Raw genomic sequence first — 71,848 nt, 5'->3', positions numbered from 1 at the left:
AGTCTCTGGTTGTGGCCAGTATACTGCATTACCTGGACATGCAGGGAGGGTCTAGATAGTATGGCTGGATATATTCCTGAGCTCTATGGCATTCTGTGAAGCAGTGTCCCATTGGGTGTAAGTCATCAATTGCATTTCGTCACTTCCAGTAGCCTCCTGGAGGGAAGGGTTCTATTCTGTGTCCTGGCACCCTGCTTGATGCCTGCCATTTAGGACCTGTATCAATTTGCAGATCTCCATGTCAGCAACCTGGATCAGAGTGGAACAGGAAGGCAGACGGCTTCAAGTGGTCTCCATGACTCTTGTCAGCTCTTATCAGGATGAGCAGAGGTAATGTCTTGGATCATTGTTTAGGGTTCACTGAAAGATGAACTAAAAAGCTAAAAGATGATCTTAAAAAAGAAAAACACTCATTTCTGATGTGTTTGGTCTCCCTCTTTATCATTAATGTTTTCCTTTTTCTGAAACCATGTACAGGCAGCCAACCTCCCCTGCTCCTCTGTAAAAGTTAAGCCAGCAAGGTGTTTGGTTATCATTGCCAAATAAATTAATTGAGAACTACTATTATCATCTTAAAGCTTAATTCTTTCCCTTTGTACTTTCTGGATGCTTATAGGATGTTGATTCCTCTCCAATCTGCTGGGCTTCTGCAGGAGTTCCAGATTTTTCTCCCCACTGTGAGAGTTTTGTGCGTTGAGTGCAAAGCTTCAGTTACCAAGTGCTTAGTTTAGCTGTGGTTTGTCCACCCAGGGTTCCTGTGTTGGAAGCTTGCTCCTGAGTGTGGTGATATGGGGGATGGTGGAACCTTGAAGAGGTGGAACTAGTGGTAGGTCACTGAGGACACTGCCCTCAGAAAGGGAGACCTGAAGATGCTGCCCTTAGAAGAGACTCTGGTTAGTTCTTGTATCTTGAGAGTCATTATGAAAGAGTAAGATTTCTCCACAGTCTCTGGCTTCCTAGCTCATCATGTGATCTCTCCTTTTTGCTTGTATTCCTGCAACAATGCGATCTGCCATGATGTTATATAGCCAAAGAAGGAACCCTCATCAGAGGCTGAATTAACAAGAACATCTGATTTTGATTTTTTCAGCTTCCCAAACTGTAATATATAAACCTCTTTTCTTTATAAAGTACATAGCCCACAACCTCAAATATATGGGTCACTGGAGGAACCCAGAAACACCATGGAGGAACCCAGCAACACCATCAGGGTAGTGCCCAGGACACATTATCCATCAGATCTCTCATCAAACGAACCGGAGGGAGCACAGGGTTGGACATCTGCACCTCCACCAGCACAGTACTAACACCAGAGATGGGAGTTCAAATCATTCCCACAGGAGTAAAAGGACCTCTTCCCCAAGGAACAGTAGGCAGTTACCTGTTGACTGTCACCATCACCTGCTTTGGAGTGCAGCGCTGACCATAATTGTTACTGGGAGAAAGGTCAACTGCCCCTGATGTGGGAGCAGGTCACAGAACCGTGCCTGGCTGTGAGGAGGGACGCCAGGGGTGAGACCCCCAGAGACACGGGCAACCAGGACATGTTTTGGATCTCGTGGGAGGGGTCCTGGAGGTCCTGCGGGGCCCTAACTGCAGCACTGGGATCTATTCTGCTGTGGGAGGAGATGGGTGGTGAATGCTGGGCACTGGGGCCTTTGGCCTGCCAATTTCTGTTCTTCTGCATGTTGTTTGGTTTCAATAAAGTCACAGAGCTCTGCTTTGCGCTCTGTGTGGTCTCCCCTCGGCAGTCCTTACGGGCCCAAGGAGTCCCCAGTGTCCAAGCCAGGCCCCATCCTGCCGGGGGCCAGGAGGGGACACAGCTCAGGATGCTGGCTCAGCCTCACCTGGGCAGTTCGTGCCACAGGGGTTCAGCCATGCTGTGAGTCAAGCCCACACGCAGATGGCCACCTAAACCAGGAGGCCCTCAGTTTGACGTGAGCGTATCTCACAACTACGTGCCCCAGAAAGTACAGCAACCTAGGGACAGACCAGGTGTGAAGGGAGTAGGGGTGAGATGGGCACACGTTTCCGCCCTGGGGGCTCTGCGCAGGTGAGGCGGCAGCCTGGGGGTCAGGAGCCTGGTGCAGGGGATGCTGGGGGTGTGGCTGCCTCCACCTTCACGGGACGGTCTGGAGTGTCCCAGCTCCTCTGCTGGCTGTCTCAGGCTGGATGGTCAGGGGGGCATGACCCCAGGGCTTCCTGCTGGGTCAGTAAAGGCAGCAGTGGGGCCTGTCATCCAGCATCCAGGGCCGCCTCTCATGCCTGTTCCTGCAGCGTCTGGGTCTTGGATCAGGAAGGTTTCTGATGCCAGTGCTAGAGAAGAGGCCGCCACTCTCCCTGAGGCGCCCTGCCACCATAAGAGCTCTTGGTGACTGGGAGCCCGTGGGCCACCTGCACCTGGTCCTGCTCCCAGGCAGCCTCAGCAGGGTCTCGGAGCCTCTGCTTGAGTGGTGCTGCGGCAGCTCATGGATCTGGAAGGGCAGCCCTGCCCCTGAGCTGCCCCCAGCTATTCTTAAACACCACGTCACAAGTTAGGGTGAGGGAGATCAAATCCAACATATTCCCCAAAGTGACAGGACTGCCCTATGACCAGCAATCCCACTCCTAAGCCTAGATCCTAAAGAGCTGGAGACACTACAGGCGAGCTCACAGCAACACCATCCATGGTGACCGGCCCGAGGGGGAAGCCGCTCTCTGCCATCCAGGAATGGGTGGCCAGCGTGGCGCTTTGGCCTCAGAACAGTACTCAGCCACAGGAAGAAGGGAGAAGGGCCCAGGCCACACACAGACCCACCTCCACAGCACGCTGAGCACAAGAAGCCCGTCACCAGAGAAGGAATTCCGTGAGCTGTTGGGGAGCAAGACTCAGAATGGGCAAATCCAGAGCAGAGGGGCGGCTCCTAGGGGCTGGACAGGGCTTGGGGCCTCCCTCCTGGGTGAAGGAAGCAATCAGAAGCCAGGTAGCCGGCTCGGTGGCACGTCTGAGGATTCACTAAGTGCTACTGCATTTCACTTCAAATGGTTGTTACTTGACATTCACCTGGATTTTTAACAATCAGCTGCAAAGGTTCAGCACAGGGATCCAGAGCAGGCACACCTGGGCTCCCTTCACAGAGCACTGCGCTGAGACCCCGCTGCAGTGCCTCCCCTCCAGAGCAAAGCAGCCATTACCACCCAGCCACACCCCAGCACAGGGCCACCTTCTCTCCACTCTGAAGCTGCCACAGAGGATCAAGCTCCTTTGCATCTCAGCCTGGGCAGGCTGCTCAGGGGGAGGCTCTAAATAGCACTAGAACCCTGCAGCTTTTCACAGGTCCACCAGGAGCCCTGTGTCTCATCAGGGGGGCTGTTGCTCTCCCCGTGAAGGCAGACCTGAAGTGGGCCTGTAAGGGACCAGGTCCCAGGGCCTGGACACAGTGAGGGACAGACAGGACTGGGGGGTGAGGTCTGGGGTGGGGCGAAGAAGCATGAGAGATTCTGGGGGTGTGCAGAGTCCATCCCCAGGCCCATTCCAGAAAGATCTACAGAGAGCCTGCAGTGCTGGCAGCTCCTGGCCCTGGGAAAGGCGAAGGTGGGCACTGCAGGCCACGGGACTCTGTGTGCTCTCACCCCACCATGGCTCCTTCAATTGCAGCCAGTAGCTCCTGCCTGTTGGGCAGGGTCCTGTGTCCTATGTGTCCAGTTATCTCCGGGAGCCTGGAGGTTGGTTCTGGACACCTCTCTCTTGCTCAAGTGGACCGGAGCCAGTGATCAGCATCAGCACTGGCTCCCATGTTGCCAGCCACAGTCTGGCCTGATGCACCTGCTGGCCACAGAGGCCAGCCCTGGCTGTCCTGCTCCAGGAGGACTGCTGAGCTGCAGCCTCCTTCCCAGGGCCTGGGGGATCCTCTGTGGTTGAGCTTTCAGTTCTGCGATGGCACTCGGACTCTGAGACCCAGACCCAGGGCACATGGTCACCCTTAGATTCCATGTCTGACACTTCAAAGGAGGCCAGGCCAGCAGGACTGGGGTCCACATTCAGACAATCTCCCTGGGTCATGGTCACAGCTCAGCTGACCAAGCAGGTGTGAGTCACTTTTCCACATGTCTTTGAACTATGTATCTCAGGTCAGCACCAGGTGCCTTGACATGTCTGTAATCCCAGCAACTCAGGAGGCTGAAGCAGGAGGATTTCCTAGTACAAGGCCAGCCTCAGCAACTTGAGATGGGAAGTTTTGTGATCCTGAAGTGAGGCCTTTTTCTAAGGTCATTCAGTCTTCATGTGACCCGGGTGACTATGGAGGCTTCAGTGTTGGACTTCTGGCACGTCCCTCCCAGGTTGGAGGCTTCCGGAGGTCAATCTTGAGAGAAGTCTGTGGTCCTGGATATTTGTGTCCCCTGCATCTCAGCAGTCCAGAGCTCAGGCCTCCCAGATGGATCCCACCGCATCCATCTGCTCCTGCCAGCTCCAGTGCCTGGCTCAGCTGGGGCTGCCCCGGTGTCTGAGACTGTCCTCTGGTTGATTTCCCCTCCCCATCTGGAAAGCTGTGCAGGTTTTAACTTGTTTGATTGATGTCATTGTTTGTCCAGCTGCCTCTCAGATCTGGGGGCTTTGGGGAACAGGATTGGGAAAGTTCTACAACCTGGACCCAGAGACGGGAACATTCGCCACAGCACCAAGAGGAGTATCTCCTGGAAGAGCAGAGTGGACTTGTCTCTGGCCAGCACGTCCTCCCCACCTCCTTCCCTCAGGCTGTGGGAGGGCCCCCAGGCAGCCAACACCAGTAGGCTGGCCATTTCTGCAAAAGGTGGTCCCTGCTCTATGGTCTGTCATGGGCAGTGCAGCCGAGCTGTCCCCTCAGTCTTGCTCTCACTGGTCATCTTTCCAATGTCCACCATAGACCGTTCTGTGTACCTGCCCCTGTGCCCAGCAGCTGGATGGACTCCAGTCTCTGAGCACCAGCAGAGGCAGGTCCTGGACAAAATGTCCTCTGTGACAAGGCCGAAGGCTAGATGTGCCCCTCCAAAGCCACCCACCAACCAGCCTCTGCCTGCAGCGCTCTTTAAGGATCCAGTAGCCCAGGTGGAAAGAGTCTTTATCTTCCATTGGCTTATCTTCCATTAGGCTCAGAGCAGTGCTTCCGGAGCCGCTTTTGTGAAAATGGGCCTCACGGTGATGACTTAGGATTTAGTGGGACACAAGTGGATTAAGTGTGCCAGGTGACTTGTGCAGAGCACAGCCGGTGTGGGGGGGTCCTATGGGTACAGTCCAAGCCAGCATTCCCCAGCCAGCTTCGGGCACCACTGGCCATGTCTGGGCACACACAGGCCCAGGCCAAGGTCATCTGCATAGGCAAGGCTTCCCAGCTGACCCTCCGCACCAGCACCTTCAGGCCTGAGCTCCTTCCCTCCTTGCCCCTCCCTGTCCCTTCCTTCCCTGCCCTAGCTCTCAGGGCAGCCCACATCCCCCATGTCCATAGAGTCTGTTCAGCATCCACCCTGAATGTCCTGAATGTCCATCATTCCTGTGGGATACAAATAGACAGACATTGCCCTGTGGCTGATGGCTCTGTCATGAACAAGGGACAAGGGACTGGCCACACCAGAAGCAAAGGGCATGGCCAGTTGCCTTGGACCAGTGTTGTCCTGGACCACATGTGTCCAGTCCATGACTCTTTGGGCTCCTGTCAGGCTTGGATGTCTAAGTGCTGGCCCTGGGCAGGCAGGGCCCCTGGAGGCTTCTGTGTGTGACCTGAGCACTCTCCAGGATAGCAAGCTGAACAGTGAGGCCTAGATCACCTGCCCCGGAAGACAGGGTGGGACAGGTCTCTGTGGTGGGTACAGCAGGGCTTCCTGCTGTGCGGGAGATGGACCCTCCTGCACCAAGAGCCCCGGGGGCAGTGGGATCCTGGGGTCTCAGGTTCCCTGTGGCTGGCCCTGTACCCTCAGACCAGAAGCCCTCTGCTCCCTGCTGACTTAAGGCAGAGTCTAGCTGGGGCTTTGAGGAGTTGTGGGAGGGGGCATGGATTTCCAGGGTGCTTGGGAGGTCAGATGGCTTCGTGCAGAGGCAGGGGTGGCATAGAGGGGGAGGTGAGAGGTGGGCAGGGAAGCCACTCTGGCCAGGGTAAGTTGCGTGGGGCCTGGGGCTGAGGTCTGAGCAGAAGGAAGCTCCTATGTCACCTTCCTTCTCTCAGGTGCAGGGACTGCAGGCCTCTAGGGTGTCAGGAGGGATGGATCAGCACCTCCCCAAGGTCCTTCTCCTGGACATTGGGATTCTCTTCTCCTGCTCACACCAACTGGGCCATTAGCATGGGCCACGTGGTTCACCTCACCAGGAATCATGCACCTCTAGGCGGGTAGGTGAGATATGGAAGGGCTGAGCCCCACTAAGATCCCACACATGGTGCAGAACAGCCCAAAGATTGGTCCCCCCTGCCTGTCTCCATCCCTGGCATCCCGCCAAGAGCAGCACTGTGAAGACCAGGAAGGGCCACCAAGGAGACCCAGAGCTGGACACTCTGCTGTCTTTGGCGTTGTATTTCTTCCATGAACTGTGGGTGGAGCTGCAATGCACCCGGGGTCCTGATAGGGTGGGAGGCTGCCTTACCCGTCAAGAATAATCAGAGAAGAAGAGTTTATTTATTTATTTTTAATTTTCATTTGTTCTTTTTAGACACGCCTGATAATAGAGTGTTTCTCGACATGTTACACATACGTGCAGTGTGACTCACTCTAGTGGGATTCGTTCTGGCAGTTGTACGTGATGTGCCGTCTCACTGGTTGTGTATTCACATTCGGGCATGGGAAAGTGAGGTCCGTTCATTCTACTGTCTCTCCTGTTCCTACCCCTCTCCCTTCCCTTCATTCCCCTTTTGTGTAATCAAGGAATGACTCCATTCCTTGGGGCTGGAGGTGAGGCAGGACATCATGGTGGAAGACTGTGATGGAGGAAACCAGTTGGGAACATGGCACCAAGGAGCTGAGCTCAGCTCACAAAACACAAACTCCCCTCTCTGCCTTACTGTGTATTAACATCTGTGCATCAGAACATTCAGCCTCTGATTCTGGGGGGTTGGCTTATTTCACTTAGCATCGATGCAGGACAGGTGAAGTTGGACACCTGAGGAATTAGCAGGAAGCAGGTTTACTGGCTGCATCGGCTTGTCCAGAGTATAGTTTGTGCCAGAAATTCTCCTCTGGATCCTGAATCTAGAAATTCTTTGAACTTTATACTGGGGTGGGGGTTACATTTTTGCAGAACTCTACATAAAAGTAATTTTTCCCCCTGAAAACTTGGCATTTGCAAACAAAGAGGAAGCTATAAACCACTATACCCTCTGCAGAAGATTTTGCTGATAGCTTTAAGTATGGTAAGGGTCTTCTGGCAGGGGGGTGGGTCTCTGGTCTGCTTCAGCATGATGGTCTTCAGCTCCACCCATTTAGCGACAAATGCCATAATTTCATTCTTCCCTGTGGCTGAGTAATATTCCATTGTGTACATGTACCACATTTTCTTTATCCATTTATCTATTAAAGGCCTCTGAGGTTGGTTTCATAGTTCAGCTATGGAATATGTGAATTGAGCTGCAATAAACATTGATGTGGCTGCATCACTGTGGTATGCTGATTTTAAGTCTTTTGGGTATATGCTGAGGAGTGGGATAGCTGGGTCAAACAGTGGTTCCATTCTAAGTTTTCTGAGGAATCTCCATATTGCTTTCCAGAGTGGTTGTACCAATTTGCAGTCCCACCAGCAATGTATGAGTGTGCCTTTTTCCCACATCCTCACCAACATTTATTGTTACTTGTATTCTTGATAATTGCCATTCTGACTGGTGTGAGATGAAATCTCAGTATAGTTTTTTTAAAACATTTATTTTTTTAGTTGTAGGTGGAAAATACCTTAATTTCATTTTTATGAAGTGCTAAGGATTGAACCCAGTGCCCCGCATGTGATAGGCAAGACTCTACCACGGAGCCACAACCCTAACCCCCTCAGTGTAGTTTTAATTTGCATTTCTCTAATTGATAGAAATATTTAACATTTTTTCATATATTTGTGGACTGATTGTATTTATTCTTCTGTGAAGTGTCTGTTCGGATCCTTTGCCCATTTATTGATTTGGTTATTTGGGTTTTTGTTGCTGTTGTTGTTGTTGGTTGGTTTGTTTTGGTATTAAGTTTTTTGAGTTCTTTATATATCCTGGAGATCAATGCTCTATCTGAGGTGCAAATGGCAAAGATTTTTTTTTCCATTCTGTGGGCTCTCTTCACATTCTTGTTTTCTTTGCTGTAAAGAAGTTTTTTTAGTTTGATTCCATCCCATTTATTGATTCTTGATTTTGCTTCTTGCACTTTAGGAGTCTTGTTGAGGAAGTCAGTTCCTAAGCCAATGCAGGGGAGAGTTGGGCCTACTTTTTGTTCTAGTAGGCACAGGGTCTCTGGCCTAATGCCTGGGTTCTTAATCCATTTTGAACTGAGTTTTGGGTGAGAGAGGGGAGTTAAATTTCATTCTGTTATACATGGATCTCCAGTTTTCCCAGCACCATCTGTTGAAGAGGCTATCTTTTCTCCAAGTATGTTTTTGGTGCCTTTGTCTAGTATGAGATAACTGTACTTATGTGGGCTTGTCTGTGTGTCTTCTATTCTGTACCATTGGTCTTCACGTCTGTTTTGGTGCCAATAGCATGCAGTTTTTGTTACTATAGCTCTGTAATATAATTTAAGGCCTGGCATTGTGATGCTTCCTGCTTCACTTTCCTCGCTAAGGATTGCTTTGGCTATTCAGGACCTTTTATTTTTCCAAATGAATTTCATAGCTGCTTTTTCTATTTCTATGAGGAATGTCACTGGAATTTTAATAAGAATCACATTAAAATCTGTATAGCACTTTTAGTAGTATGGCCATTGTGACAATATTAATTCTTCCAATCCAAGAACATGGGAGATCTTTTCATCTTCTAAGGAGTTCTTCAATTTCATTCTTTAGTGTTCTGTAGTTTTCATTGTAGAGGCCTTTCACTTTTTTTGTTAGATTGATTCCCAAATGTTTATTATGTTTAGGCTATTTTGAAAGGGATAGTTTTTGTAATTTCTCTTTCAGTTGATTCATCACTGAAATAAAATAATGCAATTAATTTATGGGTGTTTATCTTACATCCTGCTAAGGAAAAGTTTTTTGGGGAGCTCACAACTTCAGAAGTCTCAGTCGGTAGAAGGATGGCTTCATTCCTTGGGGCTGGAGGTGAGGCAGGACATCATGGTGGAAGATTGTGGTGGAGGAAAACAGTTGGGAACATGGCACCAAGGAGCTAAACTCAGCTCACAAAACATAAACTTCAAGGGCATACCCGTGGAACCCAGCTCCACGAGCCACACCCCTCCTGTCACCACCCAGTCACTCCCCATCAGGGAATTAATGCACAGAGTGGTTAAGGCTCTCATGACCCAGTCATCTCACCTCTAAACTTTCTTTCATTGTCTCACACATGGGCTTTTGGGGGATACCTTACATTTAAACCCTAACAGAGGCCAAGCTATGACCTCTCTGCTCCAACCACAGAAGAGGGATGAATACATGGGAGAAGGCAGAGTTCATCCCCAGAAGCATGCCCAGAAATAGCCTGGGGATGGTGGCTGTGCACACGAAGCTCTCCTGGGGCCTGGCAGAGTGGACTTGCAAACTCCTCCCAGGAGAGGACCCTGAGCACACACCTGAGCCAAAAGCCCAGTGTCTGGGAGCCACAGCGATAGGCAGAGCTGCTCCCAACCTCACCCCAATCTACTGGAGTGTGGATTCACAAAATAATGGAGAAGAAGTCATTGGAGATATTTGATGTCAAGGATGCTTTGGAGTGTTGGGAAAGAGGAAGAAGAACTCCACGTTCACTGGGGATGGAAAACCATGAAGCAGAAAGAGGCATCCTCAGCATGAGTCCCCAATCCAGCCCAGCCCCAGCTGGCTGGGCCACCCCCAAGCGACATCCCTCCTCCATGTGCTCCGAACCAGGTCTGAAGTCCCTGGAGCTCCCTGGAGAGCTGTAGGCCGTTTTCTGCTGGTCTCCACGGTTTCTGGAGAGAATCCAGCAGTCGTTGGTTCCTTGTCCCGCTTGTTTAGTTCTGTTTTATTCTGACGGCTTTACTACCACTTCTGTCTTCAGGTCTTTGCTGAGGTGCAGAGGGGTGGTTCTCCTGCCTGCGACCTGCTGAGGTTCTTGACTTGTTCACCAGTTCTGAGAAGTTTCCAGCCACACTTCAGATACTGGTTCTGTCCCCTTTCTCTCCTCTTCTCTGGGGCTCCGGTGCAAGGCAGCCGGCGATGGGGCCCCATCTCCCTGCTTGCCTGTGTCTCTATTCTTCTCCTTGTCTCTCGGAGCTCGGATCACTCTATTGACCAACCTTTGAGTCAACTGATTCTTCTGTGTGGTTTCTTAATCTTAGACATTGTATTTTTAAAGTTATAGAAAGACTCTTGGACTCTTTTATTAGAAAATCCAGTCCTCTTTGACCGAGTGTGGAGCACCTGCCTCTGAAGAACCAGGGGCTGAAGCCAAGGCCAGGCCTCGTGCCTTCCAGGGGGTCCACCACTGGGCGGCACCCCACTGGGCTGGGTTCCTTTGATGGAGCTCATTTCTGTGAAGGTCCTAGAGATGAGATGTCAGGGCAAGGGGCCGGTCTGAGACAGGAGTGCAGCCAGCATCTGCTGCCAGGACACCTGAAAGGGGATATTGGAGGGACAGGGCAGGGCACATGACAGTCACTTTGGGGTCAACACTACTGGCTGCAGAGTGATCATGGCCCCTTGGTGATCCATTCCAGGCCTGAGGAGATGGCGTGAGTCCTAAGAACATGTGGTCTTCTCCCAGGACACATAGGACTCTCAGGTCCTTCAGGACTTGGAGTCTATGCAAGATACTCTTGTGTCCACTCTCAGAAGCAGGCTCCAGCCTTCTCTAAGTCCAGTGAGGATGACTGCATGGACTTCCCTAGGCCCTCTACATCCACCTGAGCAACAGGAAAGCCAGGTCCACATGCTCCTGTGGGCTGGGACAGTGGCGACCCTCCAGAGGCAGGTAGGTTGGGACAGTGGTGTGGCCCTCCACCCAAAGCCAAAGTGCCTGCCCAGCAGTCACTTCAGCAGCCATAATATTCCCCTCCCTTGTCCCTGCAACCCAATCATGAGTACCACCTTGTTTTCCCTTGACCTTGGTCGCAACCCCCACTTGAGCCCTCCAGGATGCTGCCCCCAGAGGTGCTCTTGGTTTATGGCTCTAAGTGGAGGATGACAAGGCTTGAGGGTCCCACCCTCACCCTCTGCCCCTCCTGCCCCCACTCCACAGTACACTCCTCAAGCCTCCTCCTGGGCAGTGTGCCACCTGCATATGGATGACCCAGAGAGATAGTGGCACCGCTCAGCTCTGCAGGCAGTAGAAGTGACAACCCCAGAGGAGACAGCACATTCAGGATGCACCTGGAGAAGAGAGCTAAGAAGAGAGGGAGGGGCTAGGTGGCCAGGGAAGTCTGCTGTTGCAGAGAGGCACTGAGGCCCAACAGGAAGCAACTGACCACAGACTGCACACACCCTGGCAGCTGGCCTGCAGTCAGAGGTGGAGTCCCAGGAGGATAGAGAGTGGGCACCAGCGGTTGGCTCATGGCAAAGGGGCCTCATTTCAAAGTGACATCCTCCCACATCCAAGGCCTTGCTTCTTCCCAGTGTCACCTTCCTGGGTTCTGCTAAAGTGTGAAAGGCAGTGAACAAAGACCCTAGAGTCAGGAGGGCCAGGTAGAGGACTAGGTCAGGTCAGATGCAACCAGACCCCCTGAATCCCCAGACCTGTCTAGGTTGCTCATCCACAGAAGCCCGCAAACCCGACACCCGGGGTTGGACCGGCCCTGCAAGCTCCCCAGGCAGCGCCTGGGCTAGACGACTCCACAGTCCCCACCCGACGCCTGCCTCTTTCAAGACCCTGGGTTTCTGGGAAGGTGTTGAGGGTTCCTGGGGTGGCAGGTTGTTTCGCCCCCAGAGCCTGATTGACAGCGGAGAATCCGAGGTCAGGAAGACTCAGCGGGAGGCTGCAAGTGGAGGCTGTGTGTGGCCGCTGCATCCTGGCTTCTCCACCCCGCACAGATCCAGGGCGGCAGGACCTGCCCATGCCCCCGGGTTGAGCCCAGCCACACCCGACCTGGCCGTGACCTTCCCCGCCCGGCACCCCGCTCCCTTTGCGCCCGTGATCCGTCATTGCGCTGGGTTATTAATTCCCACGAGCTGGCGCTGGGCCACGGCGCATTCCCAGCTGGCGACCGGGCAGGTGGCGGCGGCCAGGGGCTGGGCGCGGCGCCACTCTCCCCGTAGAGAGGGCGGGCACCTCCCTCCTTTGCATGGAAGCCCAGGAGGCCACGGATCTTCCGCCCCTCCGCGCCCCCGGCAGGGACAGCGCAGAAGTTCCCGGAGCCCACTTTTTCGCGAAGTGGTTGGAGACTTGTGGGGAGCGACCAGACGCCAGGCGAGGTGGCTGTCCCGAGCGACCCCAGGCTGGGTGGACAGATCTGATGGCTCCGTGATTATCCAAGTGCCGCGGCAGGTGGGTACAGCTCGGGTGGCTGGGGTGCACGGTGCTCCTGGCGTGGTCCCGAGAGCTCCTGCTGCCCCAGAGCTGGCATTGTGGCTCCCAGAGGGAACGCGAGGTCCCTGGAGACGCAGGTCTTGATCCTCAAGGGACCGATGGAAGACCCTGAGCCGGTGCACGCCCCCGACTTGGTGTGGGCTTCCTGGCGGTCCTGTCCCTGGGCCCTAGGCTCGGGTTCTGCCAGGCCGCCAAAGACCCTCCAGCTGCACCAGTTACTTGGGGACTGTCAGGCTGGGGGTCTTGCTCCCTTCTCGCCTTCTTTTAACAGTCCCATGGGGGAAGGTGGGCGACCCCCAGAGGGCTTGGGCACTGGCCAAGAGGTGGGGCAGCTGAGCGAGGGGGCCTGGGCGATTTCCGGGGGGTTAGCTGTCCAGCCGTGGGAGAGGACATTGCAACCAGCTTTTCCAGACCAGAGGCAGCTGCAAGAAGGAAGGCGGGAGGGACTTGGACATGTTTGGTCCCCTTCTGTAGCAGGAGCTCAGGGTCGCCAGGAGTAGGACCAGGCAGAATTTATCCTTAATATCATCAGCCTGGACGGGAAGAGGGAAGCCATCTAGAGGCAACACAGGCCTGGATATGGGGGAGGACAGCCTTCAGGGTCTCTCTCTCTCTCTCTCTCTCTCTCTCTCTCTCTCTATATATATATATATATATATATATATATATATATATATATGAGTTGTAGTTGGATACAATACCTTTATTTTATTTATTTTTATGTGGTGCTGAATATTGAACCCAGAGCCTTGCATTTGCTAGGTGAGTGCTCTTCCGCGAAGCCACAACCCCAGTCCCCCTCTTAATGTTCTAAATAAATTTTATTTTTAAAAATCTTTTCTCACCAAAGGTTCATGGAGATATTCTATTTACTTCCAGAAGCCCAACTGATAGATCTATTTAACCTCTTACACATAGATCTGCCATCCGTGGCTGTGCGTGTGGTATGAGGGTTCAGGCTCAGTCTGCCATCCGTGGCTGTGCGTGTGGTGTGAGGGTCCAGGCTCAGTCTGCCATCCGTGGCTCTGCATGTGGTGTGAGGGTCCAGGCTTAATCTGCCATCCGTGGCTGTGCATGTGGTGTGAGGATCCAGGCTCAGTCTGCCATCTGTGGCTGTGCGTGTGGTGTGAGGGTCCAGGCTTGTTTTCCTCACTTTCAATTTGGACTTTTAAAGTCAGCAGATATTTCTTTTGTAGTTAGGAGAAAACACATTTTTTAAAAAATGTACAAGTGAAATGAAATGACAGAGAGGTGTCTCAGGCTGGACCCCAGGACTCCCAGCTCCTCTCGTGCTGGCCTTGACCATGAGGGGCTGCACTGCTGTGTTGTGCTTTCAGAAAAGCTCAGTCAGCCCTGGAGGCCTTGGCTGGCATCGAGGCCTGGGCTGGGGTCCTTCTGGGGAATTCCCTGGGGACAGCTGGTCACATAGTTCCCAGGTCCCCCCTGGGAGTGAGACAGATGAAACAGAAGGGCTCCTCTTTAGAGTCCCTGTCCCTCTGCGACTGAGTGGCCTGTGGGGGCTGTCCATCTCGTGCCTGTGGGCGTGGAAGGGAGTGCTGCCTTGCACCTTGATGGGCACTTCTCCCACAGAACGGTCGTTTGCCCACAGACACACCCCACCCCGTCTTCAAGGAACAGCCGTCCCAGCTGGAGCCGAGCTTGAAGGCAGAGATGGCGCTGAGCCCAGAGTCCCCAACCACATTCCCTGCGCTGGCTGTGTCAGGCAGTGCCACACCCAAGCCACCTGGTGGCCCCAATGTGTCCCTCAACAGCTCCTGGACCAGCCTGACGGAGCCCGGCTCCTTGCAGGACCTGGTGGCCATGGGGGCCCTCAGGGCAGTGCTCTCGGCCATGGGTCTGGTGGGCATGGTGGGCAATGTGTACACGCTGGTGGTCACGTGCCGCTTCCTGCGCATATCGGCCTCCATGTACGCCTATGTGGTGAATCTGGCTCTGGCAGACCTTCTTTACCTGCTCAGCATCCCCTTCATTGTGGCCACCTACATCACCAAGGACTGGCACTTTGGTGACGGGGGCTGCCGCATCCTCTTCAGCCTGGATTTCCTGAACATGCATGCCAGCATCTTCACCCTGACCGTCATGAGCAGTGAGTGCCATGCTGCAGTGTTGAGACCCCTGTACACTGTGCAGCGCTCCAAGGGCTACCGCAAGCTGCTGGTGCTGGGCACCTGGCTGCTGGCAATGCTGCTGACCCTGCCCATGATGCTCGCCATTCGGCTGTTCCACAGGGGCCCCAAGAGTCTCTGCCTGCCGGCCTGGGGCCCACATGCACACCGCGCCTACCTGACGCTGCTCTTCAGGACCAGCATCGTGGGGCCCGGCCTGGTCATCGGGCTGCTCTACGCCTGCCTGGCCCGGGCCTACTAGCTGTCACAGCTGGCCTCCTGCAGGCAGACACGGCAACTGCCCAACCCCAGGGTGCTCCTCCTCATCCTCAGCGTTGTCCTGCTCTTCTGGGCCTGCTTCCTGCCCTTCTGGCTGTGGCAGCTGCTCTCCCAGTACGATGAGGCCCTCCTGCTGGCGCCCCGGACAGCGCGCATCATCAACTACCTGACCACCTGCCTCACCTACGGCAACAGCTGCCTCAACCCCTTCCTCTACACTCTGCTCACCAAGAACTACCGCGAGCACATGCCGGGACGCCCACGCTCCAGGGGCAGCAGTGGCCATGAGGGCACCAGCAGCTTCCTGCCCAGTCACGTCCACTTCCAGAGGGACTCAGGACACTCACTGTCCTCCAGCAGCCAACAGGCCACAGAGACCCTCATACTGTCCCCTGTGGCAGCTGGTGGGGCCTGTGTCTGAGTCCCCTGTGTGAGCCTACTGGTCAGGGAGTCCAGGCAGGGAAGGCCCCAGAGCCCAGGTCATGCCCTGCGGCCCTTCCCAAGCGCCCACTCCCAGCTGGCCTCTGCTGCTCTTCCTCCACCTTCTTCTGTTTCTCACTGCTGCCCTCAGCGAGATGGCCACATCCCCACCATATGCAGATGCTCCTCCCGCACACGTCTCTGGAGCCAGGCCTGCCTCCCAGGCCCATGGGGGTCTGATGCCCGGCCTTGTGGTCCCAGAGCAGCCCTTCTGCCCTCATGGCTGGGAAGGCCGTGGGCACCTCTTCCCTATCCCCTGCCCCAGCCCTCCTGACTGCTGCTCTTCCCTGCTTAGCCCTGGGCACAATAAAGCCGGAGCTCTGCAGCCTCTGCCTCAGCCCAATAGCTGAGGAGGGTCAGCGAGGAGGGTCCTGCCCCTGGGACCATGGCACGTGTGGGGAAGCTGCCTGGCTGTGGGGGATGCTTGTCAGGGGCTGGAACACACACATGTGGCTAAAAGGACTGTCCCTCAGTGTCAGGGATGACATGTACAGGTGGCCTCCCGGGCCTCAGGGAGGGGCAGGGAGAGGCAGGACGAGGTCTCCTCTGGCATGCTGGAAGTGTGGGGGAGCCAGGCCAGGGAGGCTGAGCCACTTCGTGAACCAGCCCCAGGCCCCACAGCACCACACAACAGTGAACCACAAGGAGGAACCACAGGTGGAGGAAGACCACAGGAACATGGCTCTGTGGGCAGGCGGGCCAGGAGGGCCCCTGTTCTAGACCCCACTTCTCTGGGAACCCTCCTGCCCTCCAGAGCCAAGGTACCCCAGAGGGGGGACTTTCTGGAGCCACAGGGCTGACCATGGCCCCTGACCCCCTGAGGTGGACATGAGCAAAGTGTTGGGTCTCTTGGGGGCACGGGTGGCCTCACGGCCCAGGGAGAGAGTCACAGCATCCCAACATGCCTGACCCCACCTGAAAGCTCTTCTGGAGCAGAGAGCAGGGGACCACAGGGATGAGCCTGAGATGTGGCCTGGCCTGGTCCCCCCAGCCAAGGTCAGGGAAGGGAACATGCATGAGTCTCTGAGCACCTGAGACGTCCCAGATGTTCCCACAGGTCCGACAGGAGTAGAGTCCTAGAGAAAGACACGTGTGCACATGTCTGTGAGTGTGCACACATCTAGCGCACCTTGGTGTGGAGAGGGCGGGAGGGAGACCCAGGGGTGGAGAGGGCAGGTGAGCACTAGGCAGCATCCTTGCAGAAACTGAGGCGGCGGCTGGTCAGCTGAGCACTGGCGTTCCACCCCAGGGAGAGTCGGGCAGGTGTAGGGTCCTGCTGAGACAAAGCACTCTGCAGGCCACAGGGTGCAATGCAGCCCACAGGGGGCACCTGGCCCTCACCTGGCCTCTCCTGGCTCCTCTACTGGCCCTCACCTGGCCTTCACCTGACTCTCACCTGGCCTCACCTGGCTCTTCACCTGGCATTCACCTGGTCCTCACCCTGACCCTTCACCTGGCCATCATCTGACCCACACCTGGCCTTCACCTGGCCGTCACCTGGTCTCTCCTGGCTCCTCTCCTGGCCCTCACCTGGCCTTCACCTGACCCTCACCTGGCCTCACCTGGCTCTTCACCTGGCATTGACCTAGTCCTCACCCTGACCCTTCACCTGGCCATCATCTGACCCTCACCTGGCCTTCACCTGGCCGTCACCTGGTCTGTCCTGGCTCCTCTCCTGGCCCTCACCTGGCCTTCACATGACCCTCACCTGGCCTCACCTGGCTCTTCACCTGGCATTCACCTGGTCCTCACCCTGACCCTTCACCTGGCCATCATCTGACCCTCACCTGGCCTTCACCTGGCCCTCACCTGGCCTCACCTGGCTCCTCCCTGGTCCTCACCTGACCTTCACCTGACCATAACCTGGCCCTTAACCTGGCCTTCACCTGGTCCTCACCTGGCCCTCATCTGGCCCTCACCTGGCCATCTTTTCATACCTCCCACAAGGTACACACAGAAACTCAAGGACCCTACACAACTTGCTGCGGCTCAGTACCCCCTGACCCCACCCTCAGCCACTCCCTTTCCACCTCATTCCTGGTACCCAAGTCCCAGTGAGCTGCCAGAATCCAGCTCCCAGGGGCAGTAGGTGCCATCAAAGCCAGGAAGGTGATCTATGCAGGCTCCTCTAGCTCAGAAGTGTGTAAAGCCCAGCAGGCACTGTGAAGGCCTCTGGCCCCACCTGCCCTGGCCACACCTCTGCTCTGAGGCCAGGCTGGCCCTGAGACCCAGCCTGGCCCCCAAGACTCTGAGGCTGCCTAGGGTCCATGGGTCTGAGGCAGACAAGACCAGAGCAAGGCAGACAGCAGAGGGTCAGGACGAGGGTGCACACAGGTCGGTGTGCACAGATGGACTGAGCATCAGGCCTCCTGTCTCCTTGTTGGTCTGAAGCCCACCTCCCCAGCAACGGCTCTTAGCTGCATGCCTAAAACTCAGCTGTGTGAAGTGTGCTGCAGTGATCAGGCCATCCACAGAGGGGCGCCACTCTCACCACAAACCATCCCAGGACACGTGTCTCCTGCAGGATACACACACAGCAAAGGCTCTGGAGACTGTGGGCTGGCAGCCTCGAGGCAGAATCTTCTCTCCTGTCTGAAGGTCTGGGAGCTAGCAGCTTTCAGACTCGCCCACATGGTGTGGTGCAGCTCGGCTACCTAGAGGTGGATGCCTGGGTCTGGTGTGGGGCTGCCTCAGAACTGGCAAATCCCAGCCGTGGGGCTGGGTGGGTGCAGCCTAATGCATCCTCAGTAGAGACCCACTGCTCCCTGGGTGGCTGTGCCATGGGCACTCACCCCTGAGGCAGGACTCTTCCTGTCCTGGCCTGCACGCGGACCTCTTGTAATTTGGAAGCATCTAGGGGAAGAGATTTCTCTGCACAGAAGCTACTTGAGAATCCCCTTGTGAGATGCTCAGTTGGGATGGAAAGTGTGGTAGGTCTGGGCTGGAGCGGGGTGAATGGTGTGGATCCAGGCTGTGGGGGGCACACAAGGCTCCCAGGAAGACCTCGAACAGCGAAGCGGCCAGCATGGGGACTGGCTGGACTGAAGGGAGTGACATCCTGCCAGGCTATGGGATACAGCCCTCTCTCCACTGACCCCACCCAACTGCCTCAGAGCAGAGCAAAATTAGGAAGGGGAAGGTGACCTGATAGGCTGTGGCCCACAAGTGGTGGTGAATGAACAAATGTGTGCACTGGGTCCCTTGGCTGGGAGTGGACACAGAGTACATGATCAGTTTTCTGGGTGCCTGTCTTTTCTGGCCAGTGGTCTCCAGGCAGGTCTGCAGGGGCTGGATCACCTCTGCCCTGGCAGAGGGGTGACACCACAACTCCAGGCTGTCCATGGGGCCCCATGGAACTTTTTCAAGTACCCTGAGCTCCCAGGGGAGTGGCCCAGCCCAGTCCAAGGGCTACAGAGCTGAGGCTGTGACTTCCCCAGGCCCCACCCTCTCTCCCCAACAGCAAGCATTGAGATGTCGCTAATCTGGGTGCACAGGGGGAGAACAGCAGGTGCCCAGCTGTGTGGGGACACACCAGGGCAAGGAGGTACAGATCTCACTACCCAGGCACCTGCCCAGGTCTGTGAGTCCTGTTACATAATTTACCAACAAGAAACACACACACCTAAGTTCCCTGTACTTCTAACTTTTCCAGGAATAAAGCTCTTGGGAAGTACCACCTACGACAAGTAGATACCACTGTTTACTTGTCCACAGAGCTCTCTGCTTTGGGACATTGTCTCCATCAAAAAGAAATTGAGGGGATACCTACTGGATTGTGGGTGACCACAGCAATAGCATTTATGGGTGAGAGGTGGCCCTGGCCTGGGAGGGTGGCAGGGTGGATGACTGTGATTCATTTCCAAAAGCCTGAGCTCCTCCTGCCCAGAGCATACACCTGCCTGCCAGGTGGGTCCTGCCTGACTACCTGAAGGGCCACCTGGGGAAGGCCCTGGGCTCCGTCATCCTCTGGGTGTGGAGCAGGCACTGGGGAGGTTGTCCCAAGCAGTGCAGGCACCTTCCCCCCTCCCCATGTGCAAAGACAGGATTTTCCATTTAAATTCCAGACAGATGATGGAACCAGCGGGAAGGCAGCTTGTGGCCAGTGGGCAGCTCAACTCAGGCCTTTTCCAGGCTAGCTCGGGCCCCAGAGGAGCCCCGTCCCACAAGCCATCTGGGGCAGGTGCCAGGTTGGCCCTGGCCCTGGCTGGACAGTACCATCCTGTGGCTTTGCTCTCCTATACTCCAAGTTTGGTGGGCTGGGTGGTGAGTGCAGTAAGAGTGGGAAGGCAGCCTTGCGTGCCCAGCAGCCTGAGGACTCTGTTCAATGCTCTGGCCCCTCTGCCTCCCCTGCCAGCCCAGCCAGGACACCTCCCACTATCTCAGGCCGCCCAGAGGTCACCATCTGGGAGGTCTCTCCCCTCTCCATCCTGCCCCCATCTGGCCTCTGCTGCATCTTTCATGGGGCCCATGTGAGCCCCCTTCATTGAGGGACTGGAGGCTTGAGGGGCTGCCAGGCCACATCAGGACCTGCAGGTGGGGGCCATGGTATGCATATGACCCGGGAACTGCTGGACAGACTCCAGTGCCTGGAAATGATGTGTCCTTGCCCTTGCCGGGTATGGGCTGGTGACTGTCCACCCCAACCAGGAGCGCTGCCCCTCTACTTGGCCACACTGAGCCCTCCATAGTGTCTGGCTCTCCGTAATGTGATTGACAGTCCAGAGCTGTGTCTCACCCCAGAGCTATGCATCAGCATGAAATCCAGAGACGGTGCAGCTGCTCAGGGTGGTGGCCCTATGAGCTGGCAGTCAGTGCCGGCCACCCCATTCCAGGTTTCCTCCTGGGGCCTGGGGGCCTGATGAGTGGGCCCACATACAAGCTGAAATAAACACTCGGGTCATCCCATGTTGGTTGGGGCCTCCATGAGGGGTCCCAGGGGCCCAAGGGGCTGGGTGGGGCATGGGGGAGGGTGAGTCCTCAGGGGCATCTGCAAAATGCCTCCAAGGTTGTGCCCAGGTATTGGCCTTCTCATCAGAGAGAGATGGGAGTGATCACTGGGCTACCCCAGCTCAGCACTGTGTCCCTTGCCCACGAGCCCCAGATGGGCCCAGAGGTTGGGGTTGGGCAGGAGGGGCCCTGGGGAGGGGCAGGAGGTGTTGAGGGGTGGCCACATATCCAGCAGCCCACCTTATGCCAGAGGCCCTGTGGTGCCCTGCCCTCCCCAAGCACCTCATCTGCCAGCTTTGTCCTTTGTCAACGTCACAGGAGGGGACAGAGAATGGCCGTGACCCCACACTGTGCAGTGACCCTCATCAGCCTCCTCAGTAATGGAAGTCAGCCCCAGCTCAATCTCCCCTCAATCTTCTAGACCTTGAAATGGGTTAAGAGGGAAGGAAAGCAGGCATGGGAGGCACACCTGTGACCCCAGGAGGGTGCCAAGGTCAAGGCCAGCCTGGACAGCTCAATGAGACCCTGTCAAAGTAAAAAAAGAAAAGGGCTGGAGATGTAGCTGGTAGAGCACCCCTGGGTTTAACTCCCAGTACCCCGCAAAAAAAGGACCTGGAGGTGGAAGAAAAGGTACGGGGAGGGGGAGGGAGGAAGAGGGGGAGGGGGAGGGGAGGGAGGGAACCAGGGACCTGATTTCCTCTGTGGGCGGCTCAGGCATAGACCTCCCCTGCTCTCTGGCAGACAGGGCCAGTTCAGCTGCCAGTGCGATTGTGTGCTGCCCCCTGCTGGCCGGGACCTGAAAGAACCCCAGATCCACTGGGACAAAGAGCAAGAGGGAGGTTGGGGAGAGTCCCCTTCCTGTCTCAGTGACAAGCAGAAGTGCCCCCAACCCTGAGCCCCAGAACCCTGCTGAAGGCATGGGAAAGAGATGTCTGGTGACTGAGATGTCTCGCCAGAGGCCAGCAGCACCATAGAGATCCTCAGGCAGGGTGGCCCCCCAGGCCACATCCCTGGGTCCCTCAGCTCCTCCTGAACAGCTCTAGGTGTAAAAGCAAAACCTCACACCTGACCCTGCAAGTGCCCATCCTCCCCAGGCTTCTGTCCCCTGGCTTCCGTGTGATGTGTTTGTGGAGACCTTAAAACAAAGCACTCCAGAGTTACACAGGACATCAGACGCTTGGTGTTGACCAGGAATTGGTCTTCTGGGTTGCTATGCCCACTGGTGAAGCCCAAAGAGGAGGGAGCCAGCTGGCAGGGCCTGTATCTGTCTTGCCCTTCCAGGGAAGCTGGGGGTCTGTGAAGCATGGGTTGGAGCCCTGTCTGATGCGTGGTCACCCAGGTGATGACTGCTCAGATCTGGTCCTCTGACGCCCTCCCCTGGCCACGAGGACATCCTGCAGGCTCCTCCCACAGCCCCAGAGCTCTGCCTGTGGCTGATGCACAGGCCTGGCTTTGGCCCCAGCTATGAGGATAGAGATTCAGGGTCTGCTGTTGGTCAAGTGTCCCTTGAGAAGCCTCTGAGGCCTTGTCCAGCCCCATGGCCTGTCTCCACCCAGGTGGCTTGTTTCTCTCCAGTGTCTGGCCAGCCTGAGCCACCACCGAGCTCTCCAGCAGTACGAGGCAGCAGCTTCAAGGACAGAAGTGCCCAGCCCCATGCAGGACCCCAGGGCTGGGACCAGATGGCGCAACCGTGGGGTTCCACAGTAGGGATCTGGCATGTCCCAAGCATAATTTTGGGAAGCCAAGAGGCATAAATAAAGAAAAGCCCAAGTGTGGGGGAGGACACAGCTTTTTCAGCAGGGCCTGGGAACTATAGCCTAACTGGTCAGGCCCATACAGCTGCCATCCCCGAGAAGCCAGCACGCCCAGCAGCAGAGCTGGACTGTCCACCTTCCCAGATCCACCAACTCCCCCTTAACAACATGGCCCCTACTCTAGTATTCCCCAGGGTAGGCATGGGAGGGACTGCAGGGGCCCAGTGCTTCTGCCCACTGCCCAGGGCTTGCAGCTCTGGCCCCTGCCCACACCAGAGCTCTTCCCTGTGCACGGTGGAACCTGCCAGAACAAGTACACTGCAGCTGTCCTGTGTACAGCAGAGAGGCCCCACTGCCCATGCCAGGCATGTGGTGCAGGAGGGCCTGCCAAACCACGGGCAGAGCTGACCTCAGTTCCCAGACTTCTGGCTTCAGGTCCCTTCACTCCCAGGGGGCTAGAAATGCCCCCCTTGCTTTACAAGCCCCAGACAGCCCTGCACCTGGTCTCTTGAGGGCCTGAGGGCCAAGGGTAGCAGCTTCCTTCAGCATCAGGGTGCTGGGTTTCTGTTCTCGGAACTAAAAGACTCAGGGGTCACTCCAGGTAAACTGGGCTAACTGGGCTGCACAAAATAACCACACAAGAGACACATGTACCTTTTTTATTGGGGTCACTGTGACAGCTCCTCTGACCTTAAGGATTGGCAGAAAGAGAGAGAGAGAGAGCACAGGTAGGAGAAGCTATTCAAATGAGGCAAAGGGTCAGGTTTCAGGGGGCTGAGTCTATCTTCATGATGTCTACTGTCAGGTTGACTGACAGCTGGGTAGGCCACACCCAAGGGCACAGTAAGAGAAGGGGACACACACAAGGCACTTCCATGGAAGATTCTACCCTAAACAGGGCAAGGGGTTATATTACAAAGGAACAGGTGAGCGTAGCTCCACCCATGGGGCTCTAACAAGACACACCCATGCCCAAGAGACCCACCCTCAAACCCAAGAAGGGTGGGGAAAGCTCTGCCACATTTCTGTGACTGAGCGCCTCAGCACCCAGCTGGGGAGTATGACTCAGTCACGTGGGAGATTGGTCTCCCACATTGGGGTACCTGCTCCAGGGACAACGGGCCACACTGCAACACTGCTCAGCATACTAGGTAGGGGTTATTGGGAGAGTCTGGCTCCCAGGGGTACTCAGTAAGAGGTCAAACCTTGCCCTGGGGAAGGTGCCCAAGCCCAGAACTAGCCACATAGAACAATATGGGACCACACCTGACCCTGGATACACTGATGGGTGTGCTTCTCAGGCATAGGCTCCCTCCACAGCTGAGCTATTTTTTGGTTCCTCTGACCACTGATGCTCTATCAGGAAAGGCCGGGACAACACTTGGACAAGAAAGCAATGGGACAGGCAGCCTGCCCAGGCAGAAGGCCCTGGGAGAGAGCCTCCTTGGTGGGGACACACTGGGCCTGGTGCTGACAGGCACCAGCTCAGGGCCATCTGGATCATCAGACACCCACTCGGGAAGCCGCTGCTCACCAGAACCTTCTGCAAGTTGCCATTTCTGCTTCTGCCCCTGGGGAAACTGCGGACCCTGCAGGTGTTCCCATCAAATCTGCCCACACTTCAATGAGTCTTCAATGGGCCAACTGGTGTTTAAACTGGACCAGGCCAGGTGAACAAATCTGCCTGTCCACAGTACTTCTTCCCCAGGCCCCTAACCTCTCCTGAGGAAGGAGGGCCCTCAGGCTCGCTGCAAACACAGCACCACAGCAAACACACAGACCCTATGAAGCAAAACCTGCTCCTTCATTTACAGACAGATGAGAAATTAAAACAGCGCAAATCAAAATTAAGGATGATCCATAAGGCACTCTGTGCAGAGGGAATGGGCTGGACCCAGAGGGGCAGGGCGCACACTCAGGTGGCCCAGGAGTGCCACCCGCCCGTGGCTGCTTCCCCAGAGGAGGGTGTGTGGACAGGCCCCAGGGATGATCCCAGGACCCCACCGGCTACGTAAATGCTGGGTCTTCGATGCTGTGGTCGGGGTTGCAGGTGAAGGCGATGGTGATGGTGTACTGGGTGCCCCAGTGAACCTTCTCCACCTGGTGCAGATTCTCAGACCCCGAGGTGAAGAAGGAGACTCGCCCTAGGAGAAAAGAGGGGAGAGGTGACCAGAGGCCACAAGCGTGGCCAGCAGGGTTTTCACACAACACAAAAGCATGACCAGTAAACCTGGCTGGACACAGGACAAGGTGGAAACACCTCCAGCTCCATACAGGGAAGGGGCTACAGGGGCCTCTGTGGCCGGGCAGACTGCCGAAAATGCTGCGCTCCAGGCACCCCAGAAGCCAGCCCACCCCCAGGCCCCCCACAACCAGCCCACCTCCAGGCCCCCCTGCCCCCGCAGCCTGCCCACCTCCAGGGCCCCCTGCAGCCTGCCCACCTCCAGGGCCCTGCAGCCTCCATCTGGCAGTCCAAGACCTGGTTTCTCACCACATGTGGAGAATAGAGACCAAGTACAGAGGACAAACCAGAGGGGCTGCTCACTGCCACCTACGGCCCCCTTTAGGTGGAGACCCAATGGCAGCTCAGACACGGCCCAGCTGGGTGTCCTCCCAGAGAATCCTGTGCATGTCCGCTTGTGTGCTGAGATGGCCTGCGGCACGTCTTCACAGTAAGCCTGGGCCAGTATCGGGAAGCCCTCAGAGGTTCCCAGATGTGGTCCGCCACAGGCCTGGCTCCAGGCTTCCCTCAGAGGCCACTGCCTCCCGTCTCTTCCTCTCCTGCTTGCTACTTGGCGAAGTCTGAAGAGGGGAGGAAAGTCCCCTGGATGTGCCCCGCACCCTGGTGGCCGATGCAGTCAGACTGCTTAGAACTGCAGAGCTGGAGAAACCCTGTGCAGGGCAGGCCTGGCTCCTGCGGGCTGTTGATCCAGACCCCTTCACCCGAGGAGACTGACTATTCTAATGGCCTTGCTGAGTTCTGAGCCCCTGCAGTGAGTGGCCTGGAAACCCACGTCCGGGGCTCTGCTCCTTGCTCTATAAGGTTTCTCTACAAAAAAACTGTTTGCCACTCATGGAGAAAACTGTTGACATGCTGACCTGTGTGACCTCACCCAGGTTTCATAAAATGCAATTATATAAGCCCAGCAGGGGTGGCACATGTCTGTAATCCCAGCATCTCGGGAGGTGGAGGCAGGAGGAGCACAAGTTCAAAGTCAGCCTCAGCAACCTAGTGAGGCCCTAGGCAACTCAGCGAGACTCTGTCTGTAAGTAAAATATAAAAAACGGCTGGGGAATGTGGCTCGGTGGTTAAGTGTACATAGTTCAATCCCTAAAGAACCCCCAAAAATTTAAAAAACAAGGGCTGGAGATATAGCTCAGTAATAAAGTACCCTGAATTCAGTCTATGTCTCTCTGTCTATCTACTCACCCTTCTGGTACTGGTGATGAACCCAGAGACACTTGAAAAACTGAGCCACATCCCTGCCCTTTCTTATTTTTTATTTTGAGACAGGGCCTCTCTAAGCTGCCCAGGCTGGCCTGGAACTTGCAGTCCTCCCGCCTCCGGTTCCTGAGTTGTTGAGATTACAGGCGTAACCACTGTACCTACCGGGTTCATGCTTAAAATGTCTAAAAGCAAGACCTGCTGAAGAGCTGCAGTCCACGGTTTTCCCACAGAAGTGCTGACTGAGCTTCTGGGGAACAGGCTGGCTGCACTACTGCTGTGCAGCTGGACAGACATCTGGCCAAACTGGTGACAAAAGACCGAGTGAGGCCAGGACAGAGCCAGCTGAACCTCCCAGCTAGAGGAGGAGGCCTGTTAGGGGGACTGCGGCCACAGCACTGTGTCCAAGAGCAGCCCCCAGCCCAAGCCCACTGTGGGGTGATGGCATAAGTGCTCACAGGGCCAGGAGCAAAGGGCCATCTACAACCCCAGCAGCTCAGGAGTATGAGAAAGGAGGATTGCAAGTCTGGAAGCTTCCACCATGACCCCTATGCTGCAGGAAAAGCAGTGTGTGTCCAAACCCCCCACACAAGGGGAAATCCTCCACTCTGTCCCTGCAGTGTGGCCTCCTCATGAGACCCCCAGCACCCCCAGAATGAACCCCAGCACCTCCTGTGGCTTCCCCCCATGGTCGCCCCGATGCAGGCGCATCCCTTGACCTGCCTGCCTCCCAACGTGCTGGCGTCCAACACCCAACAGACCCAGGTGGACAGACCCAGTTGATCTTTCCAGGCTCAGCACAGGGCTGGCTTTAGGACTGGAGCTGCCAGCAGGGGTCACAGGCACCCCTAGGACAGAGCACCAAGGCCAGCCGGGCCCGACACACCTCTGACATGCCCACCTGGTGCAGCATGGCAGGCAGGGGCACTGTGGACCTTGTGGCTGCGGGCCATGGACTCAGGACCTTCCGCAGGTCAGGTGCAGGCCCACTGCAGGACACCTACTGCCTCCCACGAGAGGCCCCTATGGGCAAAGGTGTCCGCCTGGTGCTCCTTGTCCTTCTCAGAGAGCCCTTCCCTACGTGCCATGGGGCCACCTCTCTGCACAGGCACCAGGAGTCTCAAGGATGAAAGAGGCCCCGGGTCCCAGCTCCTAGAACCCAAATGGCCTGGGGCTTTCTGGCAAGCAGAGGTAACCCCCCATGGCCTGCTGTCCATCCCTGCAGGCTGCTTCTCCTCTCTGCACATCACTCAGTGCCCAGAGCCCCCTCCAGATGGGAGGACCAAGGCCAGGCACTGTGCTGCTCACCTTCCAAGGGTCACCCACTGAGCGTGGGTGGCAGCCTGGGGCATTCCAGCCACCCCTCACCCAGGGTTCTGAGGGAGGAGGTGGGTGGGGCCGGGCAGGTGACCGCTGAGGGGCCATGTGTGCCTCACATCAGGCGGGAAGCCTCGCCGGACGTTTCCACTCACTCTCTTGGTGTTGGAGATGGACACAGAGCACCGCGCAGCCTTCACCTGACCCAGATCTCCATATCTGAGAAGGGCACTGAGCAGGTTCACACCCCAGGGGGCCCAGGACTCTGTGTGCCACAGTGATGCCACCAGGTGCCCGGCTCTGCCACTGACCTACAGTGACCTCAAGCCACAGATACTGGCTTCCTGGTATCACAGCAGCAGGTGGACCTGGACACCCCCCAGCATCAAGCCTAAAATACAGCAGGCGCTCTGCGAATGCAGCACTGCCCGAGTGTAGTTGTCCACCCACAGCCCACAAACATGCACAGGTGTGAAGTGGTCACTGACTAGGCAAGGCTGACGTCCAAGCCCTGGCCTGCTGGCCAGCCTGTGTGTCCTACCTGCTCTTGGCTCCACTGTCTTGTTGGCCCCTTCCTCCATGAACACGAAGCGTCCTCCGCCAAAGTCCTCCAGGTAGTCGGAGAGATAGAGCAGCGAGGTGTAGTCGAAGGAACCGTAGGTCACCTGCGGAGGAGGTGGGAAAGAGGCTCAGGAGGGAGCGCCCTTGGTGTCCACAGGTCCTGGCCCCAGGCCAGTTTCTCCCTCCAGCGTGGGAACCTGCAGAGTGCACAGTGTGGGTGCTGAGCTGGGGCCTCCCAGGCACCAGGCACCTGAGCGGCGTGTTCCAGCAAAACACAAACTGAGGCCTATCAAGGAGCTGGTGGGCAGGCTCCCATGGGAGGTGCGACCAAGCAGGAGGGCAGTGTCCAGAGGAGGGCACTTTGCTTCCCCCAGGTGGGGGCAGACCCAGACTTTTTTCTTTTTCTTTTTTTTTTTTTTTGGTACTGGGGATTGAACCCAGGGGCTCTCAACCACTGAGCCACACCCCCAGTAACCCCCACTTTGTGTGTGTGTTTGTGTGTGTGGTGCTGGGGATCAAACCCAGGGCCTTCTGCATGTGATGCAAGCACTCCACCAACTGAGAGGACAAGGAGAGACCAAGCCGGGGAGGTGGGCAGGGCGCGAATTAGTGAGCAAAGGGAGCATGGGAGGTGCCCAGGAGGTAAATGTTGGGGACAGCACATCACTTCTCATCTCCTTCACTGACACCTGGGAAACTGTCCCTCCACTTAGGATGTGCCCTGACGCCCTGGAGAAAAGGCCCAGAATGTCAGGACATAAGCGCTGCACAGCAGATGCCTGCGGCCGAGCCCAACAGCCACACAGAAGAAAGTGGGCCAAGCTAGCAGCCCCGCAGGGCCCACCTTGTCCATGTGTGCATTCCAGTACTCATCGTGAGCTGTCTGGGCCTCCAAGCTGTTCATGCGGGAAAAAAAGGTGGGTTTCGTCAGGTACAGCGAAGACACACTGATGCCAAAAGCCTTGGCGATGGTGAGCTGCACCTTCTGCTGCACGTCCTTGCGAGGACACAAGGTGGCCTTCAGGAACAGCTTGGCCAGTCCATGGGAGTTCTCTGTGGCCCCAGAGGTGAGGAGATACCACAACACTGCTGGAGCCCACGGGCCAGTTCCCCCACCTGCGGTCCCAGAGCAGGCCAGGCCTGGAGGAGGTGGGGTCCCAAAAGCAGGAGGAGCCCTGCTGCAAGCCCACCCTGCAGCTGAAGATGCCACAGCAGCATCCAGGGGGACCCCAGGCCCCGAGGTGCATCTGACCAGCATCGAGGCTCCAGGCAGTGCAGACCCCAGGAGCCTAAGCTGGGAGAGCAGAGCGGGAGTGGGTTGGACAGGCTCACCTGTGACTCCAGTGTCCAGACACACCAGTCTACACCTCCACCTACATACCCACACCCTGCTTGCACACCTACATACACACACACCCCTGCCTGCACACCTAGGCACACACACACACCCCTCCCTGTACACCTAGGCACACACATACACCACTCCCTGCACACCTAGGCAGTCACACACACACACACACACACACACACACACGTCTGCATTCTAGGCACACACATACACCCATGCATACATACCTAGGCACACACACACACCCCTGTCCATATACACATCACACCACAACACACCCCTGTCTACATATACACAGCCTTCGTGAATGTCACTCCTGCCACAGGGATGAACATTTGTTTTCCAAGATGGCAACGTGCATACATACCTGTCTACATACACACCACACACACCTCTGCCTGCACACCTAGGTACACACATGCACAGGCCTACCTGAGCTCACACCTATGCACTTCATATAAACCTGTGTATAGCTCATGCACACACACACACGTGCACACCTTTGTTACAGTACATGCAGAGGTACACGACACACACACCTGTTCTGTGCACACACAGCTGCATGTGCATATGCGGGTGCACACAAATGCACGCCAAGCTACACATCCACATGTGCTGCCTATATGCGAGTCCTCATGCACACATAAAAGCACATGCACTGCGTCCTGAACCTGCTTCAGGCATTTAGCCTAAGAGCAGCTGCACACAAGTCCTCGCACATTTCCAGACCCCATGGCTCCTTCAACGTGGGTGTCACAGGACAATAGTACTCCTGGACACAGGCTCCCACCAGGGGGCCGCATCATGCCCCCATTGACTCATCATCTTGGAAAACCAGTGTTCTTCCCCGAGGCGGGGGTGACATTCAAAGAGGCTGTGTGGACTGCCTGTCACATCAGGAATGCTTCCAGCCTCCTTTGGGTGGACAAGTGTGTACCAACATTTGTCACCAACCACGGCACAAGAAGAACTACAGGAATGTCATGTTCGGCTAGCTTAACTTTCCTGATTCTTGTTCACCCTCAGGTACCAAAGCTTTGCAAAGAGCATTGGACCAAATTCTGGACTCAATGAAAGACCTAAAAGTCTGTGATATTCTCCAATGCCATCTTCAAACCAATGTGTCTCCACGCAGCACTGGCCAGCCAGCCGTTGCCCCAGGACAGATGCTGCTCTGCCCCAGATGGCAGGTCCTGCTTCTGTCTGCAAGCCCTGGCCCTCTCCCCCCACCTGTTCCGTGGCCTCTGCAGGCACAGGCAATGTCACCCATCCCTTCTGTCTCAGAGCCCTGCTTCTCAGTATCCGTCATGGTGGCTGCTGGCCACACAAGGAGGACCCATGCTTCTGCCCTCAGTCCTCCTGGTTCTGCTCAGGGGACCACAAACCCCCCTGATGTCCACCAGAAGAACAGCAGTGAGAAAACACTGAACTAACCTGGGGACCGTGCCCCCCGTCCCCGCCCAGCGGCCAGGTAAACTGGAGTATAGCAGGTGCCCTGAGGAGGGCGTGTCCTGGCAGGAACCTTGCCCAGCACCTGGCACAGCAGCCCAGGGATGCTCTCGGAAACTGTCCTGAAGCTGCTGTCCCACAAACAGCTTTCTCCTCACCACAGCTGTGCCAGGTTCTGCATGGGACCCCGAGAACCCCCAGAAGCAGCTGCCTTTACAGCTTTCCCTCTCTGTTCTCTGCAGGCCTGAGAGATGCACAGCCAAGGTTCAGGCAGCAGAACATGACACTCAGTCTGCTCCCCTCACTCTGCATACTCGTGTTGTTTCACGTGATCTGAACTCAAGACATCAAAGTGCTACTGTACACTTCCTGTGTAAACAGGTTTACGCACACCAGCAAAAAGCACACTGCACAAAATAAACAAGTGAGGGCCAGTGGCCCAGCTGGTCATCTCAGAAGTCACAGGCTGGGCCCTGGGTGGACCACACTCAGGGCCCTCACACAGGAGCCACGCACCTGCTGCCCACAGGCTCTGGGATGGTGGGATCTGCTAGACTGGTGTCTACTAGCTGTGCAGGCAACCAGGCCCTCCTCTTGCACCCTGGACCCTAGTCTGGGTTTCCCTGAGCAACCATTTCCCTGGAGATGTGGAGGTAGAGGGTCGGCTGTCTCCAGGCATGGGCTGGAGCCATAAGGACACAGAAGGGGCCTCACAAAGCCATGCAGGCGCAGGGGCCATACCCAGATCCATTCCAGGGAGCCACGCTATGCCCCATTGTGCCCCCGACACTGTTGGGCTAGCCGTGGAGAGGGCTGTGGGACCTTCCTGCAGCATTTCCTGCAGCCCAACATAAGTGCACAGATAAGATCTGACCTGCACACTCCATGGGACCCTCAGGACCAGACAGCAGACATGTCCTTCACCCCAAAGTGCCCTGCAGCCCTGGCGGGCACCTGCAATCAGTCTGAGGGGAGGCATGGGCTGGGTTCCTGGTCTGTGCTCTTTCTCATCCTGGTACCAGTGGCATGCCCTGCTGTTACCATGCCAACAGCCTGCTCCCTCTTGCTGCTGTGGCGTCCACTGCATGGATGTGCTGTCCTCCCCTCAGTGGCCAGGGACTCTCTGGCCGGGTTGGCACACTGGAGCTCGGCACACACTGGCTTAGGTGCTCACTGCTCCTGGATGAGCACCTCACAGACTTGCTGGGCATGCCCCCGCTGCCTACTTCCAAGTCCTTCCCATTCTGGAGTGGCCACCAGTGCTGACCATTCTTACCTCACCTGTGTGCATCCCTCTCCTCAGGACTACAATGACTGGCCCAGGGTGTAAATGCAATGGGGGCTGAATAAATGCTCGCTGAACCTCCACACAGCCACCTGACCAACTTTGTGCAAGATGAAGCCCACAGGAGGCCCAGGAAAGAGTAAAGGACCATTCCATCCATACACGGAATTTAGTAAATCCCCAACTGGAATAAACTAAGATGCAAGAAGAGAGCTACAGATGGCCACACCATCACAGAAGTACTCTGAAGTTCTAGAAAAGTCTGACAATTAATCTTCCCAGATGTCTCAGGTGTGCCGTGACCATAACTCAAGCTGTTACCCAACACACAGGAGGCCTGACCCCAGGACAGGGCCACAAGCCAAGCACCAAGCACAGTGCCGAGGGCCAGGAGCTGCCTGTCCACAGGACGTGGCCTCGGGGCTGCAGCTGCAGCTGTGGAACCATGCTGGAGGCAGAGTCTGCACCTGGGAGGTCGCAGGGTGGCACTTCCTTGGGACACTCGGGGGAAGGTCCTTCCTCATTCTTCCAGCTCTGGGCCATGCAGCCCTTTGCTCAGTCCAGCTTCAGGCCTCTTTCTCCTCCTTTACAGCCTCCCTCTGCCTCCCTCTGGGGAGGACACTGTCCTTGGGTTTAGGGCCCACCCTGATAATTCAGGATGACCTCATCTCCAGGTCCTTTATTACATGTGCAAAGAGCCTCTTTCCAAACCTGGTCACACACTCAGGCTCCAGGTGCCACACCTCTGGGGGGTTGATGCCTGTGCAGCAGCTGACAGGCCCTGGGGATCTACAGAGCCTCAGGCTTGAAGGCGGCAGAGTCCCCTGAGCACCCTCTGCTCATGGGCTCGACCTCTCTGGGCAGCAACACAGCTGTCCTGTCTGTGCTGCCTGTCACCAGCCTCACACACTCCTGACTCTTCCCGTCCGCTCCCTGCCTTTCGACCTCCCCATCCCACCCCAGGATCTACAAGGCCAGTGTGTCCTGAGCCATCTGTGGCACACCTTGAAAAGGCAGCAGCAAGGCCAAGGACACTGTCCTCCCAACACATGGTGCCTCCAAGTACCCATCAGGAGCAGTACCACGGTCAGTGCCAGGGACACTGTGGAGGACCCAGCCAGCCCACCTACTGGTGGGGTCACAGAGGGGTGCCTTCCCCCACCCCAGGAAGAGCAGAGTTAAAGGTAAGGAGAGAAGTGGGCAGGGGGTGCAGCCAACTCACCCCTCTTTTGGATCCTCCCAGGGAGAGGCCCTTCTCAGCTATACTGTGGGGAAAATGATTTAAACCAAAATTGAGTGACTGGAATCTGTCTAAGGTATCCAGGAACATGAATCAGTGTGATCTGGATCATGTCTCCAGGCTCTGCTGTGATGTATAAAACACAAGCAGACCAGAGCCTTCAGCCTTCAGAGCAAGTGAAGACACTTTCAGGTTGATGAAAATGACTTAGGAACAAAGCACCAAGCAGCAAAAGAAACATCAATCAGGCCCACGGAACCACCTGTCAATCAGCAGGGTCTCCTGGCCAATCCTGGATCTCAGCCAGTTCCCCCGACCAACTTCATTGGGACAAATGACTCTAAAAATCTCCTTTCCTGTCCCAAGTCCTTCCCTTCCTGCCGTAAGCCCCATAAAATGCCATTCTGGTCAAGCCCCCTCACGGTTTCTCCTCAGACCTCTTCCTATCCGCTCTGTCGGTCTGAGAGTTCTGCCCAGGGTGGGGGGAATCTCAATAAAGCCTTGCTCAGCGGCCTTTTAAAACCTGCCTCCTTTTGGTTGCCGCTGTTGCCTGACCTTACAGACACTACCACCTCCTGCGCTCAGGACACAGGGCTTGGGCACAGGGGCTTGGCATGAAGGAGGTCAGAGGGCCTCAGGAGCCTTGGTGGACCCAACTGATCTGCTCCTAGGCAGGTTGGGCTTGGGTGACCACAGCTCAGGAGGGGAAGAGGCCCAGCAGGGTGGGGAGGTAAAGACCTCCAGTCAGCACCTGGACCAGAGAAGACCCCCATCAAGAACCAGCAGCTCTGACAGACATTTTGAGGTCACCAGGGACTCTGACCCCTTAGTAAAACACCGGTCATCCCCATAGAGCAGGAGAATATAGAAGAGGTGCGCTCCCTATGGGGACTCTCAGCAGGACACTGTGTGGGGACAGAGGAGAGGCCTCCAGGGCTGAGTGCCACTTCTCACACTGAGTCTAAACACTGACTGGACATCAAAGCTTTCTTCAAGTTCTTTAAAAGCACCACTGCCTCCGAGCAGGCGATTCCAAGAGGGATAGGCTCTGGGGAGATGAAGCCTGGCAATATGAGAGCAGACCCGGAAACAGGATCTGGGGACCTTCCCCAAAGCAGGGGGGGCAGTCTCCAGGCAGGATGGCCTTGGGCTCACTGGACAGCTGTGGACAAGCTGCCCTGAGGGTAGGCTATGCCTCTGGAATGTTCTGTCAGAAAGGACAGCAGGGTAATGGCCTTCACTTGTGGGAAGCAAGTAACTTGTAGTCTCCCCTTGAAAGCACTTGGGAAATGATGACCGTACTGACCTGTCTGAAGTCTGCCACCTCCCACCCATGGCTCAACCCTGACCAGGTGCCTAGACAGAGCACTGCAGCACGGGGTACCTGCAAATCCGCTGTGCTTCCTCCCGGGTGACGACAATGTCGGTGACACCCCGGCCACACTTCCTGGGGGAGGGAAACAGGCAGGGTGAGGAGATGGCTGCTAAAGCCACTGTCCCGGGACAATGGCTGGCAAGGCCCCTCTAGAGACCCAGGGTGGCCCGTGTGGCCAACGTACCGCTTAAAGGGGAACTTCTGATGAGCAACACGCGGCTCACTGAAGCACACCCTGCCCACAGCCTCAGCTCTGTCCATGCACGTCCTGGGCTTCCAGTGGCCCTGTGATGGACAGGTTGACCAGCCCCAGGAGGCCATTTGTGTCCCCAGACTCACACCACCTGCGTTCCTGAGCTACGCTGACCACATGTCTGAGCACTCAGGCTCCCTCAGGAGGCCCTCCAAGACACCAGGCAGAACTCCTAATTCTAGCCATGCCCTTCCTCAGGGCCCTGACAATTCCCACCAAGTCCCTCTGCCTCTCCCTGTCCTGGTGACCTGTAGAGCTGAGAGGGAGGCGATTGAGAACTCAGGGGAGCCAGGGTGAACAGAGGCCAGGTGGTGGATGGGGCCAGGGCAGACAGGGGCCAGGGAGGTAGGTAGGGCCCAGGTAGATGGCAACCAGAAAGGTAGATGGGGACAGGGTTGTGGTGGACAGGGCTGGGGTGAACAGGGACAGGGCAGTGGTAGATGGGGCCAGGATGCAGAAGTGCATCAGATGTGAGCCCAACAGGTAATCAGTCCTGTGTTCTGGCAGCAAAAGGCAGGGCCACGCCCTGGACCAAGGTGAGCAACCTAAGGATACATCAGGCTGGCTACAATTTGCTTTTTATCCCTTTTTCCTTCTTCCTACTCAGAAAGTGAACCTAGAACCTGGAAATGGAGCCATCATCCAGGAACCACATAAATAAGTAAAGGCCATACACCCAGCACCAGCACCAGGCTCGGGCCTGTGGGGCCTTCCTCTGCCCTTCATGTAAGAAGAGCAGATTCTTATTTCAACCTGTAAGGGGTGTCTGAACCCAGGGGCACTGGGTGGACAGACCCACATCCCCAGCCCTTTTTATTTTGAGACAGGATCTTGTTAAGTTGCTGAGGGTTTCACTAAATTGCTGAAGCTGGCCTCAAACTTGCAATCTTCCTGTCTCAGCTTCCTGAGATTATAGATGTGCCATTTCTGACCCCATGAACTTTTAAAATTTAAAAGTATGGCTAGGTGCAGTGGTACCAGGTACTTGGGAGGCTGAGGTGGGAGGATCACGAGTTCAAGGCCAGCCTTAGCAACTTAGCGAGACCCTGTCAGAAAATACAGATAACAAGGGTGGGCGTGTGGCTCAGTGGTAGAGCACCCCTGGTTCAACCCCTAGTGCTGGGAGCGGGGTGCCATATACACACACAGTGCTGGGGCACTTGCCTGGCTTGTGAACTGGGTTCAATCCCCAGCACACAAAACAAAATCATTGTTGAAACTGGGATGTCAGAGGGAGGAGTGCTAAGATTCAGAGCAACAGTGACGGGGGACCGTAACTCTACTGACCTCAGTGGTCATTTCACTGACCTTCTTCCATGGCCACACCTGCCTCCTCTCATCCCATTGGGTGGCAGGAGCTCGGGTTCATGTGCATTTCAATGGACCCCTTTGTAGGAGAACTTGGCAATCTTTTCTTGTTCCTAGTCCAAGGCATTGAATTAAAAAAACAAAGCAAAAAAAAGCTAGTTTTTCCAGGCACAGTGGCACTGCCTGTAACCCCAGTGACTCAGGAGGCTGAGGCAGGGGGTTGCCGGGAGCTGCCATGGATGCAGCCATCTTTAAGCCCTGAAGTCCCAGGGCACTGACCAATTATTGCTTCAGTCTGGCAATAATTAATAGAGCCTGGTCGATAACTCGGGTGTCACCCCAGCGTGGACAGCAAGGTGTGGCTCCAGGAGTAGGCGTCACCCACAGGGGACGAGCTACACTCACCTGTTCCTTTTTAATCCTACCCCTTTGCCCTTTTTGGGATAGAATGTTCCATGGAACCTCCCCTTATGTGTCCCCTATATAGGAATAAAGAATTCTGGTGGCTCACTCTTTCCACAGAGCCTCAAGGTCGCAGAGCCGTCTCTGGATTATTGAAAAAGGAATTTCTGTGTGTTTGTGTGCTTTCTTTGCCATTTTCTTGAGTTATTGGAATATTCAGATTTTGTGAACCCAGCATTAGGTCCCCAGCTATGGCAGATGGCGACAGAGGATCACAGGTTGGAGGCCAGCCTCAGCAACTCAGTGAGACTTTGTCTCCAAACAGAAAATGAAAAGGGCTGGGATGTGGCTCAGTGGGGGAGTGTGTCTGAGTTCAAAGTGTCCCTGAGTTCAATCTCCAGTACTGCAAAAATATTGTAATAAAAATATCTAATTCTGTCCTAAAAAACTAGTCTCGAGTGCTAGGTTTTAAAAACTGAGAACACATCTGGGTGGCAGAGAAGGTTCAGGAACATGCAACAGTCAGAGAAGTGGCAGGCCCTGGTGTGGGCCAGCCCTGTAAGACGTGTGCTCTCCAGGGTGCTGACTGGCCCACAGCAGTAGGCCTGGATATGCCGGGGTTCCTCTGGGCCCCGCGCCTCTCCAGCCTCTCACCTGTGCTGGCTGCCCTTTCAGTGCTGGGTTGGGGCTGGGCGGTGTGCTGGGAGGGCCCTCTGCCAGTGGCCTTCTTGTTACCACAGCTTCTGTGTATTTTCTGGCTCAACTTTCTCTTCCCCACCTTGCCATGTCTGTGACTTCACCACAGGCACCACTGGAACAACCAGACCAGGGACACTGCCTCTGCTCCCAGGCCAGTCAGTTCCAGCTGAACAGGAGGGACAGTCATCTGCTGCCTGGCAGCTTGTAGCTTGAGCCACTATTGTCCAGCAATGGCCATGAAACAATTTGCACAGAGGCCTATGGCTCTCAGAACTGCCGTTGGGCTGGGGACACCATACCTTCAAACCTCCTGTGGCCATCATAGTCTTCAGAGCAGGGCACCTCAATGAACATGCCTGCCAGGACCTCGCCACGATGGGCCAGGACCTCGGTGACACCATCCTCGGTCCCCAGGCTGCTCCAGAGCAGGAAGGCAGCCAGCACGAGGCCAGCCCCCAGGCCCATGATCCTTAGCCACGTGTCCCTTGGCGTCTCCTGCGGTGATCCTTTTTGTTCCTGGGAACAGAAAACACAATCACTGTCACCGGACCACAGTTGCATATGCTGGGAGTGCAGACAGGGGCAGAGAACATGTCACATGGCTGTGTCCAGGCTGGCCTCTGGTCAAAAAGGGCCCGTCCCAACAAACAGATGGAAAAATGTTCAACAGCTCTTGCAATCAGGGAAATGCAAACCAAAACCAAACTGAGATTCCATCTCACTCCAGTCAGAATGGCAAAAACCAAGAATAAAATAATAAATTCTGAACAACAATAAATGCTGGTGAGGTTGGGGGGAGAAGGAACACTCGTGTACTGCCAGTGGGACTGCAAACTAGTACAACCACTCTGGGGTGGTTGGGACACTCCTCAAAACACTAGGGACAGAGCCACCACATGATACAGTAACCCACTCCTTGGTATCTTTCCAAAAGATCTAAAACTGGCATACTATAGCGACAGACCCACCCCAATGTTTATAGAAGCACAATTCACAATAGCTAAATTATGGTATCAACCCAGAGGCCCATCAATAGATGAATGGATTACAAAACTGTGGTATGTATACACAATAGCATTCTATTTGTCATTAAAAAAGGTCAATGTTTTCACTCGTGTGCAGAAGCAAGAGTAAAATAAAAGGAAAGGGAGAGGGAGGGATAGACTATCATAAATATAAAAGGAAGATCAGTACTGAAGAAGGAAATCAAGAGGTAGAGAGGAGGGATGGGGTAGGGGAGGCAATGCAGAATGAGTTCTTAAAAACTCATGACATAGGCTGGGGCTGGGGCTCACTGGTAGAGAGCTTGCCTAGCATCTGTGACTCACTGGGTTAGATTCTTAGCACCACATATAAATAAAATAAAAGTCCACTGACAACTAAATTTTTTTAAAAAAATACTGTCATGTGCATATGTAAATACATCACAGGAAATTTACCTTTATGCACAGGTGGAAAGCACAGATCAAATATAAATTAGCTGGGCACAGTGGCACATGCATGTAATCCCAGTAGCTCAGGAGGCTGAGGCAGGAGGATCTCAAGTTGAAAGCCAGCCTCAGCAACTTAGAGAAGCCCTAAGCAACTTGGTGAGACCCTGTCTCAAAAATAAATAAATAAAAAGGGCTGTGGATGTGGCTTAGTGGTTAAGTGACCCTGTGTTTAAACTCTGGTACCTTATATATATATATAACTTAACCCTAACCCTATGTACACACACACACACACACACACACATAAATAGATGAGAGAAAGGAAGTCTAGTAGAGCAGAGGAAGGAGAACAGGGGAGGGAGGAAGAATAGGAAAGAAAAGGGGAATCATGAACTAAAATCAAATTCCATGCATGTATGACTTTGTGGGGATGAACACAATTACTATGTAAAACTATAAAGCTCTAAAAATGAAAAATAAAAAGATGGCCCATCAATCCTGAGCTGCTCTGGGCACTTGCCCAGGGTCAGGGAAGCCGGAGATGGGAATGGGAGGAAGCCCACCACGCCCCACCCCTAAAGAAGCAGCTGGGGCTGTGTATGGCCCCTGACCATCTGACCAGGCAGGACTGACCCTGTTTGGTGATGGGAGAGAAGATGGAGTGACCCCAAGTGGCACCCCTGGCCCACCCACAGAGCCCAGTGGGAGGGAGCACCCTGGAATGGGAGTCTCCAGTCTCCATAGCTGGCCAGGAGCACAGGGCACAGCACAAAGATCTGCCAACAAGAAGCCATCCAACAGTCCAGGGCTGACCATGGGGTTCAAGCAGTGCCAAGGTTGTATGCCAAGGTTGTGTGCGTGTGTGACAGCCTTTATGGGCCAAGGCCTGGACAGACAGTGGGCAGGAGGGACAGCACTTGCTGCTACAGGTACACCTGTTCCTGAAGAGGAGGGGCCTTCCATGTTCCCTCTTCCAGCTCTTCACAGTGTCACGTGAATGACTCGTGGATTCCAGTGAGAAGAGTTCCAAGGTGGAACAGCAAAGTGAGTTGTGGGTACACAGGGTCATTTTAGAAAGGGCCACAGGTTCCTCCAGGGGTGTCTTTGGGGCTCATGAAGATTCCCCCATCCATGAGAACTGCCTCTGGATACCTGGCCTCTGCTGATTAGACCAGGCTGGACAGCTGACCCCAGCCAGGCCCATATGTCTCTGCCCCTGGAACTCTGTGCCTGGCAGGGCGACAGCCAGGCCATCCAACAGCAGGCAGCTGGATGCTTAGGCTGCAGACTCAGCAGCAGGGACCAAGTCACCCCAGGTGCAAGACAGACAGCTAGGAAGGAAGGGAGAGGCAAGGAAGCTAGGTCTGAACGCACCACCACCCTGGGGTCTCCTGCTTGGGATGAGGTGACTCAAGGTGCACCCCAGGGATCCTGCACAACATAGGAGTTTTCAGTCTAGGTGTCCGTGTGGTGCTGGGTCAACACCGCAGGGCTGGTATTCAGAATGTTCTTAATAATTTAAGCAAGATATTAACAAGACTGTATGATTCGAGTTTATGAAAGTACAGGTACAACAGCATCCATGACCCTAGAAATTTTGCCCCTATAGGAATGTAACAGTGGTCCACGGTATGCTTTGAATATAACCCTTACTGCTGTGCTCTCCCTGTGCCTCTCTAATAATCTCAGGAGAAACAGGATTACCTTTCTTCCCCAACCTAGAAAAATTTATCTGTCCCTGAGTACACAGCCACCATAAGGAACAAGTTATCCAGACTTTGGGGATGGTACCAGAAGATCTCAGAAATGACTATCTCCCAAATTAACAAGTGAATTACAGCTCCAACACAGAACAGCTGGAATGTAGCCTTTGAACCACCTCTTTAATTCTCCCCCTCTGGTTCAAGATAATGGGCAGAATTACAGCTTCTGGGAGAGGAGTCCCCAGAAACAAATCAATAAACCTTCATTTTCCTTTTTCTCAAAACTATGTCATCATTATTGGATTGGCATCAGGAACAAGGAGCAAGATTTCAGCAACAGGCACATTATAAGAAAATGTGTATTGCTGGGGCATCCGTTGCTTCTTGAAAATGGCAAGGTAGAGAAAAGTGTATTGTATTCTATATTTGTAAAAGGACATGTAAAAGCCAGGCATGCCTGCAGCCCAGCTACTTAGGTGACTGAGGCAGGAGGGTGGCTCCATTCTAGGGGTAACAACCCTGTCTCAAAAAAAAAGGACATGAAAAGATTGCAAATATGATCCAGGCGTGGTGGCACACACCTGTAATCCCAGAAGCTCCAGAGCCTGACAGGAGGATCACAAGTATAAAGCCAGCCTCAGCAACAGAGAGGTGCTAAGCAACTCAGTGAGACCCTGTCTCTAAATAAAAAGTACAAAATAGGGCTGAGGATGTGGCTCAGTGCCCCTGAGAGAAATCCCCTGTACCAAAAAAAAAGGGGGGGGGGATAGTATTCTACCATAGGGTTTCTTGTCATTGAAGGAATTAAAATATGCTCTTCTGTCTGTCAGGTACTTAGGCCAAAGTAACTCCATTTTGAAAATCAGCACCTGCCACCCATGCAGGCATGACCTTCCCGTTAAGGCCCACCCTGAAAGAGTCCCTAACTACCAAAACCACAGCAAAGATGCCACATAATAATCACAGGACGAGATAGGTTATTTTTAAACTACTCTTTTATACTTGACTATGTAGTTGAGAAGTTTTTTCTGGCAGGCTGCTGCACCTTGCAGAAGGGCGGCCTAGCAGATATTCCCTGTCAACAAACCTTTGCTTGAACTCAGACATGTGTCCTTCGTGGATATTTGCGCCAGCTACCCTAACACTGGCATGTTGACCATTTGAATTAAAGGCTCTTGAAAAATGACAAAATCCAAATGCATTGTAGCTCAGTCTGTTTCTGTTTTTTTTTTTCACCTGTGATTTCCCAGCCACGGAGGCTATGGAAAATAGGAGGAAGTAAACAGGAGGACATGATAGACACTGAAGGTAGACACAAACAGAAAAGTGCCCACTCCCAAGGTAACTCAAGGCCTGTGCCACTTGGTTCAAACCAGGATGAGAGTTCTTCCTTTCCATTGCTGTGTGTTCAAGCCCAAATGCTGAACTCTAATGATCTAGAAATCACTTTTCTTAGAAAAAGTGGCTTGTTATTTTTAAATGCTGAATATGAAGAGAAGACCTGTAACACTGAAAAAGTTCTTCTTGTCCAGAGCCGTTCCTGATGGGGCTGCTAGCAAAGACCCATGCTCCCACAAGTGCTGTTGGGGGTAGCAGAGCTGCCTTGCCTCTGCCATGTCCTGTCCCTGTGTAAAGAACCTGGCCCTGAAGCCACGTTCCCACTGTGCTTCCGTGTTCCTCCCGGGTCACTGCCTTGGCGGTGGGTGCTGGTGGGTGAGGGAGCTGTGAACCTGCAAGGCACTTGCAAGGCTTCTCCTGTGCACAGGTCTTATCCAGAATGCTTGGGGCCAGGGAGTTTCATATTTTAGGCTTTTTCAGTTTGGGGACATGTGAATACACACCACAAGATCTCCTGGGGAAAGGAGATCACAGTTCATCCTATCCCTACACACCTGCACACAGCCCCAAAGCGAAGCTGTGTAGTACTTGGGGAGCTTCTGTTTGGCCACGGCGGAGCCCCTGGCCCAGAGTGGGGTCTTGTCATGCTGATGCTCAACAGTCTCACATTCTTTTGCATTTTGGGTTCTGGATTTTTGTACTGGGGTGCCTGAGCCTGGGCTAGCTGTGGCTTTTGCTGGTGTTGTTTCTCTTGATCCACAGTCTTGGAATGTCTGTCTCTTGCCGGTGTAAGAGGGTTAACGTGGTGGGCAGACGTTGGCTTCTCTGTCTTTGGATGTTGAGAACAGATGTTTGACTTTCAGAGGAGTTGAGAGGAAGATTGGTTATCAGCTACACCTGGTGACAAACACCATTGCAAGTTTTCTTTGGTTGTTAAAATATACTAAGTTAGCGGGGCACCATGGCCCACGTCTGTGATCCCAGCAGTTCCAGAGTGTGAGGCAGGTGGATCGTGAGTTCAAAGCCAGCCTCAGCAACTCAGCAAGTCCCTGTCTCAAAAAATAAAAAGGGCTGGGGATGTGGCTTAGTGGTTGAGTGCCCCTAGGTTCAGTCCCTTCTACCCTGTCCCCCAAATAAATGTACTAATTCTCAACAAATACATGTATTTATACACAATCACACCAAACACAGCTTGCCCCTTTGTGCTTCCCATGAGAAAACTCAGGTCCACAGGGGCCAGAGGCCTTAATTCCATCCTGTGACCAGTTAAAATTTTGAATGGTCTCTGAGATTGTTTGTGCAGTAATATTTGATATGTGTTTGCTTTCCTAGCTGTCTTTGACAAATCAGAATTTTAGGCCATGGGTAGCAGTTCTAACTGTAAGATTAATTGGGGGGGGGGGGCAGTTAGGAATGATCTTTGAATAGCCCCCAATTTTATTTTGAGTTATTATCACTTTGAAAATTTGTAGAAGTTTAAAAGTGTAAATGCATGGAATGTTTATTGATCAGTGACTTTGGTCCCATTTGGCTTCTGGTATTCCTGGGTCAGGCCACAGTGGGGAGCTTCCCTTGGAGTCTCCTCTGGTAGGCCTATAGCTGGGATCTTCTGAAGTAGAAGGATGGACTCAAGTTGAGGGGGGTTTTTCCTGTGCGTCTGTGTCATGACTGTGCTTGTGGACGTACTTTACAAACAACACAAGTGTCTGTTACTAGAAAAGTGACAGTAGTAATGGTGCCAAGCTTTTGCCGGTTTGTTGAATACTCTGTACCAGATCAGTGCACTTCAGATGGCATGGCAGATTCTATAAGCTAACTCTGGCAACATGGTATTGTGAAGGGGTGACTCAGGTCTGTTTCTCTGAACAGGGAAAACTATCAGTGAGGTCTTGGCTCTGCCTGGGAGAGGCTGGGTGGTGGCAGAAGTGGGCCTCGGTTTTCTACCCTGGGAGTTGGAGGTGGGGAATGGCATCTCTCTGTGCTGCAGGCCTCACCCTGACCCAGTGCCTGCCTGCCTGCCTGCCTGCAGCTCAGGAGCTTCATGAGCTGTGCCCCCCACTCCATCTGAGAGGTCGAACCCAGGGCCAAGTCTGCGCTGAGCCATGCTTACAGGGAGGGCTGCTCCCCCAGCACAGGACTCTTGCTCTGCAGGAGCTGCTCCCCCAGGTTTCTGCTTCGCAGGGCCAAAAACTAGGGCACATTTTTATTTCTCAGCAAAGAATTATATGAATTCTACGTATTTTTTTTATGTTTCATAGAATTCAATTTGCCACAGTCTCTCTCTGAACCATTATTTCATCAAAGACCCGCGTTCCCAGGAAGAACCACGCAAAGGCTCCTTCTGGAGGATAGACCCAGCCTCTGAGAGCAAACTGATAGAGCAGGCTTTTAGGAAAAGACGGCCTAGGGGTGTGCCTTGCTTTAGAACCCCTCTGGGACCACTCTCGTCTAGGTAAGGAAAAGGGACCTCAGACCTCACCTGTGGTCCTAAACTCCTTCAGTGGACTGGGAACGTCCTCTTCTGAACAAGAAGGAACTGCCAGGTGCATTTTGATTGAATGCTGGGATGGGGATTTGGAAAAGTGTTGGATGCTCTGCCCTGCCGTTCCTCAGGCTCCTGCACCTCAGCAACGAGGCAGCCGGCTTGTGAGGCCTTGCTTTCCTTTGGCATGTGGACAGTTCTCTAAAACTACCCTTTAGCTGCTTAAACTCAAGATTGTTTATTTGCCTGATTTTAAACCACCGATTTTTAGCTTCATTAATAATCTTGTTTTTAAGCCCCCCCCCACCAAGAAAAACACACATGAAGTGTAAGTCTTAAAGCCCCTAGCTTGCCCACTGTCTGACTGCACAGGAGCTGCTTCAGAGGCAGCAGCCCCAGGCCCAGGGTGATGCTGCCCCAGGTGCCTGAGCCTCCCTGAGCACACAGCTCAGCTCACCAGAGTCAGACTCATGGAACTGCAGTTAGTGGGCAGAAGACAAAGGATACTGTTTTGCAAAGTGAACTCATTAAGAAAACAGTCCCTTTCCATGAGGGATCACTGTAAAGGATGCTATCTTGTTTTGGTGACTCAGGAGTGCCCCAGCCTCTCCCAACCATGCGGGATTGCTATCTGCTCACTCAAGTGGTGCCCAGACCCCTGAGAGCCTGTCACGTGAAGGTTCGCCAGCCCCCCTGGAGCCTGAGCTCAGCACCTCACAGCCCAAACTCGCCGTCATCCAGGAGGCCCAGTTTGCCCAGAGCGCACCAGGTGAGTGCACTTGGGGGGAAGGGTAGTCAAATGCCCAGGCCAGCAGAGAGGATGCTGCCAAACTCACCATTGAGGCCACTCTGCCTCATGCTTTCTGCTAGGTACCTGAGTGTTAGGTTGCAGGCTTTGAAAATTCTAATAACAGTGGGAGTGTTTAAGAAAGCCAGCAGAGGTTCTTTAAATGGTACTGTATGTAGGTTCATGAACTAATTTAGAATTCACCTGTTTCTCAGAGAGTTTCTTTGTCATTCAGAACTCCATAAAATGATTCCACCCCCACCAAAAGCGCCATGTAGGTTGAACATACTAGAGGCTGATTGGAATCTGAAACATGTCCACTTAGTAGGTGAGCACAGCTTTAGTACAGGGATAAAACGTAGTGGATTTAACTTAAGAGATTTGAGATCAAATATTTGGAATAAACTGATTTAGAAAGTAAAAATGATATAGTCTATATTTGGTAAACTTAGAATCACTTTTCTTCCTTAATGAAAATGTTTTTAGAAACATCAAAGAACTTCTTAAAATATGTCTAGTTGTGTCATTAAAATGCCCAAGTGCGTTTCTGTCCCTGTTGCTTTGCTCTTCTTCAGTTAGAACTAAAGATGGTGTTAGACTAACTTGTCCTCACTCCCACCAGGGTGAAGATTTGCTGAAGTGGCAGGCAGTATTCGAGGAAGTACCTGAGTTACTAACTGAGGCAGAGAAGAAAGAGTGGGTGGACAAACTAAGTGAGGCTTCGCTCAGCTCCGATGCCTTCTTCCCTTTCAGGGATAATGTTGACAGAGCTAAAAGGGTAAGTAGGAATTGTGCATTTGCATAGGATTGAGCATCATGTAGATATGATTTCCAAAGTCATGCTTCTGATTTTTAAATTTCTTGGAGTTACATATCCAAGCTGTGGCTATGTGATATAAACCAGTACTACCTAGAGGATTATTTGACTTCTTCATTTGATGTGTGGATCATCCAAATGCTGTTCTTTGGCCTGTATGAATGAGGTTTCATTGGCTTACGCTCTGTGGAGGGGGATTTTGTTTTTTGCATAAACTGGTTTTGAAAATCAATACCAATTTTTTCTTCAGAGTGGTGTGGCATACATTGCAGCCCCTTCTGGTTCCGCTGCTGACAAGGTTGTGATTGAGGCTTGCGATGAACTGGGAATCCTCTTGGCTCATACGGATCTTCGACTTTTCCATCACTGATTGTGTCACACCTCGGTGGTGTGCTCGTGTGTAAGGGAATAATCGTGTGAAACTTTGAAAATACCTTTTTAGAAAATAAAACATTTTAATGATTGGATCAGTGGTTTTAGAGGGTTGGGTTTTATTTACCTGAAATCTACTCTAACACTGGCACTTTATGCATGGGGGTTTTTGTGCAGAGCACAGGAGCATCGCTACCTGTTGGAGCTTGGCTCATCCACAGCGTTCCCTGAATGAAACAAATCTGCCAGTGAGCCACAGAGGCTGAACATGTGAGCAGATGACACCATCCTTGCTTCTCAAGCTACCCTGGGGGGTTCCTCTCAGGCACAGGTTTTTTGTTGTTGTTGTTTTAGTGTTTATTTTTTAGTTGTAGTCAGACACAGTACCTTTATTTTTTTATTATGTGGTGCTGAGGATGGAACCCAGGGCCTCACACATACTAGATGAGCATTCTCCCGCTGAGCCACAAACCCAGTCCTCAGACATGGGTTTTTATCATATCACATCCTAGGAATTGTGCAAAAATCAAATGAGATAATTTAACAAGACCTTACAAAGTCAAATGTTCAAAGTACTAGGATGAATCATATGGAATTGATGAAATTTCATTTGCAAAAATACTGGTTTCATATACTATAACAAAACTAAAAAATATTTAATTCAAGATAATTGTGTAAATAACCGATCATATATTCAAAAATATTTACATTTTACTTTCCAGGTACTAACATATTCTAAGGGTCAATTTATATGATTATTATATAGTAAAATTGAAAGCAGACTTAAGATACCCTAGAGATAAGAGTGCAGAAATATACACTAGGTCCATTTTTGCCTGGATAACTGTACTCCCACCTGTCCTTGACCCTTGTCCCCCTTATCCATGCCAATTTGCACAAATGCCTTTTATCCAATATGAGAGTTTTGATCTTTTATCATGGCCCAGTTACATTTATTGTTGCTACCAATATGTCTGACCTGTGAAGTTATTTCTGCTATTACAGTTGTTTTTTCTATTTAATGTGTTCTGTCTTTGCTGAAATTCATTTGGACCTATGAAGATGTTGTGATTAATTACAGAGAATTTCCAAGATAAAAGAGCTGACATTATCACCACTTCTTCAAAGTAGTTATTTCTGCTTCTTTTCCCTTCCCCAAGCACCTTTTTGGTGTCCTCTGGACTGAGATTTCCTGCCCCAGTGAGCACTCAGGGATGCAAGGCATGAGAGCAAACCCTGGGTTGAGTCTTTGGTCAATGCTGGACTGCAATTTGGAGGTGCTCTTCTTCTGTCCTCCTCAAAATAAAGACTCAGTCTTGTCATTAATGTTGACATTTACAGTTTACAATGTACTCCTTACAACATCCGTCCTGTTTAATACTCAGAAAATCCTTGGGAACTAGTACTTATTACCTTTTCAATTTCACAAAAGAAGATTGAAAGTAAGTTGTTAAATGGCTTTCCCAAGATCAAATAGCTAGGTGATGACCAAGGCTGGGGAATGAGCTAAAGAAAGTGTAGTTCCTGAATCCTCCTCAGTCCTTAGAATTATGGAAGTAAAGCTATCAGGAAATGCTGACTCAATTAAATTATATATTTCCACTTAAGGGCAATTCAATCAGATGAGTGTTGTTAATTCTTATTCCTTCCTTCACCCCACTATCCAGTTTACCCTCACTCAGGAACTGGCTTCATATGCCACTCACATGTGGAAGCCAGAAGCCAGTAAGTGACCCAAAATACCTCCCTTTTTCTCACCCACTATATCTAGCTAGTTACCAAATCTCCTTGACTTACCCTCCTGAATCTCTCTTAAATCTATGTACCCCTTGCCACGCACAGTGGTAGATGCCTGTTATCCCAGATTCTCAGGAGGATGAGGCACAAGGATGATTAATTCAAAGCCAGCCTCTAGCAATTTAGTGAGGTGTCCTGTCTCTAAATAAAATATAAGAAATGGCTAGAGATATGGCTCAGTTGTTAAGTGCTTCTGGGTTCAACTCCCAGTACCATCCCCTCTCTCCATTCATCAACCTGGTCCTACCCACCACTGCCTCACATCTCTGGCCTTCAGTGGCTCCTGACTAGGTATCCCATAGTCAACCTTGCTTTTTCCACATTTTTTGATTCAGCAGCAGCCATAATGATCTTAATTAAATCAAAATCTGACCACCGAATTTCTCTCAAAACCTTCCTTGACTTGCCATTGCACAAGGAATAAAGTCCAAAATCTTTCACTGCTGCTTAGAAGGCTAGGGGGCGGGGTCCAGATCCCTCTAGCCACCCTCCAGCTTTATATCAAGGTGCTGGCTTTCTTCCCTCACCTCATGATGACTGTGTCTCATGCCTCAGGATTCCTGCTCCCTCTCACCTATGCTATCTCACAAGCTCAGCTCTTCCCCACCTGTCTCCTCCACCCTCCTCCTCTATATCCAGGCAGCTCTGTATCCTTACTCTTTCCACCAGGAAGACACTTTCTGACTACCAGCATCCACCAGTAAATGGACATCATATAAAAATGCTGCTAGTGCCATTCCCCCAGTTTCAGAAATAAATTAGGCCCAGGGTGGGCAATGGCATGCTCAGAGCCATAGAGCAAGGAGGTAACATCACACACTGGCCTATTTGGGTTCTGCCTTCCCACTGCCATGTAACCTCATAGTTAGCCTCTCATTTCTTTGTAGTAAGGTAAATGAAATAAATATACCCCAAACCACTGAAGTACTCAAATGAGGCTTGAGGCCAAGTATTGTTTCCATAGTATGTACTCTGGTGTACATATAGGATTTATTGAAAATCCCAGCTCCAAAGGCAGAGACTGGGCTGGCAGGCTGTTCCAGCCAGCTTTGTCGCTCCATGAATGGTAACCCCCACTGTGACTAAGGTGACATTCCTCCATGTGACTTCCAGGGACAGACCCCTTCAAGATGATACAGAAAGACCCTTTGAAAAGGTCAGGTGGAACAGAAAGTATACTGAATTAAAATCCATGAAGCCCAAATCATTACATCTTACATAACAATAAGAGGCAAGCAATTTTTGTGAGCACTTACTCTGTGGTGTTGCTAAGTGCCTTGTGTCCTCTCTTTCATTGAGTCCTCCCAGTTACCCAGATGGTTGGTTACTACTAATGGCCCCATTTTACAGACAAGGAAACTGATGAATGGAGCAAACAAATAATTCACCCCCAAAGACACTGAACCAGAAAGGACCTTAAGAAAGTTTCTGGTGGCTGGACAGTGGCCTGAGAAGGTTCATGGGTTCTAGACATTCACAAACTGGGAAACTTGGGTTTCCTATAGCAGCTTGATTGATTGATTTGTACAATGGACACTGCCAAACCCAATCCTGGTCAGGATGATATTGAAATGGATTGTAAATAAGTATGTTCTTCTGGTGGAAAAAGAAAAGAGACAGAGTATTGTGGAATTGTTATTAAGAAATGGTGACTGCTAAGAATTCATAGATCAAATTGTGTACTATGTGTCTTTGTGTGTGTGTGTGTGTGTGTGTGTTGTGCACCTGCACACATGGTGAATATCTCTTACTCTCACTACACTAGCATCATTCCAATTCCTCACAGGATCATCTTACTTTCTTAATGCTAAGGCCTGAGAGATCAACAGCCCCTCTGTTTCCTAAGCACCAGCCCAGTCTTATTCTAGAAGGTGGGGGGAGAGAGAGAGAGAGAGAGAGAGAGAGAGAGAGAGAGAGAGAGAGAGCAAACCCAGAGTAGCTCTAAAATGCTGAGCATGGCTGGGTGCAGGGTGGGGTATGTGGTTGCATTATATCTGTTTTCTTCATAAGCAAAGAACACAAAAGGCCAAATCCAATCTCTGTTCTCTGTAGAAATCTGACCTAATTCCGCAAGTGGAATAAATATATTTAGGTGTCTTGTTGCTGCCACCCACCCCCCCAAAAAAACCTTACCTTCAAGTTTTTTTTTCCCTTAAAGAATAAAGCCCAGAATTGAATATGGACACCTGAGCATTCTGGAGTTCCCAGCTGTAGAGACAGCTGTTTCAACTAAGCAGCAAGCATCCTGCCTGGATTTGGTTCCCAGAAAAATAAAACAGGCTTCTGGAGAACTCAAGAAGTGAGAGAGGGTGAGGGACCCTCCTGATGAGGAAGTTCACAGAGGGCACAGAGACTCTGGTGGTCTTTCCTGAAAACCACAACTTCTGGCAGCAAGAGGCTGAAAGACACTCAACTGGTTAACAGGCCACACACAGCAAACAAATGACACAGCATGAGGACAATGCATGAACATAGAGAAGCACATGCAGAGTGACACCAGATGGAGGAGGCAGCCTGGGTCGGGCTGGGTATTCATTACTTCTCACTCATACTGGGGTTATCAGATATGCTAGTACCTCAAGGGGCCCCATTGGAGGGCATCTCCTTTGAGTGTTGAGGGTCTCTGAATCCACCTCCTGCTCTCAGAAGCTATAAAAGATTATTACCTTAGCCCTGGTGTGACCCTGGGAAGTCATTAAAAGGGAACCAAGGGAATGTCAGTTTGTTAGATGTGGCAGATGGGAGCTCCCTCTATACTAAATTGTGGTGAGGAAACTGGCAGAAAGAAGTGCTGACATGGAAATGGAGCTGGAACTTGAAAAGAGAGTAAAGAGATGAAAGAAGTTCTCTGATTCCCCCACACTTCCCTTTACCACCTTCCACCCACAGATCACCTGCCCCAGCCCAGACCTGTCAGAAACACTATTTTGAGCTTTTTCCACCACTGTGACAAAAAGACCTGGCAAGAGCAACTTTAGAGGAGAAAAAGTTTATTTGGTATTCAGGGTTTCATAGTTTCAGTCCATAGATGGCCAATTCCATTATTCTGGGCCCAAAATTGGGCAAAACATCATGGTGGAAGGATTGCCAGAGGAAAAACAGCTCAGGACATGGCACTAGGAAGCAAAGACAGCTAAAATGACCAAGAACAAAATATAAACCCCAAAAGCATGCTACCCATGACTCACCTTCTCTAACTACACCCTTCCTATCTACAGTTACCTCCCAGTTAATACCCAGCAGAGGATTAAGGCACCAATTTGGTTAAGGATTTCATAACCCAATCAGTACACTTCTGAATCTTCTTGCATTGTCTCACGCATGAGGTTTTGGGGGACATCTCAACTCTAAACCATAACACACATGGACACAGTTACCCACAGACACATCCCACTGTGTACACAATTGCATATGCCTCAACTGAACCACAGCATCTCCAGCCCTTGGTACCCTAGCCACACCTGAGATTGCTGAGCAAGGGGAATCCATAACTTGGAAATTTCCAGTGTTTTAAAGAGAAAAAGTGGGACCTGAGAATAATTAGAGGCTAAATCTAAAATGATTAACATGCAAGTTTCAAAACTTAGACTCCAGAGTGGGGCTGATCCAATTTCAAATCCTCCCTCCACCACTATTGCCTGAGTAGTCTTGAACAAAGATCTGAATTTCTCTCTGGCTTTGGTTTACCTGTCTATTGAGGAGTTTTTATGAGGATCAAAAGAGAAAAATATGCATGTTAAGAGCATAAATGCAATAAGTATTGTCATATTTACTCTTTGGGGCTTTTCTTCTTCAATCAGCAAGCATTCATTGATCAAAGACCATTCTTATGTTTTTCCATCCGGATTTCAAAGGCCATACTTATGTTTTTTTTCATCCGAGTTTCAGATGGTCTGTGGGGCACAAATACCTTCCAAAGTTTTGAGTGGACCTGTGTCTTGGTGTTAATCATATTTTTAATATGGCCAAGTCTATATTTTTTAACTTGAAACAAACTAATAATTATAAAAATGGTCATAAATGTTGGTTGGCATCTGTTCATCCTGGATCCATGGAAAGGTGGCCTTCTTCTTCTGGCGGGCTTGTGGTAGGAGTTTGTGAAATGGCTGGAATGAGGAGTTCAAGGAGCCATGCCAACTGAGGTCCTGAGCTGTGCATGGAAAGTTTTCAAAACATACACACCCGAAAGCCAGATGACAAGTTGAAATGACAGCTTCTGTGGTGGGACAAAGATAAGAAAGATTCTGTGATTCTTCACATTTGCTTTCTGATTGTTCCTGATTTCCCCAAGGAGACCCTTGGATTGCTTAGAATGTCTATTTTTAGGTGAAACTGGAAAGCTTAAAGCTAACCAGGGAGCTGTCCCCTTGAGGACGAAGGCTGCATTTCTAGGTTGACTTCAAAGCTCCAAGACTATCCAGATGACAACCCCTGGGTCTTCCCACCAAAGCTATTGATCTGTCCTAGTAGTCAACACTCAGCAAAGAGCAGCTGCTGGCAGTGGGTGAGGCTACAAGTCCCAGGTTTGTGCCTTAACATGCCCAAGATAATGGGCAGGAAGCTAACTCACTGTCCCAAGCCTATGGCCTGGCCCCCACGCCCCCAAGCTGAGACCCTGCCAAGAAAAGTAGAAAGTTTGGCACTCAGGATAGCCAGAATCAAAATGAACTGCTCAGAGAGATAGAACCCATGCTGAACTTTCTTATCAGCAGAAGCAAATGGGTCAAAAAAAAGGCACCTGCCAAGGTGGAGACAAAAGACACAGGAATCCATGTAGACAGTTAAGCCCCCAGGTGCACATGAGTATGTTTGCATGTATTTGTGTGTGTGCACTCCCTGAGACTCACCATTGCAACTGAGAACCAGCCTGAGCTATCCCACACACCTAAATATACACTCCCATGTGACAACCCTTCAACCCTGAAAAGGATAATTTTAAAATGTGCATGGACCTAGGCTGTATCTCTCTCCACAAGACCCAAGCCCATCAATTATCACTGCATGGTAACCCCTGTTTTCCCATTTCAATCCCATGTAATCCTCGAGGACCCCTGTAAGGTGGTATTTTTTTGTGTTCCACATTTCACATGTGCCAAGACTAAGGCTAGAGGAGAACCACCCTTCCTGAGTCCATCCAGCAAGTTAAAGGTACATGTGCATCTTGCATTCAGGCCTGTGGCCCATGCCAAGGCCAAGGGAAGAGAGAAATGGTCTGAGCCCTTGACCAAGCTTGACTGCCTTTGACCTTGACCCAGCCAAAGACCAGGAAGAATTGTAGGAGGAGAGAGGAGTCAAATGAAAGAACTGATCCAAATTCCCACAAGCTGCTGTCTTGATTAGATTAAGTGAGAGTTGAGGTGAGAACTTAAAGGACAGGGACCAGCACCTCTGTGTTGACCATACTGGCACTTTCTGGTTCTCTTGAGGGGAGAGTTATCAACATCATGGGAGAAGCTGTCCTCTTCTCCAGGAGAAATCAGCTGGATGAGGTGGTTCTAGAAGGGTCAGAAGATGACGAATAGAAGTTTCTGTCTGTTCTTCTATTCTTAGAGTATGTCAGCCACTAGCCCTACAGACACTATGCTGCCATACTTTCCATCTGTATTATCTTCTGTTTGCTCTCTGCAGATGTTTTCTGCTCAATGCTACTGATGATCCTCCAGAAGGAATGGCATGTTCAATAGCATACTTGTAAGCCACAGAGAGAAAATATTGTTCTTCATTGGACAGTGGCTCATTGAGCTCTGTCTCATTCTTTGTGGCCAGGGCAACATCTTTGGAGGGCTCCCCCTGATCAGCCAGTTGGGCTCTCTGCACCAGTTGCTCAGAGTCCTCCATCTTCACTGTATGGTTCCAACTGGAGGAAAAACACCAAGGTGTTCTGCATGTTTTGTAGGGAGGCTATGGTGTTTCTGGAGCCCAGGTGCAGAGGGACCTACCCACAAAGCAAGCAACTGAGACAGTGGTGGCAGGGGTATGGGGCCCTTTATTTTAGCAACATCTTTCATGTCATAGGAAACATTCAACCCTTTTGTTCTGTTCCTGGCTTATTTCTTAGAATGCTCTTCCAGGGTGGTTCTCATTGTACTGGATTGGAAAGGGTGGGGGTAGGCAATGTAGCCAACAATATCATGAAGGTGCAGGCCAGGGTCAAGGGAGTAAGGGCATACTGACCTGTCACTGCTGCCATGCCTCCTGCAGGGAAAATGGAAATAAGGGCAGAGCTAAAGTTTCAGACTCAAGTGCTATCCGATAATGTGTGTATATTTGTAAACTACCATTAGCATAAATTTGGAACAATAACATTGGTGCTTTCTCCGAACTCTTATTAAATGTGGACCAATATTGTTGACCAAGAGGTATATATCACTAGCTAAGCACACTTAAGTGGCAAGATGCTGTGGTGTTTTCAGAGCTGCATGTAGCTATTTGGATTCAGAACATACTGAACCCTGCAAGAGAAAATAGACTCAGCTTCTGCAGTCTGCTGGAATACCAGTGGGCAGAGCCTGATGTTAAGAGCTGCTTGACTGCAGAGGCCTTCTGCTTACATGGACCTCAACAACCAGTAAAAGTGGGAAACTCTCCTGACCCTGTGAGTACCTTTTAGTGATATATGGGCACTTTTCATATGCATCAATATAAAAGAGATTTGTTGATATGGGAGGTTAAATGTTTTAAAAGTGATGCCAGAATCCACTTATTATTAAATACCAAATAATCTTATAGTAGAATTTAGGATAGGTTGCATGCTTGAAACTAGAATATGGATCCCTTGGTTTGGTATTTTCTTTTCTCTTAAAAAAAACATATTTGAAAGGGCCACATCATTAACACAATCTAAGAAAGCTAAGAAATTCAGAATTTAGACATTTATCTCACTCTTAGAACAAAGTATTGATCAATAAGGGGGAGAGTTTGCTGTAGTACCTATTATGGGTTTGGGGGAGGAAATACTTTGGAGTCAGATTTGGTTTTGAAGTAGGGAGATAACCCAGAGGAAATTGCAGTTACCCAAAGAAGAATATGGGTACAAATACTAAAACAAAAATAGTTGATATATGTTCTAGAAATCTTATTTCTGTAACTGGCTAGTAGACTGGTTGAGCATATGGACACAAATGATGAATTAGGAATAATTGAATTTATTAATCAATTGAGTAAGATTTCAGAGAAGCAGTTTGGTAATTACTTCAGAGAAAACTTTGAGATTTTTATTTTGATGTTTCTTGTTTGAGGGGACTAAATAGGCAGTCTAATGTTTGTGAAAAAAAAATCAAGTAGTGTTGGATCAAATGGCATAAATGTTGAAGAATCAGCAGTGAAATGACATGGAAAGTTAAATAAATTTAAAGATTGGTTAACAAAATAGCATGAAAAAAGAAAGTAACACAGACTGGAACCTAGCCTCATGTAGGTCAAGTGTTGGCTATAGGAAGAAACAGTAAGAGATAAGTGGAAAATAAGTTTGAAGAAAACAGAAAATTTTCATATCTGGACAGTCAGCTAATGTTTCTAGGAGGATAAGATTGCCATTTAATTTTATACTTCTGAACAAACAGATGTTTCTATTTGATTTGGAAATAAGGGGCTTATTTTTGATTATGAAACAAGATAATAATGAAATAAGATAATGATGAAATAAGATAATAAAGAAATAAATAATAATGGGTTCTTTGGCAACACTATCAGTTTTAATTCTTCTGAGTACTACCTGGGTTACATAGCCTACAGACACCATTTATCTGTGGCTTATTTATTTCATTTGTTAGAGGTTCCTTGAGTTGAAGGAAGTATTTTCACTCTGAAATGACAGAATATTTAATGCAATGTCTGTAAGTGTTGAGTTTCATGATACTTTAATTCTAAGAGAACCACCATGTGCACACCACCTATGTTGCTTCCACTTTAGAGAAACATTCTATGTGACTTCCGAATCAATAACCCTCCCTGGCCATGACCAGTGTAGCCAAACTAGCAAGTTCCTGTGACAGGCAATGGGAGATTGGAAGAATAAAGACTCACATACTCAGATTGTGAAAATAACAGCTGGGATTGTGTGGAGTGCTGCTCTTGGATAGAGAAGCAGATCTAAAGAATTATGCCAGCAATCTTTATTTTATATATATATATATATATATATATATATATATATATATATATATATATATATATATATATATATCTCATTAATTAAAGACTACACAAGTATTATTCATTGTATTTATGAAAGTTTCAGAGTTAGAAACATTATGCAGCTTATACCTCAGTTACATTCTGCAGTTGAAATATGCAATGTTAGGAGCATTGTGTATCTCTCAAGAAAGTCCATTGTTTAAAGTTACTATTATGTGGGCAGGTTCAAGAGCAACAGAGGTGGTAGAAAATTATGGTTGTCTTTGCTTAAATAAATTTCTTCATTCCCAGGAGCTCTGTGACTGAGAGCAAGGTTGAGGCTGATAAGACTCTAGCACAGAGCCTCCACTTGAAGGGCATTACCATAGCAACTGGGCATCCTACACCTTTGTACAGAAACTTTCCATGCTTGCACCAATTATGCCACAGCCAAAAAGTCATCAGGGACCCTCTTCTTAGACATTGATCTCTCAATCACTGTCACCATTCTCCACACTCCTCTTCCTAGGGAAATGTTTTTTTTTTTTCTTTTGCTTTTGTCTGTGCTTCATGGTTGCCATTAAGTACTTTTCTCTGCTTCTCCACTTACTTGGAACTTATTCTCTTTATCTTTTCATTTCAAAATTATATTTCTGCTCTTTATACAATTTTATTTTTTCAAACTTCCTTCCAGCATGTTGAAGCTGAGCCATTAAAAAATTATTAGTGGGAACAAAGGATTAACTAACATACAAAGCTAGATGGTGAATTAGACTGCATTTGTGAATAAGTGAATAAACTAATCAATGAAAATATGGGTGTGGGGGTTAACCTTCAGACTCCCAGAAAATGCTTAAAATCACTCACTGTCCTTTTGATAATATTAATTCTGCCTATCCAAGAGCAATGTAGATATTTCCATCTTCTAAGGTCTTCTTTGACTTCTTTTTTTGGGGTTCTGTAGTTTTGATTGTATAGATCTTTCACCTCTTTCATTAAGTTGATTCCCAAGGTTTTTTTTAGGTTATTGTAAATGTGGTAATTTTCCTCATTTCTTCTCAGAGAAAAAAAAAACACACACTACACAGATTTAATGCAATTCTGACCAAAATCTCAATGACATTTCTCATAGAAATAGAAAAAGCAATCATGAAATTCTTTGGAAAAATAAGAGACCCAGAATAGCTAAAGCAATCCTTATCAGGAAGAGTGAAGCAGGTATCATAACTATACCAGAACTTAAACTATACTACAGAGCAATAGTAACAAAAACACAAGGTATTGGCACCAAAACAGACTGGTAGATCAATGGTACAGAATAGAGGACACATAGACAAACCCACAAAATTACAATTATATTAGACAAAGGTGCGAAAACATGCACTGGTGAAAAGATAGTCTCTTTAACAAATAGGGCTGGGAAAACTGGAAATCCATATACAACAAAATGAAAGTAAACTCTTATCTCTCACCATGCAGAAAACTCAAAGTGGATCAAAAACCTAGAAATGAAACAAGAGACTCTGCATCTAATAGAAGAAAAAGTAGGCCCTAAACTTATCATGTGGGATTATGCCCCAACTTTCCTTAATAAGACTCCTATAGAGCAAGAATTAAAACCAAGAATTGATAAATGGGATGGAATCAAACTAAAGAGATTCTTTGCACAAAAGCAACAATCTGTGAGGTGAACAGAGAGCCTAAATCCTGGGAGCAAATATTTTCCCCTAAAAGATCAGATCACTAGGGGCTGGGGATGTGGCTCAAGTGGTAGCATGCTCGCCTGGCATGCATGCAGCCTGGGTTCGATTCTCAGCACCATGTAGAGACAAAGATGTTGTGTCTGCCGATAACTGAAAAATAAATATTAAAAAATTCTCTCTCTCTCCTCTCTCACTCTCTCTTTAAAAATAAAAGATCAGATCACTAATCTCTACGGTATATAAAGAACTAGAAAAGCTAAGCACCAAAAAACAAATAACCCAATCAATAAATGGGCCAGAGACCTGAACAGACACTTCTCAAAAGAGGATATACAATCAATCAACAAATATATGAAAAAATGTTCATCATCTCTAGCAATTAAAGAAATGAAAATCAAAACTACTTTAAGCTACCATCTCACTCCAGTCACAATGGCAGCTATTTTGAAGACAAACAACAGTAAGTGTTGGCGAGTATGTGGGGAAAAAAGTATACCCATACATTACTGGTGGGACTGCAAATTGGTGCAGCCAATATGGAAAGCAGTGTGGGGATTCCTTGGAAATCTGGGAATGGGACCACCATTTGACTGAGCTATCTCTCTCCTCGGTCTATACCCATAAGACTTAAAGACAGGATACCACAGGGACACAGCCACATCAATGTTTATAGAAGCACAATTCACAATAGCTAAACTCTGGAGTCAACCTATATGCCCTTCAGTAGATGAATGGATTAAAAATGTGGCACATATGCACAATGGAATTTTACTCAGCAATAAAAAAGAATAAAATCATGGCATTTTCAGGTAAATGGATGGTGCTGGAGAAGATAATGCTGTGTGAAGTTAACCAATCCCAAAATACAAATGCTGAATGTTTTCTCTGATATAAGGAAGCTGAGTCATAGTGGAGTAGGGAGGGGGAGCATGGGAGAAATAGATGAACTCTAGACAGAACAGAGGGGTGGGAGGGAAAGGGAGGGGGCAGGGAGTTAGCAAGACTGGTGGAATGTGATAGACATCATTATCCAAAGTACATGTATGAAGACAAGAACTGGTGTCAACATATTTATATACAACCAGAGATATGAAAAACTGCTGTATATGTGTAATGATAATTGCAATGCATTCTGATGTCATTTATTTTTTTTTTTTAAATCACTGTCCTTACTTTTGTACACAGGTGTAGGATCTATGTACTTATAGAATACCAAAGGTGAAAAAACTGCTATCAGTATTTGGGCACTCTTTCTCAGCTGCCTACACTGTAATGAGAAACAGGCAGTAGTGCTCCCAAAGACAGATACCTAACCTTGCTGAAACTGTATATATTGCTTAGGTGACAAAAATAAATGCAATTAATTTTCTGTAATAGTTTTTTTCAGCTTGTCTTCTGTATGCTCAGTACCTTGAGGTTAATGTGAAGTGAAGAAGACCTTTTTTAACCATTAACAATTTATTTGTGTCCTATAGTCTCTTTTGGATATCTAGGTGTCTTTTAAAGATATTGCCTTTTATATTAACTGCATCTTCTCCTGCTGCTTAGAATGAAGTCTGGCTATTAATTGAGAGGCAGGAAATATCTTATATATGCTCATAGATATGAAGTAGATGGAAATCTTGGAACCAGGCCTAAGTATATTGAATGGAGTTCTTTGCTGCTATAGGTATCACATCTGTTCTGGTCACAGAACCACTCTAGTCATGCATGGTTTTTGGGAATGATATGCTTGGAGAAAGTGAATACTGGGCTTGAATCATTCCATCTGCCTGTTTATTCTACTTCTGGGCCTCTAGTAATGTACCTGCTTTCTAAGCACCTCCATTTGAGCTCAAGAGAAGTCACAAAAGTGTCTGGACCGCTCACATGCTACATACGAGAACATAGACATACAGAGCATAGAAGATGTGCATCCAGATGATCTTTCTAGTCCATCTTTGTCAGAACAGCATCATCTTCCAAGCAAACACTGCAGAATAGGAGCAGAAACTGTACTGGGGCTCCATTTCTCTGAAATTTTGCTAACACATCAATGTCAGAAGACTTTTTTTAATCTTGCCTACATCCTTTCACAGTCTGTCAGCTTAGAAAGACTATTTTCTTTTCCTCTCTAAAAGTACCTTTCACAAATTTTATATTCCCATATCCAAGGGACAAGAAGTGCCATGACTCAGCTGTAGATGGGAAGCAAGAAGAGAAAGCTGCTTTCATGTGATTGCACACAACAAAGGGATATTTGCAAATTATTATATTTACAAAAATCATTAGATTTATACCCTATAATGGATATGATATAAAATCCAATGCTCTTTTTACTATTGGAATTCTAAAGTAGAATGTGCTATTTCATGAAGCAATATATATCCATTTAATAAATAAAAACTTTTGAAATAGCAAGCCAATAAAATACTGATGGCTTTGAATAAGGCAAAATACTCTTTTACTAAATGGAAATAGCACAAAAATCAAATACTGAAAACAGACTTAAAAACTAATAACAGTATTTTTTAGCTTCTGAACAGTAGTGTTGCATGTCATCCCAGAGTGTCTTTTGCAGTAGAGCATCACTTGACTGTCATTCAGGCACTTCAAATGCACACACCACACACACACACACACACACACACACACACACACACACACACTCAGAGAAACATAGTTCTAAGTAATCATTCTCTGTGACTTTAACACTTGACTTTTCTTAGAGCAGCCCCATTTTAGTCAGCTGAATAGAGGTTGCAAGTTTTATCTGAGTTCTATGTGTGGTAATCATTAAAAAAAGGTTTGTTGGGAAGTAGCTCTATATTAGAATGCTTGCTTAGCATACATGAAGTCCTGGGTTCAATTCCCAGCACTGCAAGGGAGAAAGAAAAGGTTGATCAAGTAACTTTTTGTACTGTTTATACATTTACTGAAGTAATTAACTATATACTGACCAAGAAAATAATCTTAAGGATTTATCTACTGACTATCCCTTAAGTTTGAGACTTGAAAAGAATAGGGAAAAAAAGAACTAGTACCTCCTAAGTCTTACATAATAGATGCAGTGCTGCTGCATCAGTCAATAGACACTTAGGTTTTTTACATTTTTATCTGTCATGAATAGTGTTCCAATGGGACATGGGCCTACAAATGTCTCTTGGATATACTGATTTTATTTCCTTTGTATTTGAATTCAGTACTAGAAATGCTGGATCATATATAGGTTCATTTTTTTAAATATTTATTTTTAGTTGTAGTTGAATATAATACCTTTATTTTATTTATTTTTATGTGGTGCTGAGGTTCACATTCAGGGCCTTACACATGCTAGGTGAGCACTCTACCCTCTGAGCCACAACCCTAGGCCATGATTTTAATTTTTTTGAAGAACTCCCATACTGTTTTACACAATGAACATATTGATTTACATTTCTGTCAGCAAAATGCAAGGGTCCCCTTTTCTCCACATCCTTCCCAGCATTTGTTATCTTTAAATATGTTGACAATAACCATTGAAGCTAGAGTGAAGTGAGATCTCATTGTGGCTTTAATTTTCATTTCCCTAATAATTAGTAATATTGATCATGTTTCCTATACCTCTGAACAATCTGTATGTCTTTAGAAGTATGTCTACTTAGATCTATTGCACATTTTTAAATCAGGTCATTTGTTCTTTGCTATTGCATTGTTTGCATTCTATATATATTCAGGCTGTTAACCAATTATTAGATAATATAGTTTACAAATATGTCCTCCCATTCTGTAGGTTGTCTCTTCATTCTTTCAATTTTTATCAATCTTGTGCAGGAGCTTTTCAGTTTGTCTTCTCTTTTTCCCCGTGCCGTTGTTTTTTCTTTTTTTCCCATAATATCCTAGACCATTCTAATGTTCTGAAGAATTTTCTATGTTTTGGGCACCGCAATTTTAACTCTAATCTGAGTAAACACATCCTCAAAATGTCTCTTTAAACTTTCTTTCCTTTCATTTAGGCAATACTGCTCTATGTCTGTATATGCCAGTATCATTAAAATAGTATACTGTACAAGTTTGTTTTGTAAATGTCATTAGAAATATACAATGAACACAAATAAACACATTCAACAGTATTTTGTATTTTTGCTTTGATACTGGTAAGGAATTTGAAATTCTTCCTTCTTGAATTAAGCTTTTGATTGTTTAAGAAAATCCCTTAATGGTTTTCATCGCAGCTCCAACATTCTGTAAATTCTTCTCTCCATTTTATATATTGTTTGCCTCATCCTTGTGCACTTTTTAATGAAAACAAAGAGCCAGTCAAGGAAAGAAATCCTGACAAAATGAAACTCCAGTGCAGCTGCCTTCTACTATTCTTCAACCTAATGTTTATTAGCTGTTTGGTTTTGTTATGAATTATTATTTTATAGAGATTAAAAATTCTCACAAGGCATCACCTCTCAAAGCATATTCTGCTGGGTGAAATATGATAATAAATGGGGGACAGAAGGAATAAGTAGGAAAATGATAGCCAGAGAATACAAAAGGGAAATGAGGAAAATGTGATATTGAATTCCTTCAATGTCTTAAGAATCCATGACTCAGGAAGAACCCTGAACAGAAATCTAATTCTCCAAGTGTTGGACAAAGTTAATTAATTTGCAAATGTATTTTATCTTGTAGTGACAGCCATGTGTGCTCTGGGCAATGAGGAAAAAGGAGGCTGAAAAAGGAGGATCAAGCATGAAGAAATGGCAGGCTCACACAACATGACTCTAACCCTAAAAAATTGAGGTGACACCAGCTCATTACATCTCCTCCCAAAGAAATTCTCATAATAGGGTGCTGTTTTGATTAAGGTAGTGAAGGGGGCACTTGGCAATGCACTCAAAATACTGCTTCTATTTACTCTGCTGTGTACTTAAGTTTTTTCCAAATGAATTGTGCCTGCAGGGAGAAGGGCCCTTCTGGCTTTTGTTATCAGCCCAAATAGGGTGGCAGATTATTTACTTTTCTTTCTTAAGTCCTCTGGTCACTGTGTTCCTTGCCTTAATCTCCAGTATTTTATGTTTAATTCACTCACAATGAGGAGGGATCTTAATTTACTTCATTCAGTGACTTGCACTTGCAAGATTCTAGCACAAGTTGCAGTAGAGACTCTAGGGTTCTTGCTTGGGCCATTTCTATATACAGATATCTAGTAATAAAGATACATTCCTCTTATTCAAATCACTTCACATGGCTATATACTTTTACATCACTGTCAGAATTATGAATTCAAAACTGCAGTAACAGGGAGAAGAGCAATAAAAGCCTACATTCAAAGTGGAGTCAGGCCATGCTTTATTCTCAACTTCTCCAATTATCTGCCTTTGCAAGAGTGAATTTTTTGGTCTAATTTGTTGAGTCAGCAACTTCTCATCTTGTGGAACACAAAAGAGAAAGTGGTTATTAGTGTAGTGAGCAAGAAGGAAATAACTAAAGATAACTTGAAGATAAAGTTGGATATTTATTACAAGAAAAGTTTATGAGTGCCTTTGTAGACCATATGATAAAGTCTGACATGTAGTCTAGGTATAATAGGAAGGCATTGAAAGTGTTTACAGAGAAGAATTAAATGACTTATGTTTTTTAAAAATAATATTATAGCTACAATGCACACATTGTATGGAGGAGAAGAAATGGTAGAATTATGGTTGGTGTTTTAGGTGTGTAAAATAAAGTGTGTATTGAAAAGTTTGGCTGATGGAATACTTTTACTGGAGGTAGAAAGATTAGACCGTGCTAAGAAACCAATAATATAGAAAATTACTTTAAAATAGGAGCAGATCAGAATATATTTCAGGCTTATTTTGAGCAACTGAGTGGTCATAGGCACCAGATTATTCATCCATCTTTGAGCTTGGGTCTTACGTACTCTTCATAGTTTATATTTAACGTATGAGCGAGATTACCTCCACAAAGTTTCCATTTGGTGCTATGAAAAAAGTGGCAGCTTGGGAGGCTGAGAAAGGAGGATCATGAGTTCAAAGCCACCTCATCAACTGTGAGGTGCTAAGCAACTCAGTGAGACCCTGTCTCTACATAAAATACAAAATAGGACTGGGGATGTGACTCAGTGGTTGAATGTTCCTGAGTTCAATCCCGGCTATCACTCCTCCTCGCCCAAAAAAGGAGACTATCAACAAAAACAGTATTACCCAAAGAATGTCTTCACTAAAATGGAGCCAGAAAGTCATTAAGAAAAAATGACTATTGATACACTTCTCACATTGCCGCCTGGAAATGTGCAAATTTTTGTGCACCTGTACATTTTCACTACAGGCATCTGAAATAGCCAGATAATTACATTGTGTATAGAGGAGGGGGCTGGGGATTGAACCCAGAGGTACTCAAACACAGAGCCACATCCCCACAGCCAGTTTTCTATTTTATTTAGAGACAGGGTCTCACTGAGTTTCTTAGGGACTATCTAAGTTGCTAAGTTTTGTCTTGACTTGAGGTCTTCCTGCCTCAGTTTCTTGAGTCAGTGGGATTAGAGGCTTGAGCTACCATACCCATATTTATTTGATTCTTTAAGAAAATACCACTATAAACAGGGTTGAGACTGGCTGATGTGCTGTAAAAATTTTGAATGCAGTAGAGTGGTGTTTTGTGTTCTTTTTTGCACCTCAGTGTGGGTAGAAACTAATTCTTGTTCATTATACCTGAGTCAACAGATGATATGCCCACCTATGAAGACTACTGCCAAGTGGCTCCTGTTTAAAAAGATTCTACCCAGCCCCCCCAGACATGTTGCACCACTGAGACCTGCTTAAAGTGGCATGGATAAAGAGTTCTCAGACTGATAGGATGTCAGTCAGATCTCAGTTTTAGAAGAAGGCCAGGGTGAATGATCAATGAAAGAATAACGAGGCAAAGAGTGAGGACCCATTGATTTCTTTTTTTGTATTGTTGCATATGTTTGATGACACTTTGGATACACCAAGACCCTTACCAGGTGTGTGTGTGTGTGTGTGTGTGTGTGTGTGTGTGTGTGTGTGTGTGTCCCATATCCCCTGAGAATATGGAGAAAAAACCTTTTTTTTCAGTTTTCACATGAAATGTAGAGCAGTGAGTCACTTGGCAGATGGCTACTGCTTCCATGTTTATATATCAATTTTTAATCTCCCATCCTAAAATAGAAAATAACCAATATCCTTCAGTGAACATGTCCTGTGTAGTGGAAACATTCCCGACACTCAGACTTCAAATTTATGAATGGACTGTTTCTTGCCTATGGATGGGGAAGACCTCCTATGTCCATGACTTTTTGTATTCCTCCTGAAATTTCACCAGTACCCAGAAGGTGCAGGTGGTTTTGTGTAAAAGTTGTATACCACCTCCAAGCTCTGTGAAATGGTCATCTATTGGCTAGGTGAAGGGAATGCTGAACATCACTTCTGAAACTTATAAATCACTGTGGAAGGTAAGGCTTTCAGAGTAGAACCCTGCCTGGATGGTTAGAAATCCAAATAGGATGAGCAGTAGGAGTCTTTACCATAGCCTTGGTCCTGTGGAGAAGTTTATGAGGGGCTATGGTCTTCCCTATGTTTCTGGCCCCAGGGACCTCTTTTCTTATGAAAACCCAGGAAAAAGTTTCAAAATTTGAATAGAGTATGTAGATTGCATCTGGTAAGATTCCTGACATTCATGTAGCAAAAACAGGGACACTTTGAGTCCAATAAGGTTCTTTTGTACCTGAGGGAGCTAGGATATAGGTGATTGGGTTTATTCTTGAGTCAAATACACATAAAGAACTTACCATTGGCAGACACTTGGCCTATAATTTGGGAATTAGCACAGTCATAACTCTAAGCCCACCTTACTTTCCATTGTTCTCAAGAAGTGAGTCAGGAGCACAATGTCTTTAGCAGATGAGGGAAACAGGATGTTTAACTTGACACAATCCTAGATTTCTCTAAGTACGGAATCCTCCAACAAAATTTTGAAGAGAAGTACATACAAAGAAGAAAATGAGTGTAATTTGTTCCATAAAGGAGGACTCCTGTTTTAAGTGTGGGTATTTGTGTGATTGTTATAATGGGTGTCTGAATAAACCTCAGGCTCCACCCTTGTGTGAATCTGATCAGTGGTCTGAGTTCTGGGGCTTACTTCATAGAAGAATCACAGTGATTTGTGTTGAGATTTTGGGTACTCAAGCATCAGAGGTGTCTCTGGGAACCTAGACCTAGGCCCAGTGTGGATTTCTCCACAACATTACAAGTCTCAGCCAGGATTTCACACAATTTTCTCTGTAGAGCTTTGTTAGCCAAAGTTAAGAGCCTGAAACACACATGTGCCTCACATTTTAGAATCATTTTCCCTGCTGCTGCACTCTTTGGAAAGCCCACCTGCGTGAGGTCTCAGAAGAAATATGGCTATATCTCTATCGAGAATTTTTTTAAATTTGTAGGACCATGAACAACTGGAGCTCTTTAGAAACTCCTTGTTTTTCTCCACGACTGAATCAGAGATAAACTTCAGTGGCCAGAACTCATTACAATACTGGAGAATAGAGATACCAGTGAGTTTGAGCCTTCTGATGGTGGGGCCTAGGGAAGATGACTATAGGTGTGTGCAGAGAAATCATTGCCAATGCCACCAGAATCTCTTTTTTTATTCCAAATCACATGGTACTGACATCATGCAGCCGGTGGACCCTAGTATGGGAAGGCATCTTTTTATGGGGAGTGGGGTGGGAATATGTTCAGAGTCAGGTTTCAACTCAGAATTTTGGAGAAACTAAATAAGTTTTCTCCTGAGGCCTTGAATCACCTTCCAGGATAGAACTGCTTCCAGCACTATGTCCTAGTTTACCTCTTGTATTTCTTGCAGCATAATACCAAATTTCCTGTGATGGAGCAATAACAGCCATGAAACCTGGAGGATGGCTCAATGGCTTTACAATCCACACAGGGAGACTTTTGGCCACCAGTGGCCACATTTCACCTCCAAGAAGAGGATTCAGCTTTGCTTCTGCAAGCATGACCAAGGGTATTAAACAATGTCTTCCAGTTCACATTGATGGACATCCACTGCAATTTTCTCACTCCAAAGAGAGTCAACATTCTTGGAAGCCACATATATTTCAGGCACCAAAAGGTTAGAGGCATTGGTGAAGAAACTTATAGGTCAGCACACTTCCATGAGTGCTAGAACATTTTTCCCTTGATCCTATTTTTATACTCCTCTATGCCACCTGCAACATTGTGAGCTCCTGATCATTACCAATGCCAGATAACTCAACAGATATCCTTCCTCTTCTGTCTATAATTGTCTATTTTAATTTTTGTGATGGGAATTATATCATATTAGTTAGGATGGTATTTGTAAGTATTTTGGGGCAACATATATTTGCAGGTATATTCTGTGAATTTTCATATTTCTTAATCTACATATTTAATCTAACTGTAAATCAAACCTTACTCAATATTTACTACTATCCCTAATATTAATGCTAAATCTAAATCTAATATAAAGTAAATGTAATTAGAATAGTCTCTGGTTTTATGTGTATTTTGACTTGCATTTTCAATTATCAATGGTATATGCTATATGACTTGTCATATATACATTATCAAACATATCCACGAATCCCCAACTTTTAGAAAGGTATAATTACATGAATCACATTGCAATCAACCCTGTTTCAGAACATGTATTTTTAAATCAATATGTAATGTCGTATAGACGGTTACATGTATGTTCTTATGAATATGTGGATTTTAGAATATAAAAATTAATTCCCTAAACAGAACACTAACCCTAAATTATATCTGAACTGAAAATTCAACTTAAAGTGACCTCTATAGATAAACAAAGTTTTACATAAAGTATGTACATTTAAATTAATATTTGTGTGTATTGTGAATTATATATTTTATTATCAATTTTATATTTGCACATATATTACTAAATATCATGTATATGGTATATTCTTACATCCCCGAATTACAAAATATTTAATGCATGAGTCACATTATACTCTTATTTCAGTCTGTACATTTACATTTATATGGATTTTCATACAATGTTTACAAGTACATTTTCAGGAATTCATATTTTCAGATGTATGTACTGATTACCTCAACCTATGTTAACTCCATTCAATATAGAATACTAACCCTAAAATTACCACTTAACTATACCTAATTTAAGATGAATGCCTGTATATTGCTATGAGATGTTATTTGTATATTTATTTATATTTTCAATAATCAATGGTGTATAGAAGTATAACTTAGTTCATATTCATTACATGTCATATCCATTCATCCTCTAGTTAAAAAACTTTTATTCATATTGTTCACATTATACCATTTCCATTTTAGAATATATTTATTCGTATCTGTTTTCATACACATTTTCAAATGATCTTTCTAATAAACATACATACTTTCCAATGTACATATTCATTCCCTAAGCCTGACCCTAACCATCTCAATATATAATACTAACTCTAATGTTACTGCTATACCTATACCAAGTTTGACACAACTGTGTGTATATGAATGTTAGATTCCATGTGTATTTTAAAATATAATTTCAAACTTCCACGTTAACTTTGCATAAAGTTATTATGTTTTCATTATATACTATATTTATGCATCATCAAGATAAAAATGTGTATTCACAAAACTCACAGTATACATTTTTTCTATTCATAAACATTATAGGTTTTCATAAACATTTTCACAAGTACTATGCAATAAATACTCATGTTACTTAACATACATATTTACTTCCTAAAAATAACATTACTGAATACAAAATTTAATACTAACCCTGACCTTACATTTATACCTAAGCCTTATTTTTTAAAAAGCATGTATTATTATGAACATCTGTGTATACACTGACTATTACATTTTCAATAGTATTTTTGCATACATATTTTTGTTTTCTTTTTAAATAGTTTTTAGTTGTCAATGGACCTTTATTTTGTTTATTTATGTGTGGTGCTGAGAATCAAACCCAGTGCCTCACACATGCTAGGCAAGCATTCTGACACTGAGCAACAACCCCAGGCCCTGCATACATATTTTATGAGTCCATAAAGTTATGTATTCATCCTCAAATTAAAAGTATTTGGAATCATATGACTCACATTATACTATCTCTATCTCAGAACATAAATATTTATATTATTTTTATGCATATTTACATAAGTACACTCCTATGAATATTTATGTTTGCTGACACTCACATTCACTATTTAACACAAACCCTATTGCCAAAAAAAAATGATAATACTAATCCTAAACTCAGTCTTATTCCTAAATCTAAAGTAACATGAAAGGCTACATACTATACATATTTAAGAGTATTTTGACTTATACATTCAGTTACCAATGGTATACTTGCAAATGTCATCATATATTCATTTATATGAAACATCCATGCACTCTGGGGGTAAAAAGTATGTATTCAAATTATGAACCGTATGCTCAGAACTTATATATTTCAGAACTTATATATTTATATATGTTTTGGAACTTATATACTTATGTATATTTTCATATATATTTTCATGCATCCTTATGATTATTCATGTTTCCCAGTACCAATATTTACTGACTAAACTTACTCTTAATCATTAAATCAAAATTTTATGTTGAGCCTTCTTCTTCATAATGCCATAGTGTCCCAGAGATTTCAATATGTTGTATCAGTGTTCTCATTTATCTCAAAGAATTTTTATTTCTCTCCTTGAAATTTTTGCAACCCATTGTTCATTCAGTAGCATATTATTTAGTCTCCAGACTTTGGAGTCACTTTTTTTTAAAATTTTATCATTGATATCTAGTTTTATTCCACTATTATCTGATAGAATGCAGGGTAGTGTCTCTACTTTTTTGTATTTGCTAAGAGTTGCTTTGTGGAACAATGTATGGTCTCTTTTAGAGAAGGATCCATGTGCTACTGAGAAGAAAGCATATTTTCTTATTGAAGGATGAAATATTCTATGTATTTCAGTTAAGTCTAAGTTATTAATTGTGTTATTGAGTTTTATAGTTTTTTGTTCAGGTTTGTTTAAAAGATCTATCCAGTGGTTTAAGAGGTGTGTTAAATCACCCAAAATTATTATGTTGTGGCCAATTTGACTCTGGAACTTGAGAAGAGTTTGTTTAATGAACATAGCTGAACCATTGTTGGGGGCATATATATTTATGATTGCTATGTCTTGTTGGTGTATGGTTTCCTTGAGCAGTATGTAATGTCCTTTTTTATCCCTTTTAATTAACTTTAGCTTGAAGTCCTTTTTATTTGATATAAATATGGAAACCCCTGCTTGCTTCTGTAGTCTATAAAAAGAGGAGGTTATTCCTATAATAAGAAAATTATAGGAATTTTATGTTTTACTCCCAAAAAGGGAGGACACAAGAGAAGGATGGAGAAGGTGAGGGGAGAAAAGCTGAAGAGTAGGTGAAATAAGGATACAGGCAGAATTCTTGTGTGGAAGTTTATAGAAGGACATCTTAAAAATACAAACACTTGTTCAATTCAAAACTGTTTACATTTGATTGATTTAAGCTCTACTATAAATTCTGGTTTTAGTGAGTTCTATCATCTCTATGAGTTCTGGTTGCTATCTTGTTTTATATCCTACCTGGACTACCATGAGGGGAGACAGAAATGTGTGCTGGAAGTATGAGAGACCACAAGAACATCTTAGAAATATTCATATTTCCTGATGTATATATTCATTAACCTAAACATTAACCCTAAACCCTTCAGTATTTATTATTAACCCTAATGTGACTACTGTAACTGTACCTAATTTAACATAAGTGCATGTATATTCATATAAGATGTGATGTGTTCTTTGACTTATATTTTCAATTAGGAATGGTTTATTTATTAGTGTTTAAATTGGTATATATTCACTTTATTATATATCCACTCTCCCCAAGTGAAAAAAATATATTCATATGATTCACCCTATTTAATTTTCTGTTTTATAACACATATATCCATGTGTTTTCATACATGTTTTCACATGTACATTCTTATATATATACATATTTGATACACATATTCTTTTAGTAAGCCTAACTCTAACCAACTCAATATATAATATTAACATCAATATTACCACTATTCCTACAACTAGTTTGACATAAATGCATATTTATAAATATAAGATTCCATGTGTATTTTAAAATATAATTTCAAACCTAATGTTCAATTTGCTTAAAACATATTGTATATTCATTTCCTTAACTTGTGAAATAAATTTTGAACTGTGTACTCAAATACAGGGACAGATTATGCTTCTAAATTCTGGCACTTTATTAGAAATTAGAAATGTTTCTCTCTCTCTCTCTCTCTCTCTCTCTCTATATATATATATATATATATATATATCTCTATATATATATATATATATATATAGAGAGAGAGAGAGAGAGAGATATAGATAGATAGATAGATAGATAGATATATTCATGTGCATGTGTGTGTTTGTGTGTATATATAATTTAGATTTCTATTTTGGGTATATTAAGGTTATCTGTATCTGTAGATATAGATATACTTGGTTTTTAATTGTGTTTTTTTTTTTTTACGTTGGTAGAATTTTTGCTGATTTGTCTATGATTAAAGACATTAATCCAATCATTCTCTAGACCAACTGTTTATTGGTTGATTTTCAAAGTTTTACTCAATGTCAAAAATGACAACTTTTATGGAGAATTTGTATCTATTGGATACCTGTGACTCTTACACTTCACATGTACCATTGTTTAAGTCACTGGTTTTCAAAACATTTTTACCTAATAAACCCCTTAGTTTCTCTTTCAAAGATTTTTTTTCTTGGCTCTATTAGAAAAGATACTAGCTCACTAGTTCTGAAATTCAATCCTGACATTTTAGACATGCATTATCAGATGACAGTGACAGGGTTATTTTGAAAACCACTGAGGTCACTTATTGCTATGATTTGATTGTGTGCCTCTTAAATCAGTTGCAACACAATCCCCTTTGTGGTGGTATTGAAAAGTTAAAACTTTGGGGGAAGTGATTATGCCATGACAGATTTACAGTTTGTGAAAAGGTTAACACCTTATGAAAATGCTCTAAACAATGACCTCGGACCTTCATTGCTCTTCTGCTCTTCTGACTTGTAAAGACAGTGTTCAAGAAACATCCTGGAACCAGAGAATAGGGCCTTCAGCAGACACTGAACCTGCTTGCACGTTGATCTTGGGGTTTCAAGCATTTAGAACTATGAAGAAATAAATAAATTTATTTTTATAAAATAAAAATTAATTTCTTTTGAAAATTAATTACACAGTCTCAGGTGGTTTGTTATAGCAGAACTAATCAAGTAAGATTACACTATACTACCCCTCACAATAGGGATAAGAAAGAAATTGAAATAAAAATGGAGAAGAAAATGATGTTATGATGGATGAGCTCAGGCATT

At 48.1% G+C, this 71,848-nt stretch overlaps 1 protein-coding gene and 1 pseudogene across 1 annotated transcript; one reads left to right on the top strand and one right to left on the bottom strand.

Annotated features, from left to right (window-relative positions):
• The first annotated feature begins 14,276 nt into the window (after positions 1 to 14,276).
• LOC143387463 (urotensin-2 receptor-like) lies at positions 14,277 to 15,431 on the top strand (annotated as a pseudogene).
• An 8,767-nt stretch (positions 15,432 to 24,198) lies between these two features.
• LOC143640156 (2-oxoglutarate and iron-dependent oxygenase domain-containing protein 3-like) lies at positions 24,199 to 43,451 on the bottom strand. The gene is made up of 10 exons (XM_077108059.1): positions 43,371 to 43,451; positions 37,173 to 37,389; positions 34,997 to 35,009; positions 34,221 to 34,283; positions 32,819 to 32,861; positions 31,053 to 31,149; positions 30,297 to 30,555; positions 28,359 to 28,803; positions 27,495 to 27,618; positions 24,199 to 24,335 (listed from the first exon to the last, which is right to left on the bottom strand). The coding sequence occupies exons 1-10, from the start codon at positions 43,449 to 43,451 to the stop codon at positions 24,199 to 24,201; spliced, it is 1,479 nt and encodes a 492-aa protein (XP_076964174.1).
• Positions 43,452 to 71,848: the final 28,397 nt, after the last annotated feature.

Source organism: Callospermophilus lateralis, unplaced genomic scaffold (genome assembly GCF_048772815.1).
Source record: "Callospermophilus lateralis isolate mCalLat2 unplaced genomic scaffold, mCalLat2.hap1 Scaffold_124, whole genome shotgun sequence".
In the NCBI taxonomy this organism is placed as follows: domain Eukaryota; kingdom Metazoa; phylum Chordata; class Mammalia; order Rodentia; family Sciuridae; genus Callospermophilus; species Callospermophilus lateralis.
The sequence above is the reverse complement of the archived record's forward strand: the minus strand, read 5'-3'. Positions and strand labels throughout refer to the sequence as shown.

Bases quoted from the DNA above. Each gene is read 5' to 3' on its own strand.
- LOC143640156 (XM_077108059.1), bottom strand. From the start codon at position 43,451: ATGGCTCAGCGCAGACTTGGCCCTGGGTTCGACCTCTCAGATGGAGTG. The intron at 37,390-43,370 runs GCAGGCAGGCAG...TTCTGTTCCCAG, and splicing joins ATGAAGCTCCTGAGCTGCAG to GAACAAAAAGGATCACCGCA. The intron at 28,804-30,296 runs GTTAGTTCAGTG...CTCCCAGCTTAG, and splicing joins ACGGGGGGCACGGTCCCCAG to GCTCCTGGGGTCTGCACTGC.